Here is a 72,089-nt window from a genome sequence, read left to right as displayed (position 1 = left end):
AATATGCTCGATTGAATACATTGTTTACTGATTCCAAAATAAACAACACTCTTGTCAATAATATATAATGAATAGTAAATGAATAGTAAATACTTTTTGTGATCAGTCAATCACTGGCTGTCGTCTGAGTGGTGTGATAGACAGACTCATTGAAAAGGTTTTGATTCTAAACATAGTTGTATATATTGCCATGACAACTCATACCAGTAAAATTCTAATTCCTCCTGCTCTTACGAAGTGATTTATATGTCTGTTCCAGTGTGAAATCGAATTTATTTTTAAATAAAACGTCGATCAAAAGAGAGTAAAAAATTTAAAACAATATTTTGCTGAATTTTCCTGTATACTATATTACTTTTGAATTAATATACACAATATGTGACGATGTACAAGGCTATGCTATATGAGTAACACACCATGATATGATAATAAATGCCAAGCAGCATGTGAACTCAAATTTTGTAGCCAAATAAAAAAATATATTTTATCTGTTTATTCATCATAAGTTTCTTAACAATTTTTATATTTTTTCCCCACTAATAATCTTAAAATTCATTTTCTGTGTTTTGTGGTGTGCATGATCTTGTTACGTTGCCGGATTGAACACATTGGAAAATAGTGTTGGTCATTTCAAGCAGTGAAATAGTCCATTGAAAGCCCGGGGAATTGGTCATCATAAATACGTGTTCCCATATAAATACTCGGGTAGATTGTTTTAATCAAGAAGTGTTTCTTCAACAGCAATTCAGTATGAAAACGTAAATACAGGTAAACACAGCACGTGGCGTAAACCACTTATAACGTCTTGTAATAAGGAGTGACATTCACTGAGCCAGTTGTGAGATTCATTTAACTCTAAGAGACTAGGGGTTCACCGTCAGCAAATTTGAGAAACGTCCCATTCGTGATAGTCGACTATACATTAGCTAAATCTAATTAGTAGGTAATTTCAATTCTCTTCTCAATATCTCAAAATGAGGGCGAAAACAATTTACGTAAAACAGGCAGCACTATAGACAGATATTTTAGTATTTGGCATGCCTCAGCAAATTAAGAAATTTGATTGCCCTCAAAAAGGACTTTAATTTCTGCCACGAATGATGTACGTAGTCTGGGTGTGATGTTTGATAAGCATTTGAATATGGCAAGTCATGTTAGACAGGTAACAAAAATCATCATTTTAACATCTGTGTAGGATTTCCCAGATCAGAAAATATCTTTCAACACAAACTACCGAGATTATTGTCATGCTCTTGACGGATCGAGGCTGGATCACTGCAATAGTTTAATGTATGGTATAACGAATGTCCAATTATCTCAGTTGCAGAGATTACACAATGCAGCAGCTAGGATTGTTTTAAAGAAAAGACAAAAATGATCATATTACACCTGCTTTGATTTCTCTTCACTGGCTTCCAGTAAACGATCAGATTGTATATAATTTATTGCTGTTAGTATACAAAGCCCTTAACGGCCAGTCCCCCAAATATATTACCGAAATGTTCGATTCAAATGCGTAACTTGTGTACACTCTCTACAAGCCCTTCAAACTTACCTACAGTATAGGGCATTTACTGTATCCGACAACATTTGTGAAATGCTCTACCAAAACATGTAAAAAAATGGAACTAATAATTAATGATTTTAAGGTACATTTGAAAACTTATTTGTTTAAGAATGCATATAGTTGTTGTTTCTTTGATAGGGTTATTATTATTATTATCTTGGGTATGTGACGAATATTCAACAACAGGTTCTAATCAAAGGTTTGTCCCAACAACCGCTATGCTTCAGGTCCTCATTGTCTTTTGTTGATTTGCCTATGTATAACACCCAAAACGGACACATGTATCATACTTAGAACCGTTTTATCTCAAAACTAGCCTTCCAGTTGAGAATAAGGAGAACAATTCTCCAAGAAAATATAAATATAGGGTGGAAAGACGGCAATATATTAAAATAAACATCGTAATATAACATGTGCAACGCTGCTCTAATACTCAATACCGACGCCGATACTTGATTGGAAGCATTTTATTTATTCAGTTAATCACGTGAACATGCACATTTCTATACATGAACACCTAATATGCTGATATCCACTACTATGGTTCATGAGCGCTGTGTTTGAGCAGGAAATATAGGGGTCCTGGCATTGTACGTAGCATTATCTTGCCCATCTTCCTAATCTTCCTTCTGCCACGGATTAAACACAAAGTGAAATAACTGATAACTGTATTTATGGTTCGAATCACACGTAATTCTATAGAGATAATAACATCTCAAATGCATTATTTAAATTATATTATTTATTATTACAACTACATTACATGTTACCCATCTGTTCATGGCTTATTATTACATGTGTATGTGTTATATTCATTCATTAATCCAATTATTCAGTCATACGTTCGTGTACAACTCATTTCTCGTATTACTATCAAACTTGTAAAGGTGAAAAACAATGTTATACAATTGCCCTAAGCATGTAATTGTCCCTGTTAGTCGTCATAGACTGTTTTCCACAATAGTGGGTCAACATGGAATATACTAATTGCAGAGACAACTTAATTAAATCTAAATCTGTTTTGATTTTTCGACCCAAATTTGCAAATATCTCATAACAAACTACTTGTAAGCCATGTGCACTGAGCCTCCCAATCAATCGCATTATTGACGAATGACAGAGTAACCCTCAAGATTTCAACACACAGTTACTTCTGCTGTCAAATTTATCGGTTCCTTGTTCAGAGTCCACAAAACTATGCCCAATAATATGCTCATCACTCCTTACTATCCAGCGCATTTATTAAACCATTATTAGCATGCAGCCTGTCACACAGCTCATAGCTACTTACCAGCATCTGCATCATCATGTCTCTGTTCCAAGTAATGTATAAAAGTAAACAAAACAAAAAAATACATAAAACCAGTACTCCACCCATTGAATATTCAATCTGAGCCTACTCATGCTAGGTACAGAATAAACTAAATATATAATATGGTATTATTAATGACGTACCTCTAATTCCAATATCAAATCGTCTATATCTAAAACGATACAATTTACAAGTAATTATTGCAATTAAATAAGGCAATAAAATTAATAAATTAAATAGATAAAAGTAAATTTAACTGACCGTGCTCCAACATTTCGTTCGCGTTCTGTTGAAAAACAATAAATTTCATATAATAATTATTACAACATTAATTTATGGATACAGCATTGTAATGGAGACATACACAATGACTATACAGTTTCACTACAAAAGTTCATTATCAGCACCTAGACTTTTGCATTGTCGCATTCATTTGTCACAGGCACAGTGACAAATTGGGTTGACCATTGCAAGCATCGAAGATTGTGGTCAATTTTAAAAGCTTAGAGAATCGGTCATCTGATTTGATATACCGAAGTTTCCATATACACACTCGTGTTGAATTCGTATCTTAAAGTCCTACAGCAATATCCTTCAAGTATGGCAACATGTGTGTGATCATAGAGCTGAGTATAATCATTGTACCGTGTAAACGATCTGTCTTAATCTTACGCATGCAAGGTTTGACCAGGGATGCATGCTCGATGAATAATTTCAAAAAGTGACTTCAGCGTCCCATTGGGTCAGTTGTACACTTATCTAAGGAACGGGACGGCTATTTTGGTTATTCGATAGCAGGTACCAATCAAAGATTTTTCTTAACAACCCCTATGCTGTTTTTCCACACTGGCGCTTGTTGATCGTGACAAATCATTTGAATATTCCTTATCAAACAGTGGATGTATATGCATGATACAATGAAAAGTATGAACAACGCTAGTTCACTTACAGCGGGTTGGTCTTCTTGGCCTTGTACAGTGATTACCAGAATGAAAAATAAAGCGAAGATCAACAATGTTCGCATGTTTGATGTAAATGCTGAAATTATAGAAAAAAAACCAGTACGATTAGTATACTGCAGTTTAGGTTGCCACGTCAATATCATACAGTAATGTTATACACAATAAAACATCTCATTACCTTACTTGCTTTGATACGTGATGTGACAACAGTGATACTACTCCCGTGTGATCGGTAGACAGGAATGCTAAGACTGGTAAACTGTGGTATTTCAATGATTAAGCATATGGGCGTGTTCTACGTCATTCGTTGTGAAACAGACTGGTATGCAATTTCTATTTTTGTTCATAATGTTACATTTGCATATTCAATTATCTCTGTTTTTGGGCGTGGCTATATCTTTCGCAGACAACAAATAGTACACGTGTTAGTACAATTAATTCAGAAATCAGTTTATCTGAATAACATAAGGAACATATCGAAGCTAGGTATACGTGGAGACAGTGCCCAGGAAGTGAGTCCAGAAATGAAAAGTATTGATAGTGCTTGTAGCCAATCGTACCGAGTATATAGCTACGATGTACACGAATAAAATAATTGAATAGAGGTATTTGAAGTCTCACCAAATATTCCCGCTTCAGGAATTATATAAAGTACTTACCTGCTTCTTCTCTGTGTTAAAATTGTCATTTGATAGTAATATTCTGGTTACATGTGCTATGATGTAGTGCATCTTAGCAGTCACCCCAGTAAACTGACTTCACATTCCACTTGCGCATGTGACATAGTATATTTAAAAGGGACGCAGGGTGTCGAAGATTAAATTGTTGTTTCAACGCATAATAATAAATTGTTCAGAATTAAGCAGAATTTATTTTGCTATTCGGCCACTATTGGCGCTGTGCCACTGATTAAGAATATTTATGTTTTTTTTATTAAAATGCGTGATTCAGCCATGCGAGTGACATATGCATCAAACTATTTAACGTGTTTACCACAGGAGGGCGATAGTTTTTTTTCTGTTCTATAGTCAAAGTTCTCTTTCAGACATCTGCCAAAAAGGCACATCTATTACTAAAACTCAAATCAGTAAAGGTGTTATCAAGGGTGTCTCGGAAAAATGATATACTACTCTACCCAATATTTCTCTTAGGATAACTATTTTGTTAATATAAATAAAATTTGCTTGATTTTGTCAACATTGCAAGGATTATAAATTTGTCATCATTAGATAAGATTTTTATTATTTCGTGATCAAGTGAGAGTTGTGAATTTTAAAACTAGTCAAGCGATGCGTGATTCCGATATTTAATTTGCATATGCGACAATTCTTGACTATAACACGAATAGCATGATCTTCATTTCGAGATTTAATTTTCATTAATGTTTTTACGTGTTCTACATGAGTGATGAATTTTCTATGTATTTATTACAAAATGTTACATGTTGTATATGATAGATTTAATTATATATTTATATATTTTAACGATTTACATGTTGTACATGAGAGATTTAATTATGTATTTATATAGTATAATGCATTATGTATTATACAATAGACGTTTAATTATGTATTTATTTGTTATAATAATTTTTGGTATACGTTATTTAACTGTCTGTATCTACACCAAAAATATTGGCATTCTTTTCCTAGAATTAATACCTTACCCAGATCCGTCGTTCGTGTAATACTTTAATGGCTTAAATAATTGTTTCAATACCAGATGAAGGGAGCCACCAACATCTTCATTTATCAGTCACAGCCTACTTTCTGCAAGAAGTCAGCCTAAATGTTTTCTAAACATTTTACATCAGACGTCAAGACAAGCCACATTATGGGACCATTTTCAACACGACCTTTTGCAATATATTGCTATAGCACAATTAGTGTTTTTGCAAAAACGCATTCAAATAAAAAGCGAATATTTTTTAACATTTCATCGTCACGGGACAATATTGATACACCAAGTATAAATGATTTTTTTGATAAAGAGGATTGTTCATTGCATTATGTTAAATCGACGGAGCCATTTCCGCTACTCAAAGAACGGAAAAAGGTACATGGGAATGCAAAACAGACATTGTTGTGTGCATTCAAAACCGATTCATATTCAACTCCTCACTTTGTCACTTATATGGAATTGAAATATGCTCATATCTTGATATAACATGACAAATTGTGCTGTAATTTCAGTTGGTGTGCAAGCAAGTTTTGGTTCCACGTCATATTGTTATTATTGCATATGACAGTATATGGTCTATACCACCGCATTAATTAGCATATAAATGTCTGACTGACACATTTCTGTATAATCTTCACAAATCCTAAGTTAGACCAAATGAAGGAATTAGTGTTGGGTCTTTTACAGTCTTATGTATCAATCTCCTGTTTATTGACTATAAGGTTTCGGGTTCAAACCCCATCTGTGTGCAGTGAATTTCGGGAACTCTGGCGAGCATGGTATAATGAATAATTCTTATATTGTGGGAAAAACCAAGTTTGACTGAAAGCTATAATCTTTATTTCATTACGGGTAGTCTAGCATTATTGCTTACTAGTGAGCAACATTTTGACTCAATTGCCTACACCCATGTTAAATATTTAAGCAAGTGTTATTTGTTATCCACTAATAGCTGCAAGTTATGAACGGATTACGCAGTGTACAACAACTTTATTCACTCGTAAAATAGCGTGAGCGGTTTACACTCCCGTGATCGTTTACTACAAACAAATGTGTCTGTTTTAGTTTTTATTTGAAACTTATACTAGATCAGCATGAAGACTCTGCTTACATTGGTAATTTCAAATTTCTGACCCTTCAGCTAAAATGTGATAGATAAGTTTTCACCTTTATGCCAAAATATCTGTAGACTGACATCTTGCATCCACCTAGTCTTTCATGCTCAAACTACAACATCCAGAATTGGAAAACAGTTCTCACCAATTTACCGATACGCATTAATACCCTTATACTTGCATACGACCATTGTGCGTTTATTTTGATTACAATCATCTAAAGTTTACTTCATCAAATATGGTTGACAACTTGCCACATGCCAGTCGCCTGATATATAATACCAATAATACATATGTCAAAATTCTACTCATTATTTTACAGTGCTGTAAATCTCAAGTGTCAAACTAAGGATACCAATGTTCTGTACACACTTTATGAGTTCTTTCTTCTTTGTTTTCCGTCTACGACGTAATAAACCATTCTTTCTGATATTTGTACAACTACTACTACTTACGAAAGATAAGCGATCCCGTTAATTTCAATAAAAAAAAATAGTTATATATTTTCTACTTTTACATACACAACATCTATTCTGAGGGCGTTCGTCATATTTGAGTAAATTTACTCTATAATGCTGTGCCAACCAAATGGAAAGATATGTTTAACATCGATTTGAATGAAACAATGCAAATTTGGCGCCCTATAAGATTGAATCAAATTAAAAAAAATATAAATAATTCAGTGGATGATTTACAGTCGTGTATAATGCAGCCTCGGGATGTGGGTGCCCATTCTATAGTAAATCAAACAGCTACAACACACACTTGTAGCATATTTATAAACCGGGTAAGTGTTTTCTAGATGGAAAACGTCTGCTAGCATACACAGCTGACCTCAGTGTTCAACTTTCTCGACGTTTTTGTATCTGGAAAATGCCAAGTCTCATAGCACATGCATTTGTATCTAGCATAATCAACATATGCCAACACTGGTGGCATGTGTATCATTTTTTTGGCACTTTGCAATCCTCGACTGTATGCTTCCATCTGCAACCCTGGCATCAGTTGGTGCAGTGGTCTTGCAATAGCAAACTATGATGGGAAACCGTTGATAACCGTCTGTGAAGTTAAACTCTTTATTACATACACACACAGTTTCAGTATTGGCGAAGTATCTTGTACAACGAATACAAAGACCCACAAATATTCTAACCTAATCTAAGGCTTAGTTAGACACATACGTTTACATCTTGTGTGCAAACATTTTTGACCACTTTGACCTTAATCCATGCACCTACATCAACTCACTCACTCACTCACTCACTCACTCACTCACTCACCCGTTCATCTTTCACTCTCAGACTACAACAGCCGATATTTAAAGAAAGGTGAGCAATGTCTACAACCACCTGAATTTTACTTCTTCTATGTGGTTGGCAATCTGCTATATTGCGGTCGCCTGCTCGGTATCAACATCAGTATATCCATAATACATCTGCCTAGAATTCTACTCAGGTATTTTACAGTGCTGAAAATCTTTTCACATCAAGTGTGTCGCATACGACGTATTTACCACTTTCGTGTCACTGAGAATGTTCTAGAACCGTACTGTGTCTGGGTGGAATATTCTATATTTTTTAGAAAATAGTTGAATAGGTAATAGAACACTGTAGGAGGCAATAGAAGGTAATGGAACATTCTAGAAATTGGTAGTAAGTTCAAGACTCATTATGTATGCTGATGTAATGGTCTATTTATAGACAGTGCGGGTATATATAGGGGAGTTGTTCAGCACTGAGATCAGATCGGAGATCTCGTTGAATTGTATTGGAGTTTAAGTATCTAGTTATTGGAGTAGTGGAGTTTTACCGCGTTATTGTACTTGATGTTTGCAGAGTATAATATTACCAGTACCAGTTGAAACCTCATCTGTTGGCTCCGTGTTCGTATTTTATCATCGCCGCCAGGGAAGTCTTTTTGTTACTGTTGCCATTTTGGTATTTGAACCATCACACCTGTACTATACCAATTACGGTAATATTACGTTGCGTGTGACAAAGTGTAAAATCAATGTTATGGGTACACTTATGAGCTATTTCTTCAATAATAATTGGTTTTGTTTCTCACCACGGCTTAATGAACCATTATTGCTGTTGATTTTATTATTAGAACAGATTCAATAAAAGGTATTACAATTTCGACACATATTAAAAAGTCATCTTAACAATGTTTTTTTTTAAATGAATTAGACGCTCAGCTATAAAAAAACAAACTAGAAACAGACATTCATAAATTGCTCAACACTGTGCATTAAACGATTCAACATCCCTACTTATTGAACAATCCTTGGCTCCATGTTTCCAGTTTTTTGAGAAGATTAAATCAAATTTAGAAGACAGCAATGAATAAATCTGTGCGTAATGTTCTTCCTGCAACTCACCTTATTTGTGGGTTCTACAAACAACGCCCTCTAAGTCCGCATTATCTACATCATCTTTTGTTCTGCTCACACTGAAGTTAGTGAATCGCTTTTTGATGGTTTGTAATATACCCCCCCAACCAATAACTAAAATGCATCTTTTGCCAAACGTAATACATTTATTCATCATTTCATCGGCTAAAATAGTTGTTCCCATTAGCCAGCTCAAAGTGTGTGAACATTGAGGGCTTCTATACCTTTGACAATTTTCAGAACAAACTTAAACGGTTCACCCTTTTTCAATCAGCCACACAAGTTTTAAAGAATTTCGATATTGAATGATGCCTTGTGTTTCATTGTTTACAACATTCCTCAGACTTACAAATGGTCATACTCTGTATCATTATCTTATTGAGTTTCAAAAAAATTAAATATAACTACCGTATTTTCTGTTTCAAAATACCGTGGAATTGGTATTGCTTTATGTGACTGAAAGATTGTCATAGTTTTTGGCATTTTGTCTCGGTTTACTACTAATAAATTATTTTCATAGTTTCTGGCACTGGCAGACAAACTTCACGGATATTTGCACGTTTTTATTATTCTCTAGAATGTCATGTCATGTACTACTTGACCACCACATCATTACATCAATATGCTCGATTGAATACATTGTTTACTGATTCCAAAATAAACAACACTTCCGTCAATAATATTCAACTGCTGTATAGTGAATAGTAAATACTTTGTGTGATCAGTCAATCACTGGCTGTCGTCTGAGTGGTGTGATAGACAGACTCATTGAAAAGCTTTTGATTCTAAACATAGTTGTATATATTGCCATGACAACTCATACCAGTAAAATTCTAATTCCTCCTGCTCTCAATCTATATGTCTGTTCCAGTGTGAAATCGAATTTATTTTTAAATATAATGTCGATCAAAAGAGAGTAAAAAATTCAAAACAATATTTTGCTGAATTTTCCTGTATACTATATTAGGTTTGAAATAATATATATACATATATTTGTGATGATGTGTCAGACAAGTTTATTCATAAATTTTCTAGCAGTTGTTTATTTTTTTAAATTTATTTCCAGTACCTTGTGGTTTGCATGATCTTTTTATGTTGCAGGATTTAACACATTGTCAAATGGTGCTGGTCATTTCAAGCAGTGAAATAGTCCACTGAAAGCCGAGGGGATTGGTCATACAGACGTGTTCCCATATAAATACTGTATACTGTTTTTTTATCAAGAAGTGCTTCTTCAACAAAAATTCAGTATGGAAACTAATGGTGCGTAAATATGATGCGATTATACAGGTAAACACAGCCAGTGGCGTCAACCACTGTATAACGTCTTGTAATGAGGAGTGACATTCACTGAGCCAGTTGTGAGATTCATTTAACTCTAAGAGACTAGGAGTTGACCGTCAGCAAATTTGTGAAACGTCCCATTCGTTATAGTCGACTATACATTAGCTAAATCTAATTAGTAGGTAATTTCAATTCTCTTCTCAATATCATGAAGATGATGGCGAAGACAATTTACGTAAAACAGGCAGCACTATAGATGTAGAAGATGTTCAAATATGTGACGAGGACGTACGGAACATGCAAATCTATTGCAGCAGAAATTATATATATGTTTAGGACGATGTTACAAGTCTATCTATAATAATAACATTGAGGTGATTTAATGACTTATCTATGAATCAACCACCCCAACGTTTGGCTATCATATGTAACCTTGACCAGTGATGTGTTCTTAGTGAATGGAACTCGAAAAGTTCAACTTCAACTTCAATTTGCCCATTGAGTCAGTGGTACACTCATCTCATGCAGTACAGAGACTGCCTTACTGAAAGTGCAAAATGTCTAATCTATGTCCATGAACAGCCAAAATGTTTGTGTTTTAGTACTTTGAGTGCAGGGGGGGGGGGTATCTAGGCTTGGTTTAGATCATATTTAATGGCGTCGTTACATTTACGCAACGTGTAAATCTACAAAAACATTCTGCTTTTTTACCGTTTGCCGTGTACGAAATCAATGTATAACATCGATATATGAACAGTTCTAAAACCCAAGGACATGTTGAGGAAATTTGGCGTGTCAACTTCCAACTACAGAAAAAATATCTCGTATCACTTGCAAAGGCAGCACAAAACGTGAACCTTGACTGTATTCAGCTTTATCGCATCACATTTGCACACCATTGGTTACCATACTGAGATGATGTTGCAGTAGCACTTTAAGATACGAATTCAGCACGTGTGTTTATATAGAAGCGCTTCTGTATGTAGAATCAGATGACCGATAATATGGTCTTTGAAATTGCATAAAATCTTGCTTCATTTCTTGCAGTGGTCAACTCGATTCGTCAATGTGTTCAAGTCTTACAAACACAGCAATGCAAAACACAAGGTCCCGAAAATTAACACGACCATTGAGTAAGTAAATCTGTAGTAAGTTTGTAAAATCGTTTTTACATTTACCGTGCATTTGAAAGTGCCTTCGTCATTACTGTTATATATTCATGAATAAATGTTGGTATGATTATTAAAAACAAATATTGTTTTTCAATATGACACGAACGTCGATATTTAGAAACAGGTATAGTTAAATTTAATTTGATCTCTTCAATGTATAAATATTGGTGCCCTTTTTTGAGTTTAAAAACTATTTGTAAATTATATCATTTTAGACATGTACGAGTTGAAATTGGATTTACAGGTAGGACATTGATAAAAAATTTACTGTACCATATTATATATTTAGCGACTTTCTTTTCATTTTATTATAAATATATTCGGTTTCACACTAAAACAGATATATCAATTCCGTCGTGAGTGCAAGCTGAATTTGTATTTTACTATTTCATCACTTTCAATTTCTGCATTTATGTAATTCGTGGCTTCATTCACAGCACCATATCGACACAATTAGTATGGATAAATTGTCATTCCATCACAAATGCGAAGTGAAATTCCAGACATTCAGTCTGATGACGTATCGCGCAGAGAACGCCCACATGCTTCTAAATATTTAATCATTTAAAACTCCATTTCCACCTACGGATCACACACGAGCTTGGGTTATATTTTCATCATTTAAAATCAAAATGCGAACACTGTTGATCTTCCTTTTATTATTCATACTGGTTATCACCATTAAAGGCGAAGACGATCGAGCAGCTGTAAGCACACTAGCGTTTCCCATTGTATCATTCAAGGAAAAACTATTTAGTTAGTATTAGGCTCTCAACATTTGGGGGCATAATATGTATGCTTTAAAGCCAGATTACTGTGTACTTTGTTCTGTCTGGTCATTTTGGGGATTTTCATTTTGCTTCACTGCTTGCAATGACCAGCACCATTTGCAAATGCGTTCAATCCCGCAACATGCAAAGGTCATGAAAAGCGCAAGGTCCAGTAAAGAAATTACAATGTGTAATAAAAATAAAAAAAATGTTTATAATATTTATGAACAAAGTGACAAAATAGATTTTAGTCGGCTACGAAATTTGGAAACAATATCCAGTTGGCTTCTAAGGAACCATATGCTTCAGTACAAGTATTATCACGTCGTGGTACGTCACTCGTATGGCATAGTCTGGGACATCGTTAGACTTCTGTACCCGTATGAATGAAAACAAAATATTGTATACAGAAAACATATCAGCAAAACATTTTTAATTTTCGACTTTCTTTTAATTTAATTATAAATATTTCGGGTTCACGCTGAAACAGGTATAGAAATTCCATTTTTATAGCAAGCTGAATTTTACTGGTACAAGTTACCATGGCAATATATATCACACTACTTAAACGACAACCAACAAATATGACAGACACTGAACAATTTATATGGACGTTTGTGTAGTGCTTTCGAAACAGTACTAGTAGCATAGTCGACGTGTTAATGCTATTTAATGTTTCAAAACACATAATGACGAACTGTGTTCTTTGTATATTAAAATTCATGTGCGAAATGTATTTACGACAGTGTTTTGATATTGAGCACAACATTTTTTTAATATAGTAAATTGAGAGCTAAAAATTGTAAGCAACAGTTTGTTTCGTTGCTCATTTTCAAAAGTCAAAATAATTTTGTATTTGAGTGAATCTACCGGTGAGGGCGCAATCACTACAGGTGACATAATTTGTAGATCATAGGTCGCATTGACCTTCCTAAAATATATAGTTTGTAACCTAACTATATTTTTTATTTTCCGACAATTTTAAAAACAGCTAACGACGGGATTTAAAACAGCGTTCTCCCTGACACTGGACAGATATTAATAATATAGAAATATTTTAGTAATAATAATATTCTGAGAACCACACGTTATACGGTCTATACAATGCAACTGGCTGATTTATAATCGCATGACGTATACATATCGTTAGATGCCATACTGAATTGTCGTTGTAGTACTAGTAGCACTTCAATATACGTATTCAACCCGTATGCCAATGCAAAACGCAATAGGCAATATTTACTGAGTTTTAACACCTCTAGCTCTTGTATATCAAATTATTATTTTCAAAATTCATTTCAATTAAAAACATTTTTTTCTAAATTACCTTGTATACTTGTATTCCCGCCTTATAACAATATTAATATCCCCATGAATATATTTTAGTAATATTATTAATCAAAAATTGGTGTTGTTCAACAGGAGATAAATGACGATATGTTGATTGAAGGTAAGCGCCTGAAATTTAATTTATTTTAATTATTACATATTTACATATGGATTTTTTTTCTAATGTGCAATTGGGGGGGGGGTAGATCCTGGTAGATAGTTGCGCCATGTGTGACCGACTACATGATATTACATTGGTTCGATAGAGCGAATATATTATTGAGCTACCAGTTAACAAAATGAAAACAAAAATATCAAAACCTCCTTCAGTATCACGTAAACAAATATGTATCGCCAGGTAGAGATATCCTTATTTATTTATTTATTTATTTATTTATTTATTTATTTATTTATTTATTTATTTATTTATTTATTTATTTATTTATTTATTTATTTATTTATTTAATGTTTGTTCGGCTTTGTTGAGTATCAGTAACATTATATTGTCTACTGCATGTAATCAATGTTTGTAACACAAAACTGAATGCCAAAAAAACAGATTAATAGAAAACTCGTATATTAACATGGTATTTTGTTATGGTTTCTTGCGACTCAACAACATGAAGCACTCAATTTGGCTGCAGAATTAATTGTCTGTTCAAATCGATGGGGTTACCCGGTCAATAATCAAACATTGAACAGCCTCTTCTTCTATAATCACACATTGAACAACGTCTACATCTATAATCACACATTGAACACCTTCTACATCTATAATCACACATTGAACACCTTCTACATCTATAATCACACATTGAATAACTTCTACATCTATAATCACATATTGATTGTTGTCATTCTCAAAAGTTTGTTAAACAAACAACTTTTACCTAAGTTTTTATATTGGACCATCTCTGTCTATAGACTCACATGACTGATTATTTGGGCTTTCATAATTGCCGACTACCTTGTGCCAATGCATGTTATAACAAACACTATTTGCAAATGAGTCGAATGCTGCGACAACAGAACAAGTTAATACTAAACGTAATGTCCTGAAATGAATTGTCTAGATTGTTCTTCTACATTATTACTTTCACTGTACATTTTTAAGTGTCATCTTTAATGGCCTAGAATTTATGTATTAACAATATTGTTATATTAATGAATATATATTAGTCCAATTATTAAACAGAAATGTGATGTTTTTCAACAGAGGACGAATATCGAGATTTCTTAGCAAGGTTGGTTGAATTGAATTTTATCTATTTAATTTATAAATTTTAGTGTCCTTTTCAAATCAATAATTATTTGTAATTTGTATCATTTTTTTTATAGAGTGTTTGCCATTGGATCAACAAGTAAGTAATTGCTAGTATCCCAACACACAATACCATCCATAATTTATTTACTACGTTTACCTCTGAACTCAACTGTTTGAGTTGGCTTATATTCAATCGTCGGCCATTCCAGTATTGGTGTTATATAGTTTAAGTAATTCCAATTTTTGTTTCTGTTTATTCATGGCGTGGAACAAAAATTTGGGTATGTAGATTCTGGTAAATAGCTGAGGGGCCCGAATACATGCTCATATTTTTATGAATAAATCGGAGGCGTTGTCCTATAACGGGACGTGATGGTTATATTTATGGGCAATTAAAAATTAGAATTAGAAACTTTAGTTTGTGTGCAATATACAATCTCAGTAGTTTAGAGATTGTAATTATTATAAATTATACTTTCAAAATTGTATTCAAACACCAATACTGATTGGTAAAGTTTCAATTATTGTTTGAATATTTAGACCCATTGCTTGGTTCGAATAGCGCTCAACGCCATTTCCCACAGGCAATGACTATATGAAACACGTGGCTGTGTCAGTTTAAATCACAATTCTACACTGTAACACTTTTGATAGGGAAAAGCGATTTTTGATTCACAAATCCGGGACTGAGTGAATTAAATATTGGATGTAAAATGTACATAAGCCTCCTGTATTACGAGCAGATTGATGAAAGTTATATCAATGAAACACAAATATTGGATAATATATATATATATATATTCATCAAAATAGAAAACACTCTAAAAGCGCAAACATCCGTCAAGTGTTTAAAATTACATATCCTCACAAGTATGTCCATCTCATAGTTTATGTTAATCATACTCTCATTAGGTTTGTTCAATTTAGATATCGACTCTATCAGGCAATGGCGAAAAATCCAAATCACTTTTAAAATATAATTGATGGCATTAATAACCTGTATAAATACGTCATATAAATGTTAAAGGGCGGTAGTCGTCGCGCCGCGCGTGCGCTAGATCTGGTCTCATATAAACAAAGATGGCGATTTGGGTAAATCAATGTTTTTCAACACAAATGTCGCACATGCGCGGCGCGACGGCCACCGCCCTTTAATTTTAGTTGCCATGAAATGCACATCTATAACATTATAAACTCATTTAGTACTAGATTCCAAGTAAAATTCGTGCTGACAATTTTTCAAGCATAATTAAAAAAAGCATTTTCGCAAATGCTGTTTTTATGGCAACCGTATTAACGTTCCTACCACTATCAATGGCTTGGACTTCATATCCATATCTTTAGCAAAATTGGTCTGTGCCGTTATCTTGGTAACAGACAAACTGTACAAATAACGAATCAATACATTCCCAAACATAACCTTTTTGGCGGCAGTGATGATATATTCGAGACGTATTCTAGCTGTCGAGAACATGTGTTTAACTTTCTTTTTTTATTTATACCGCAAGAGACACTCTAACCAACCAAAAATTGTTCTGTTTTATCAGTGGAGGAAAACAAACCTCGTGGAAGATAATAAAATGGGAACCTTTATATTTCCAGTTCAGAAGAGGCTCCAAGAAACTATAGTCGTGGATAATGTCATAGCGTTTTGAGTTTTCCTATTTAAAAATATGTATGAATCATGAAATAAATGAATAAATATCATACACAAATTCAGTGAGTATCTGCTCGAGTTACAGCTCCTCATATATTTGCCACTATATTCTTACTCATCCAGAAACGCATACCTCGCTTGTATTTTACTGAGAAGCATCAAGCAATATTAATTAATAAGATACACCCGTAACATACTCATTGGATAGTTCTAGTCAGATCATTGGTATAACAAAGTTGGAAAAAAGCTTATGCAAGCGTATTACAGTTATTGATCCGAAGTTACATTTGTGTAATAAGCATCCCTTTAATGTGCCAAAAGGAACCACATGTAATCAACACAGAAACAGTAACAAATCATGTGAACTTACCCATTTAATACACATTATATTTGATAGAATATAATTGGAACATACACTTCTGAGACGGAGTAATATGTAATGTGATTGTGTGGATGTACGTGTTCCTGCTACGTAGCTTGTTTGAAAACAGTAAATACAGGGAAAGTCTCCAATATGCCACCCACAGAGCAAATCCACAATCATCCACATCAGCTCACATAATTTAATTATCTTTCATCAAACATAAATATAAATGATAACTACATGGCATTGATGCGAATCGAAAGTTGACCACTGTAGTAGTGTACTATAACTGCTTCAAATGATGCATTTTGGTATCAATAAAGATACAAACACAAATTGGAGAATTGAATCCATATTCCAAATGTTACTTGATCCGATGTGAAGAGAAGTACATCAATTACTAGGCAAAAAACTTGTAAATGGCTACTCATTCTAGTGCCACAAACTAAACTAAGCAATGACACGCTAAATGAAAAAAAGCTATCATATTTTCTGATGAGATGCTTGAAACTATAGTATAAATGCAAAACAATATGTTAAAATTTGTTACATAAACACGTTTCAGCGTTAATAGTGACATTTTCGAACGCGTCCTAAAATGGTGAGCTACTAAGAACATCTACATTATTCGTGTTGTAATAGTTATTTAAATTAATCGAGTCATGGAGAAAATGAAAGTGCGCTATTGAAGTGTATCAAACGTTAAAAAGACGAAATATACATGATGTTTCATGGAAATTTACTACTAGAAAAATTTGGATCGAAACAAAATTCGCTAATCAAATTATAAGAGTCGCAGGGACGGATACAGGATTTTTTTTATGAGGGGGAAGAACCCCCTTAGATCAGCCACTGAGTCGCGAACAATATTTTAGTTGACTTCTAACAACCATATTCTGCAGTGTTTATCATATTGTGATGTGTTGCTAATGCTATATAGTCGTGTACGCCGTCACATGTATCTGTAATACCTGTATGAATTCAATTAATTCACACGAAAAAAACAGCAAAACAATGTTTTGAATATATTTATTTATTTGACTGATTTCATACTGGAGCAGAACTATTTAACGTATTTGAAATACTTCAAGCAAGCTATATGAATGAATGCTTCGGCAAAATAATAAACACATTAGGCTTTGTAATTCAAAAAATATTTTTATTTTTTTTATAAAACCAATTATTCAGAAAGAGCAATATCATCTTATTTGTAAATCTGATGAACGTAGTTGTCAAGGAAACAGTACATCATTCAGTGTCCGAATTCTTTGAAACTTATGTGACTGATTGGAAACAATTTATTGAATTTGATTTTGAATTAGAAACTAGTATGATGTTTAAAAATTCCCAATTGTACTGAAATCCGTACTATGACATGAAGACTGTGGTAAATTACCAGTTAGGAATAATTTCGGGATACAAACTACCAAGCACGGATACATAGATTTCAGTGTGTAACAGAGATTATGTGGTTGATGTGGATACATTTTCAATTGATCAGTATTTGTCAATTTGTTTGCTCACAATGTACTGTCAACTGATGATGAACGTAAGTCGCTCAACCCGTTTATATTCCCATAGCTGTGTAGGAAAGCTAATGTTGATCCAGTAAACAAAAGTGGAGACAAACATCTTGTAGAAAATTGTAAACTTGTCAGTAATTGGTTTGAAAAGTACAGTGTTTAGTAAAACCACTCCATGTAACAATTTAGGTAAACACAGCCAGTCACATATTAATTATCTCAACTTTTTTAAAAGCATTCGATGGCATAGCTCACATGTTTTTCTTTCACAAGCTTCGTGTAAACAGTTTTCATAGTAATCTTTATTCATGGTTTTCTAGTTACTTATCCAAACACAATCATCCACTCAAACAATAACATTTTTTTCTATTGAAAAAACATTCATCAAAACATTTTCAATAAAAACAATTCAAATTAAAATCATGGAAATAAACACTAAAATTTAGGTTATTAAATTAATTGAATTATACAGTTACGCAAGACAATAGTAAAATAAAAAACAATTCTTGAATAAGTAAGTGTAAAAACCGTCGTCATGACAATATGTCCCCTGTGACATATATAACATACAATGATTACACACAATTTGAACTTTTTCTTCCCTTTTGTAAATGTTCTGGATAATATTCGTTAATATTCCATTAGCTTGTTTCTGTGTGTTCATCGTTCTTATGGCTCTGCAACAAATATGAAAAATATGAAATTTTTACGAGGATTCCTCAAGGTATGCACGAAGTATCGGCCGACACGCAGCGGAGGTTGATGCGACTGTGTACTGTATGAGTACATACTTTGAGTTATCCTCTTAATAACTTTAATATTATACATCTTTTCCTTCCAATCACATCACGGGAATGCCGAAATCTAAAATATTTGGAGCAGAATCAGCGAACTTCTTTGTGTGGAGTACAGTCAAACCCTGGTGGCAGCCATGTTTGTTTCTATTATTAGAGAACGCTTACGAGCGTAATTATAATATATTTGAAATTCGCATTTCCTAATATGGTAAGATGAAAATACCCCGTAAAATACCGCAAAATTACGGCACGCTGTAACTTATGGCGTTATATTGACAGATGTATAATGATTAATACTATTTTAAAGCTCTAGTTGGATTAAAACAAATCTAATATAAAACAAACATATTTGAACATGACAGATAGAACACGGTGGATATATTTCTGTACATAACACAAAGTATTTCACACCCTGCCAACAACAATGTTGTCCATAATATAAGAACACTCAGGCATGCAAGTATAATCGCGTAATAAATAATTAAAAATTATCACCACAGCAAATAATTGAATATTTTGGAGACTCACTAAACCTGGTCGGATGGTATATGTCATATATGCATTTTTATAGAGAATTGGTGCACACTTCATGTGCTGTCTATAGTGAATGATGCTGAACGGGTGTAACCTGTTTATAATGTTATAGTGAGTCATGATCGAAATGATCTATACATATACATTAAAGGTATTAACACAATTAGCAAATTTTCCCAAAGTATATTTCAAAGCTCACATTTAAAACGTTCTACTTGGAGACATGCAGTGCATATGCTTTGCTATTATTATGAGGTTATACCTGTTGACATTATTTCATCAATCCAAGATCTTCCATGCGTTATACGTGCATATACACCGGGATAGTACGAATCGGCACAGCCATTTCCCCAGCTTGTCAGCCCGGCAAGATACCACCGGCCATTGGATTTCTGGCACACCAATGGACCACCACTGTCACCCTGAAATAGTTGACGTATGAAAAGATTAGCATGCGTCGCGTCTATTAATGTTTAATCAGGTAGTTGTATTTCAACATACTGAATATAATGATCATGTTATCGCTGTAGTCACGTTTTTTTTACGACGCTCGGGGTCCGAACTGAATGCAGTGTAGCGTGACGATTGTGTGCGATTTTGAGTAACATACGTTCTCGAAAATCGAGTTGAATTACTTTTACTTGTTTTCCCCACAATTTGTTGAATGAACTATCAGGGGATGGGTACTTACATAACACGAATCTATTCCACCGACATCTAAATATCCGGCGCATATCATCGATTCAGTCACATCACCATCGTATCTACTGTTGCATGTCTGTTGATTGACCAGTGGCACGGTCGCTTCCTGTAAAATGTCAGGTGTCCCACCCGCTAAATATGAAAAAAGAAACAAAATTATTCAGCGCCCTTTGCAATTTGCTCAACTCTGACTGGAACTGTGGGTAATATCATTAAAACAAAATATTCGCAATCAGATGCATTGCCAGTGCAGAGATGGGTTGTGCGCTTTGTGAGTTGCTATTGGGCAATTCAATGAATACCACTTGAATTGAAATAACCATTTTAAAGTACATATCCTTCCTTAAATTTGAGTAAAATTATGGCAATATAAACAATAACCAATATTTTTCCGTTTCAATCAAACAAAATAAAACACATAACCTAACGTAGTGTATACTAAACACATTCATCCAATTGAAAGTAGTGATGTTTGCTGTTTCCAATGTGTTATCACTAAATGTACTTGTATAAAATATAGCAAACATTTTCATTCACAGTTTCTCTCGTTTTAATAGTTTTCAAAGAGATTATATTTATGTCACTGAGGAATTGTGGAGGCTTGGAAACTTAATTGATACATATTAATATTGATGTCTGATACGCTGCAGCGCAAGCAGAATACTTACAGTACGTTTCTCCCCAACCAGAAATAGCACACACTTCACCGTCATTAAAGAACGTGGAGTCACCACTTGGTGGAAGACAAGCAGGTCTTATATAGTCAGAGTATATTATCGGTGTGTCAACGTAAAGCAGCGCGAAGTCATTACTGCTTAGATAATTATTGTAACTAGGATGTACAAATACACTATGCACTCCAGTTCGGTATTCATGTACCGACCCAGCTTGTTGTGATATAAATCCCATGCGTACTTCGAGATCATAAGGAGACGAACTGACCCTGCAAAAAAACAAAAAAAAACACGAAACTGTCGTTATTAATAAATCATAGTTACTTTTCTCTAAGCACTTTCTCGATTGCTGCTTCACAGGTAACCCACTGCCACTTTCGTCGGAAATGCTGCTAATATTATTCTCATTAATTTGCTGTAAAATCCCAATGAATGTTACAGTAAAACATTCATTGCAACGTTTAATTGAGAGTGGCCGTCATTCATTATTAGCAATATTAACATATTCTAATTAGCTACATACTGTATTTAGTAGCCAATCAACGTGGCGGTTACACTCTGGTTTGGGTGGTCATGTCCTAGCAGTTAAACGGCAGATAACCAATGTATTATGTACAGTGTCTCACATTATTTATTTTAATTCAGTGAGATATTAGTTACAGACTAATTTACAAAAGATGCATATTCGACAGCTCTGACATACCCATTGTCTATTAAGTTTATGTATCGATACCCTGTTTAACTTGTCAAGGCATTGTCAACTTACACACAGTGAGCAGCCGTTGCTATCCAGTTTTCGTTAATTACTACGGCGCCACAAATGTGGCTACCATATTCGTGTAAAGACACCTGCCACGGATAGGTTCCTAGCGATGCGTCAGAGCCTCCAACAATACGGTTTGACTCTGCTGGTGTGGTCCCACAAAACTCGCTCTCTGGAAATCAACATAGATTATATAACAATTTTACGAATTACGTTAAGAAAACGAAACCAGGCTTTCAGTAGACAGAGAAGTATTTCAAAATTGTCAATAAATTGTACATACAATATCAAACACCACAAATTATGTTTTCCACATGGCGCTAATTGTGTAACAAATAAACATACAATTTTACCAATACAATCACACGTTTTCTGAAAAGCATGACAGAAACGTGAGATTACGTTCATAAAATAGTGGAAACAACCGAGTTGGGAGTTTATCGACCTTTATTTTTTTTTTACCCCGCCTGTTAGTTGACTTTTCGAAGTTGTAGCGTTAATGTATTTTACCTTACCGTCTTCACAAACCTGTACGAAGTTCGGAAGGTAATAATTAACAATGAGGGCATAATACTTTAAAGTCTATATATAGTACTTGATATTGTTCGTGATTGACTAAATCGCCGCATGTGAGTTCAATAAAAATGGTACAGAAGTTTTTTTAAAGACCATTGGATAGTTCTATTAAAGGCTAGATCATAGTACTGGTTGTGAGTTTAATATGAGTAGGCACAGTTATAAATTAAATATGATTGTCTACTGACCAGTTGGATTCACAACACATATGGACGTATCATTGCTGAATGGAAGCAAGTCGCATTCTACTGGCCATTGTATTCCTCCATTGTTAAACGTTGATTCACAGGTTCGCCGGACGTCCTCACAGAAATACTTGCATGGCGGTCGGTAAAAGCCGTCTTCGCTGCAGTCTGGGGCGAAAAGAGCACACATGAAGTAGTCCATGTGCGGATGACATGGCGTCCCAGCTCTGTTATATCTCATGTTCATTAGGAATTGTTCAAGATGTCGTACACTACTAGAGCGGTCGGCGCTTGGTAAGTACTTTGTCAATCTAGCCATGTTAAGAGGTAAACTTCTACAGACCTCAATGGTAATGTCGCTGCATTCTGAAATAGGAAAGGTAAACAAATGTATTATTTTTTTGATGCCAAGAATGAACTCGGACACCACAAATTGCGTACACCTGAGATTATATGTAATTTACAACAAGTAACCAGTGATTGTGGTTAATTTAAATGACTTTAACAAATCGGTGTGGGAATATTATCATAGCAACTCCACGTATACCTACCACATTTAGTCCCTATCCATCCATATGCACACCAACAAGAAAACCCTCCTAGAAGATCGAAACAGGTACCGCCGTTTTGACAAGGGTTACTTGCGCATTCGTCTATATCTAAAATATAAATCCTATTTGCATTATATACACCAACTGGCACTGTATTATAGTATGAGACCAATGAAACCAGTATACACAATATACTATAAAGAAACAGCAGTTACTGACTAAATAATTCATATGCAGGGAATATGTCATTATTCTGGAGTGAGAGGCATTCTGACCGATTAGTCTAGTAATTTGTAGGCCCATGGTTTATGATGCACATGGTCAACGTTTTGTGTGTACAAACAAACAAGCACATGAGTCGATTTAACCGACTTTTTTTGCAGAATATCACGGTGTTTAAAATAAAAAAAATACCTGTTATGTAATTTGAACACAATTCTAGTCATTTTCGCACGATTGACTACGAATCAGAAACCTTTTTTTATAACATATTCTGAATAAACAACAACAGTAGTATAGCATCCATAAGGGCGCTGTTCATATTTGGATGCGATGACGTCATATGGGGTGGGATGACGTCACAATGGGGATCCGTGCATATATTAGCACAAACGATGACATCACATTAGGGATCCTAGCATAAATTAGCATAAATGCTCGTACAAGTCCGTGAAGGGGGGCATTTGGATGAGGATGATGTAACAATGAAATACTGTGAATAAATTGGCATAAATAAAATATATTTCAATACGAGGTCGTAACGAGGTCACCATGAACAAATTTGCATAAATTATCATAATTCATTCATTTAAGGTAGCGGGACTATTATTTGCATACTTGTTTTCATCTTCTAATTGTGACTGAATGACTACAAATAGACCCGGGAAAGTATATATTTTTAGAATCGCCAGATTTCAAGCTTTTCACAAGTGTATTTTGCATGCTCGTATCTGCATTCTACGACGCGTTACTCAATCAAAGGTGAAAAATTACTTTTTCTGTAAAAAAAATAATTACGCATTTATGCTGGCGGTAAGAAGTATTTTTTTCACTTTTCCTAGTTGTTCAATAGTCTGGTAAATTGAATGTGTCTGGTCAGTTTTATTCAAGCAACGCGTTTTAAAAAATAGTGTGCTGAATTTCAATTACTGTTTTAGTCGCACTGCCCCCAACTCAAACCACAACTCGTTGGTAAATAATCGATGAAATAGTTTGTCTGGACACATTCAAGTTTCTCTCATTGTCACCTTAAAGCTGTGAAAATTTGGTGTTAATCCGACGACAATAAGTATACGTTATTTTTTGTTAAAGACCTTGTATTTTGAAAAACATAAACTCCTAGAAAACGTCCATGAAGTCACAGCAAAGATTTTCAAGCTTGTTTATCGGCACAATCAATTTGTTTTCCCATCAAGGTCTGTTTTAACATGTGTAGGGACATCCAAATGTGTAAGGCTATTGGAAACCAAAAAAATAAAGGAATGCGATAGCTATATTTGGATAAATTCGGCATATGAAAACACCAAAATCAATGATTTTTTTCAGTGGCTGTGTGACCTTGTGTCTGACACATTCATATGCAAATGACTAATCTGTGAAACAAACAGGGGCGGAGACAAACCACTCAAATGTTTGGAAACACTCATTGTGTGTCAGATAGCTACTGATAACACATCCTAACATTGCTTTGTCTTGAGTTTATCTTTGAAACTTATAGGCACACAGATTAAACCTGTGTTGTTGATTTTGGAAAACACTACTGAGGCTGCCTTGCTTTCCTTCAGAAAATCTACATTTTAACCAACTTACATGACATTCTATGTTATGTTGACTTTATCATATGAAAGTTTATAGTGCATTTCATCAATTAATAAATAAATGTGAAAATCGTAATTTTCAACACAAATAATAGTCTCGCTACCTTAATTATTTATTTTTGAATGGACGAGCATTGACGTCATTGACGTATCGTAGAGGGCGCTTATTGATGGCGTGGTTGAGTATTTTTTTTAACGCCACGTTGAAAAAATGTCACATACTATCAAATAACGTGACGGGTCTCACAAATGTGATGAGGTTTACTGCAAATCCTGCAAATCTTTTCAGACGTACGACCACCTGTGTTACTACTAACCCTAACCCTAACCTTAACCCTCTAACCCTTATCATAACTAATTTCACTGTAACACAAAATTGGTTTTGGATTGAATCGAATATTTTTAGACATGTTTTGATTGGAATTAGTTTTTCTGAGAACTGCATTTGTTTCATTTTGTTCTAGCTATAAGGACGTCTTGAGTTACAATGAATGTTCCTGATTTGTGTTTATTATTCCGAGGTATGTGTACGTTTTTGTATATTTAAGTTCTCCCCCATAAACATAAAATTTCACTTCATAAAAATGAAATTTGGACGAGGGAGAACATAAAAAAAATCACGTCTCATGGCAAATATGTCTACACCAATGGAAAAAAAATGAAAATATATTACTGCAAATACCTTCTAAAAGTAAATAGCAAAGCAAGTAATTTGGCAAGCCTGCTAGAGTTGGGAAACATCATCCCCTAGCAACTAGATTGAAATATATGATCAAATATTGGATCAAAATAAATAATTCTAACCCAAACTCACTCGTTTACGAAGCACACAAACTTATACATCTTGATGAAAAAGGAAAAGACAACTGGGGGAAAGATATGAATCAGATTTTAGAAAATTTGACTATGGGAAATATTTGGAATACACATAAATCCAAGGATGACAAAAAGAAAATCAATGAGAAACAGTGACAGACAAATTAGACCAATCCTTTGAAATTCATAGCACAAAAACATTACACGATACCAATAAAAGTACAAATCATAAAAACAAGTTACGAGCCTACAGAAAAAACAGAATTGGAATATGAAAAATATCTCACCACAATCAAAAAACCAAATCATAGTGCTGCTAAGACGAAACCCGGAATAAGGGCTCATACCCTTCAAATCGAAAGGAGCAGATATAATAACTTCATAGCCGAAGACTAAATTTGCCCAGTTTGTGACAACTAGAAAATTGAGAACGAAAAACAGTTTCTTCTCAATTGTAATCTATACAAGGAGGAACGAAACAAATCATGATTAAAATATTAAATACAATAAAATCAACTTTAGGACGGATGATGAACACCTAACAGGTAAACTAAAAAGTTAAAATGACAAAACAATCATTGAGCTAGGAAAATTCGTCCACATCTGTTTCAAGTTACGACAAAAAAAAAATCCTAAAATACCAGATGCCTAAACCAAACACCACATATTTTTTTTACTTTACATCCAAATGTTTGTGATTTTATTATTGTTACACTTTGCTTGGTTTTTTTGTTACTTCATTGTATTTCCAACCACGATCCCACGCATGAATACGGTTTCAATTTCAATTATTATTATTGTGCAAATTAGGTAGTTGAATATTGACATCATGGTCAGTTTACCACCTCAGTTATCACATCGTGCTTTGTAAATATTTGACAAGATTAGTGGTCACAGATAGTGTTGCTAACGCAACATACGCACGCACGCATTCGAAGGGGAACAAGCCATGTTGTGTACGGCCTCAGTGAGTTGAATTGAAAAGTCCGCTTCAAGTTGTGGACGTAGAGGAAAAGATTATTATACATTATATTATAGATAATCGCAATCAAGAAGCAGATCTTCCCTCACCGATAAAAGAACTACTTATTGCTTACCTCGTTATTACCCTACCATGTTTCCCATATCGTTAGAACAATTTGATTCATGGCATTATTCAATACAGAGGTTATGAAACGCGATCAGACCCCATTACAACAATATCACGCCTTATGCGTTACTTCAATAATAACACCCAGCTGATTTGAAGACTATATAGTTGTGTCTTCAATTATTATTTCAAAGTCGAATGCACGTACACACTATAAAAATTACAATCGCTAACATCGGTGTAAAAGTATTTATTTCGAGAGCAAAACAACGCTGTTCATAATTATGCAAGAATCGACAAATTGGCAAAATAAAAGAAATATCTAATCATTCGAACTACAATATGCATACATACACACGGTATTCTGAGGATCGTCGATTGATATTACGCCATATTGCAAATTATACTATTATCAATGGAAGTGTCGACGAATTGTAATATGCATGCACGCATTCCCTCGTCGACCGGTACCTTCGTCACGTTAAACAGTCGGTTTACGAGAGTGTAAATAATACGGTCAGGATATTATAATTATATATTGTATAATGGAATCTGTCTATTGGATAAGCGAGTGCTCCCTGTACATCTTGGCAATCATTAAAACTTACCGCATTTTATTAAACATTAATTAGCAAACAACGTGTATGGCAATGTTACTGGTCGATATTCGTCGTTGAAAAGAACGAACTACACACCATATCTATAATATTAAACAATTACGATTTCTTGACCCGCTTCCCGTTTGCATATTGAATCTACAATGATAATAATAAAATGTCATCCCATTCTCTCCAGTATAACTAATTATTTTAAATTATTGGTGTCCTACTTTTCGACAGTCTCCCTTTCTGAAATCGTTGATGACCGACATGTCGTCACATCAGTTTAACGTGGAAATACACTCTTGGACAATCCCAAGTAAAACAGCTTTTGATTGAGGGATCGAATAAGCAGTAAGTTTTTGGAGTGAAAACAAGAGTACATGTATATCGCAAAAATCCGTTTATCTGTGTGTACGAATTATTCAGATCGTGGTGAATCGAATCATGAATGATGAGCGTGGTAATGATTGGTAAAAACATAATCGAGTATAATTTATAAGCGGAGTCTGAATTTGTCAATGGTATACGTAATTGTATGTACAGTGATTCAGTAGTTTGATGGTAAAACATAGTAAGTTTAGTATTGAAATATGTATAATTTCAAAAAGTAAAAATCATGCTACACATTTACACATTTTTCTTGACGTTAAAAAAATACTCAACCACGCCATAAATGTATACTCCATGTAAATATTTCATTCTTTTGTGCAATAAACTCCGTTAGTTTTCAAAATGACGTGTATTTATTAGCGTGTGTGTGTGTGTGTATGCGTGTGTGAGCGCCATCTACGATACAGTCAGAAAATCTTTCGTGACGTCAATGCTCGTCCAATCAAAAAATAATCAAATAATAAATAAATAAATAAATAAATAAATGAATAAATTATGGTAATTTATGCAAGTTTATTCACAATGACCTCGTTACGACCTCGTATTCAAATATATTTTATTGATGCCAATTTATTCACAGTATTTCATTATGACGTCATCCTCATCCAAATGATCCCCTTTACGGACTTGTACGATCATTTATAATAATTTATGCAAGGATCCCCATTGTGACGTCATCCCATCCCGTATGATGTCATCGCATCAAAATATGAACAGCGCCCTCATGGTCGTCCCTATAGTGGATGCTAAACTACTAACAACATCCGAGTTATACTGAAAACCAAATCATCTATTGTGTATCCGTGTATATATCGGGCAATTTGGAAGTAGCTGAAACTCACCTATTTCACACAATTCTCCTGTATAACCTCCAGAACAAATACATGTGCTATTTAGTTCATCTACTGGTAAGCACGTTCCGCCATGTAGACAAGGATTATTCAAACAAGGAGATATCCCTACAATAAATCAATATGCATGTATATGTCTTTGTGTCCTATTATTTTCAGGTAATCAGATTATTTAAATTTTCAACATTTATTTGTCCAATGGACTATCACTATTAAAGAATTACATAAACGACTCCTAATGTACATTGTTGTTGTTATGTAACAGAAGCTTTGGGTTGTATTTGTAAAATCACCACATTTTATCACGTGCCATCATCGTGATTGTGTAAATTCTTTATTGAAATAAGATTAATGTAAACTGTATTACCGCTAAAAGTGCGTTTCCTACTGTAAATGGATAATGGTGATGATTCTACTTACTAACACAATCCGGTCTCTCATCTGAAGTTGGCATATATGTACAGTTAACGGGCCAGCCATATCCGTATTCCTCGTACGACAACGCGCACATCAGTTCAACGTCGTCACAGAAAGCCTTGCACGGTTGTCTATAAGTACCATTTATCCCACACTGAGGGGACAACAGCGAACACATGAATAATTCGATGTGTTCGTGACAGCCTTCTATGTCCGCCATCTTATCCATCCTATCCATTGCTTGTTCACGTGACAGTCCCAAATGACTATAAAAAGTGGATCCACCATAAGGAAGATGATTCTCGCACTGCGGTATCCCAATATTCTCACAGTCTGCAACACATTGAGACGATTTCATGAGAATAAAATAAAGGTCATATTGTTAGCAATAATAATATAAATGCATGTCTGTATTAGAACGCGAAAATCATGTAACCGCGAAATCCCAACAGACTTTGCATATTTGCATATACGTCATACGGTGGGTGGAGCAGCCGAGCCATGGAGTGTGAGTGGTTTCCGTGGTCTCAGTTGATATGTTAATTAGTCTGTCTTTTCATTGTTGGAAACATATTAGACATGTCAATCATTACAAGCCCGAATCTGGCCGGTAATGTGAAGGCGCTTACACCGATGGCAAGTCTGTTTCGCGGTCACATGATTTTCGTGTTCACCTTTCGTTTACGCAATTTATATTTATTTTTCATAAATTTGTCATCGGAATCGCAACAGACTGCAAGCAAGTCTAGTAAGCGGCAAAAGGATTAATAACACGATTACATATCCACAAATGATAAGATTATATCGTAGTAAATAGACGTCTTAAAATTTAATACTAAAGTTGAATATAATTTTAAAAACGCTGTTTACGTACAAAAATCATCTTGTAATTCAACGTGAAATCCTTCATTTAGTCTGCTGTAGGCACCGTCTGTAGTAAACCGAAGCCATATCTTGGTACTTTCAGAGTACCAATCTTGTGGCAATGTATTACCGGAATAAACAAACGCTTGCGTTGATGAATCTTCCGGGTCATCACCAACACCTCCACTAAAGTAGTCTCTGTTAGAACGTATGTTGAAATCAATGAAATGTACATTGATTGATCGTGTTTCATCTGCTTGTACGATCCACACGCAGTATAATAAGTCACTGTAAGACGACGGGTAGTCAGGTGAAGTGATAGAATGAACGTCATTAATGTCCAGAGTAACGGTTTCGTAGCAAGCTATAATAAAAATAGTGTTGCACTAATTATTAATTATTATTAATTGGAATGACGGAATGATGCAAGATGTATATATATATATATATATATATATATATATATAGACCTTGATCTAGGTAATTCTTAAATCATTGGCTTTGCACGAAACATGGTAATGCGTACACGAACACGATAAGTAAACCCTCCAGGCCATTTGTTTACTGACCTTCTTGTGCTATTAGACTTAACAGCCAGCCATTTCTGGTAACACTGCCGTCGGATTCCCATTTGACCCATACGTCATTTGTAGGTGATCTCCAGTTGTCTGGAGCTGTTGGCCCTGATTGGTATATTACACGGGTTGACAGGTCAGACGGATTTGTTCCATGACCAATGCTTATGTAGTCAAACGACGTCTCCGTATTAAAGTAATCGAATTGAGTGATTATATTGGCCCCAATACCGGAAGAAATGTTCCACACACAGTAGTCGTCGTTACCATAGTTACCGGGGTATCCCGGCGACGTCACAGCATATGTCAGACCTTGGGTGATATATATACTTCCCCCACAACCTGAAGCGAAGAACAGTGAACAAATTTAGGTAGATTTTCCCAACAGGGGCGGGTGTACTAATCAATATGCAAAAACGCATTCGTCGATGCAACGCATTCAATATAATATATTGTGATACCAAAACGACTTTGCAACTCAGTCAAAACAGCAATATTTTTCCAAGTATTCGTACAGATCACAGAATAGACACCCTGAATTTAGATACCCCAGATTGTGACAGAGGCTCGAGGTTTAATTGCAATTTTCTAAACGATGCAAATTATAATGAGCACGAGCACGTAGGTGTCAAAACGGAGGAAAGCATAATACATATTTTGTTCTAAACTTGTGAAAAAAATAACTATTAGAAATCATTTTTTACAATAAAAATGAGGGAGTAAGATTTTGTGGATCAGTAAGCAACTCCGACCAATCGCAACAGTTGTATTTAATTTTATAGAATGTTCTCAAGAATCCAAGCCTTCTTATCCACAAATCTCGTATCCCCTCTCTAACAATAGATCAATCGTCGTTCATAAAGCGTTGGAAATACACCAACAAAATGAAACTCCAGAATGCTATGACCCCCCCCCCCCATCACACAAATCTTATTTATGTTTTCTTTCATTAGTAGGTTTTTAGATCATATATATGTTAATCGGCGTTATTGATTGGTGCTTTAAACCAGGAAACCATGTAGGGATATTTTTGTACAAAGCTTAGGAAATGTTAAATTTTTGTGAATCATTTATATCAACCTTTCATACAGTAACAGTTGTTGCACTTTGTAGAATGGTGTTAGACACAATTGCCAGTTTTCTGCCACACTATTTATTATTTCAATTGTGCTACTTAACATTCATATTAGGTGTAATGTACAAATAAAAACGCATAATACTTCCATCAGGAAAACGTTCGGCCTACCCGGTCGACAACAACTTTTTACTTGGGTTCAAACCGCAAAGAGAAAGACAAATTGGATTTTTGGATTGAGGTACTTAAAAGCAGGAAGAAGTTAAATAAATGAAAATAGAGATTGGAACATTCGATGTAAAGCAATCCTCGCAAAATGCATCGGAGCTAATTTACATAAAGTGTGTACGTCTGGTACCAACTATGACGGTTATGAATATGTTATTAGGAAGATATTAGAGTGTAGATTTACAACTAATGAACACATTTTTGAAACTGTTACGGTTAAATAGAATCCAGTAGCAAACAACAGGGTTTTATCTTTGCATTATGGTAAACTTGACGTAATTAGTCACTATAAATAAAGCACAACGCTTCACCAACTTGACTGCATACTAAGTTAGTTCTTTAATTGATTTATATGTAAAATATACGTTAATGAACATTAACCCTTATCTGAGAAATTCATTAATAACTTATTGGAGCAAATACAATTATTGATACACACTGTCTTTCTTCCCTATACCTACCTATACCTACCACAATCAAACTCGTCACTTTTGTCAGAACACTCTGCCGTGTTGTTACAAATAGCAGTGTTAGGGACACACTCGTAGTAGTTGTTGCAGAACTGATATCCCGAAGGGCAAGTGCCTGGGTAAGAGGCTATGGAACGAAAAATAAAAGAAATATTACAAAACTGAGTAACTACTAGTTCTGTAATCAATAGCTGCATTGTAGTCAGAACAGACAACAACGCCAGAATCATACTCTGACAGCACATTTGAAGCCACTGTGACGGGTGGACTAATATAGAATGGGGGTATATTTATTGCTATCATAATTTATACAAGTACATCGTTCACCGGCAGCAGAATTGAAAATCGTAACCGTGAAGACAAATAATATATGCCTAGTTGACCCAAGGTTCCGAATAATTGTTTGTACATACACCAAATATTATTGGCAGAATCGTACTTACTAGCATCACAGTTCCATTCATCATTTCCATAATAACAATCCTCATTACCATCGCATACCATAAAGTCAGGTATACACTCGTCACCGACTATACAATGGAATCCAGAACAGTCGGTAGTCCATGGAACATATGTTGCTGTGTTTAAATAATATAGTATATTATTACATCAAATGGATATAACATTAAATGAAGTGAAGCATAGCAGGCTGTAGGTCGTTACTTACTGGTGTAACAGTACCATTCATCGGACCCATCGTTACAATCATTATAATCATCGCATACAAAAGACCAAGGAAAACACTCGTCGCTGTGGTAACATTGGAAATTGGGGCAGTAAGTGCTCGTCGTGGTAGGATACTCTGTGTAACCAGGAGCTATGTTAGAGAAATTTCATATATTAGTATACAACTAGCACATAATCTATAGAATTTGCCCTTCAGTAAAAAGTCGTTTCCGCAATTCTTCTTCAATAATCAGCACTCTTTCCAACGTTCTAATTTTTCCTTATATAGAGTTAACTTCATCACGAACACTGAACGCGTTCAATGTGATTAACGCCACATTTGAACACTTCCCATTTGTCATCGGGTACACTAGCCCGACTATTCGCAAAAACAAAATATTCGATTGTATTTTTTGGCCTTTGTCATTCATTGAATTAATAATTACAAACAGAGACATATGTACCATAATAAGGCAATCATCAGAATACAGCAGCGTATGCTTACAGGCATTACAGGGTTGCATCGGTTGAAGTACTGTAGTCAATAGCTGCATTGTAGTCAGAAATGACAACAACGCCAGAATCATACACTGACAGCACATTTGAAGCCACTGTGACGGGTGGACTGATGTATATACGATGACATCGTTCACCGGCAGCAGAATTGAAAATCGTAACCGTGAAGACAATTAATATGTGCCTAGTTGACCCAAGTTCCAATTATTTTTTTGTACATCCACCAAATATTATTGGCAGAATCGTACTTACTAGCATCACAGTTCCATTCATCATTTCCATAATAACAATCCTCATTACCATCGCATACCATAAAGTCAGGTATACACTCGTCACCGACTATACAATGAAATCCAGAACAGTCGGTAGTCCATTGAACATATGTTGCTGTGTTTAAATAAAATAGTATATTATTACATCAAATTGATATAACATTCAATGAAGTGAAGCATAGCAGGCTGTAGGTCGTTACTTACTGGTGTAACAGTACCATTCATCGGACCCATCGTTACAATCATTATAATCATCGCATACAAAAGACCAAGGAAAACACTCGTCGCTGTGGTAACATTGGAAATTAGGGCAGTAAGTGCTCGTCGTGGTAGGATACTCTGTGTAACCAGGAGCTATGTTAGAGAAATTTCATATATTAGTATACAACTAGCACATAATCTATAGAATTTACCCTTCAGTAACAAGTCGTTTCCGGAATTCTTTTTCAATAATCAGCACTCTTTCCAACGTTCTAATTTGTTATTATACAGAGTTAACTTTATCACGAACATTGAACGCGTTCAATGTGATTAACGTCACATTTGAACACTTCCCATTTGTCATCGGGTACACTAGCCCGACTATTCGCAAAAACTAAATATTATTTTCGATTGAATTTGTTGGCCTTTTCTTTCATTGAATTAATAATTACAAACAGAGACATATGTACAATAATAAGGTAATCGTCAGAATACAACAGCGTATTCATACAGACATAACAGGGTCGCATCGGTTGAAGTACTGTCTCTATGTATTCTTTTCTGAAATTTCGTTAAGATATTATTACAATTTACAAGTATTCCAATTCTGTAAACTAATATTCTTATTAATTAATTATTACTATTTGTTGATACATGAAGTACAGTTCAATTCATCAGTTCCATTTTGACAGTCATATTCTCCATCACATACCCAGTTTAAAGGTATACACCTTTGTGTATCACATTGTAAACCAGGGCAACTGGTACTCATTTCCCATAGGTAACTTATTGCTGGGGGTGAAATATACATTGTTGAAACAAAATATTATTGTACATACATTGAAATCCAAAACAGTCGACAGTAGTATACCATGGAAATATGTTGCTGTGTTTAAATAATATAGTACATTATTACATCAAATTGATATAACACTGAATGCAATGAAGCATAGCACGATGTAGGTCCCACTCCGTACTTACTGGAATAACAGTTAGATTCATCGGTTCCGTCGTTACAATCAGTATAATAGTCGCATACATATGACCAAGGGAAGCATTCGTTGCTGTAGTAACACTGGAATTCAGGGCAGTGAGTACTCGTCAAAGTAGGATACTCTGTGTAACCAGGAGCTATGTTGGAAAAATATATCAGTATACATGTAGCACAGAAACTATATAATTTATCTTTCTGTAAAAAGCCGTATTTGCCTTCCTAAAATATTTCAGCACTCTTTCCAATGTTCTAATTGTTCTTTACAAACTTATCACAAACAAGAAGTGCGTAAGTGCCAGGTCATTCATGTTACATTTGAAAACTTCCACTTTTTCATTGGACGCAGTAGCCCAAATGTTCACAAAAAGCAAGTTTGTTTGTGCCAATTTTTCGCCGTTAAATTCAGTAAAGTATGCACAAATGTATTACGGGCAAGTATTGTTATTGTGTAAACTGATATTATTATTATTAATTAATTATTGTTATTTGTAGATGTTTACATGAATTACAATATAATTGAACAGTTCCATCGTGACAGTCGTATAGCTGAATGGTATAAACCAAACACATTGGAGCCTCATTTCCCACCGGTAACTTGTCGCTGTGATTAGGAAAATATACATCATTGAAACAGCTGTAAAACACCAACTTATTTGTAAATTATTAATGAAATATTGTTACTTGCAGATTGATACGTACAGAAACCACAATCGAATTCATCACTCCCATCTTGACAATCATTAAAACCATCGCATTGCCACCGCAAAGGAACACACCACTGGTCATTGTAATAACATTGGAAGCCTATAAGTTTCAAAGATAAACTCAAGACAAAGCAATGTTAGGATGTGTTATCAGTAGCTATCTGACACACAATGAGTGTTTCCAAACATTCGAGTGGTTTGTCTCCGCCCCTGTTTGTTTCACAAATTAGTCATTTGCATATGAATGTGTCAGACACAAGGTCACAATACCACTGAAAAAAAATCATTGATTTTGGTGTTTTCATCTGCCGATTTTATCGAATTATAGCTATCCCATTCCTTTATTTTTTTGGTTTCCATTAGCCTTACACATTTGGATGACCCTACACATGTTAAAACAGGCCTTGATGGGAAAACAAAACGATTGTGCCGATAAACAAGCTTGACAATCTTTGCTGTGACTTCATGGACGTTTTCTTGGAGTTTATATTTTTCAAAATACAAGGTCTTTAACAAAAATAACGAATACTTATTGTCGTCGGAATAACACCAAATTATTTTCATGAAATAAATATGAATAATTTGTTTCGACCTGTAGCAAAATTTCGACAAATATATATATATATATATATAAATACCCTCATATTGTTTTGAATATATCCTAACAACAAGTAGAGTTATCAAAAATCGAATAAAACACGGTAAATTGAGGTTGTAGTTAGATGTCTAACAGTACACTACTTTGGAAATAATATACACATTCGAATTTGCTTATATGTACAACAATAAACTGCTTTCATCATGTTTAGTTGATATCCTGTAAACAGCTGTTCAAACAGACTGTTTGAACAACAGGTTGCTCAAATTGTTACCACGTGGTAGATGCATATTTTCTGTGTAGGAAAATGATTAACATTATATCAGAATTAATTTACATATTTTAATAAATTTTTTGTGCACCAATAAACAACTTTAAGTACGTTTTGTTGTTATTCTAACAACAGTTTGCTCGAATTGATTGACACTTTTTACATTCATGCTGACCGTGTATTTAAACGATCAACGATAACTTTGGTGAAATTAATTCACATATTTTAATTAGTTCATTTTTTCACCAACAGATGACATTCAGAATGTTTTGTTGATATCCTAACAGCAGTTTCCTCAAATGTGTTAACACATGGTATGTGTATTTGTAGTTAAATGAGTAAATGTATTTTGGAATCAATCTGCATATGTTAATTTCCTTCTTTGTACACAGATAAACAGCATTCAGCATGTTTTGTTCCCACGCTAACATTTCAACAGCTCGCTCAAATTAAGTATGGTAGATGCATAATGTCTGTGTAGTTTAATGAGAGACTACTTGCGAGTTAATCTTCATAGGTTATTTAGCATATGTGTGAATCAAAATAACTAGTTTCAACTGTCATCTTAACGATTTGTTCAGATTGGTCAATTGGCATATTGATTGGCATACTGTCTGTCAGGTAAATTAGTGAATATATTAATCTGGATATGCTAATTATCTCATTTGTACACCAATAAACGACTTTTAGCACGTTTCGTCGATATCCTAACAATAGTTTGCTCGGATTAATTACCACTTGGTAGATGCATACTGTCCGTGCAGTTAAATGTGTAACACTACATTGGAATAAATCTGCATTGGCCAAGTAGCAAGTTTGTACACCAATAAAGTAAAACTTACTTTGTCGACATTGTTTTGATTTGTGATTGCTCGTAAACAACATTTCCATATCGCGAGATTCATCATATTCTGAATAACGAACGACTAAACAATCAAACTGAAATACAAACATGAACAATGTGCGGAAAAGTACCTATATCGCATCTGCAATGAAATCAAAATCGGCATTGCAGACTTCTAAAAGTATTACACTGTATTGATTGTACTCACAAGGTATAGACAGCCAGACAGCTTCTTTTTGATCAGTTCCGACAATCGAACATTGCCATTTTCCATCATCTGTTAAATCAACGGGCTGTATTCTGATAGAGTACCTAGTAGACGTGTGAGTGAGGAAATACCTTGGCGGACTGTTTGGTATGTTTGGATCACTACCGTCGACGGCTAGTTGATTATCGAAAGAAATGAGGTCAGACGTTTGGCCAGATGGACTAAAATAAATGCGTGTCCATGACAAAAAATGTGTATCAGATACACCTGATATTATGCATTCCAAATTAACTGTGTCGCCCTCCGATGCAGTAATATTCTGTCGAAAAGGATCGACCTGTGGTCCAGACTCTGAAAATAGGAATACGTGAAATGTTATTTTTCCGTCACTAAGAAGTAATAAGTTACAGATTACTTACTAGTTAATCGAGACAGAAATGTTTCTTTAAATTGTTTTGTCCAGTATCATGCCTAATAATACAATAAGAATTTCACAAAATTGACTTTAAATTTCTGTACCTGAATTGATAATTATACTTTAATACATTAATGAAATATGAGGAATATGCCCCAAATTGCTGAATATCTTTGTGAGAATTATTAATTACACCACAAATCGATGGAAACACAAAGATACATTCTTGATAACAGAATTGATAAAAATCAATAAAATCAAATTCGGTTCAATTTAACCAGAACCTCGCTATCAAAAAGGAGGTAAAAAACGTAAAATTAACCGAATAGTGATCTATTTTTGCAAACAAAAAATGGTCGTTTTCAAAACCACTAAATCTTCAAAAAAAAAGGACTACCGTAAATAGAACTGCCACCAACACCACTACTGTCAGGGGGAATACTTATCCGACGGTAAATTGTTACCGGGCGGGAATACAAATTAATAAAAGCAGAACGAGATTCAAGGTTCATGCACAATAAAGAAACAAAATGAAGGACACAAGAACAGGAGCAGAAGTTTCCTTGCTCTCTAAAAATTGCAGACATTATCTTTAACCCATTCGAAATACAAATCATCGAAACATGGTTTAGGCGCAGAAACAATGTTTACCTAATATTAACAATAACAGAAAAAAGATCTCAAATAATCCTAAGCACCCAGCCAGAAGGTGTCTTTTCCTAAAGTTTTACAGACAACCTGGAAAAACGACAAATAAAACCATATCTACATCAACATTCAAACCCTACTTCAGGAGAGGCGATATAACCATGCAACCAATGAACATCAGAACATTATTAACACCGATTTATGCACACATGTATACACAATTCGAAAGATAAACTAATACCCTCAAGAGACTGACATTAACACCATATATAATGACAAACAATTTAACAACAATACTAATGTCAATTTATCACGAGTCTAACTAACTATTAAATGATATCATTGTATGAATTTTAAAATTTTGTTATTATTTAATTCATTTATGGACACTGTAGTTTGAAATATACACAAAACTGTGCTTCTTTGGTCAAAAGTGATTAAAAAAAATTGCTTCTACCATGCTTCTGTTTCCTGTCAAAATTGGTTTATGGGTACATCTGTTTACTATGAAGAAAGTACCGTCTTGAAAACTGTCTACCAGTTGTCAATTTTGCAGGGCAGCAGCTCAAATTTCACTACTTCAAGTTTATGCATAAATTAACACCCAGGCAAGTTGTCTGTACGATTGTTGTAACACTGTTCAACCAAAAACAATGCCCGACGGCGTTTTGAAGATAAACTCATTGTCAATCATTTGTGAAAATTTCAAAACAAAAGGTCAAAGCGTCTAGGAGCTATTTCTGAGTTCTGGGATGTGCACTAAAAAGAAGAGATAATTGCTAATTTGCATAACAGTAAGAAGTTTGCTAATTCTCATAATTAAAATGATTGTAACAGTTCCAAATTAAATGTATTATCGTTTTGTTAAAAGTTAAATACAGTGCATACTATGGAGATCCCGTCATTACTTTTTTCACCATGTTTCTTTTTTATTATTTATGTACAGCCTTGCTAAATCTTGTTAAGCATTCAAACGAGAGAATGTTTGCACCTGTTATTTATATTTTAAAATCGTTTTTTGAGTATCGTCCACTATTCACAATTCTACAAAATTTTAACAGTCTTTAGCCACGACTGTTTGGATAATGAAAAAAAAAAAAAAATCACTCCCAAGTGCCCACGAACCTGCATCTCTACCTTAAATCATTAATTTAAATCATTCAACTACCAACATCAAACAGACATATGACAACGTGAATAATTCTTGGCAGAAAATGGTGATTAATTATATTATGTACCAAACTGAGCTGTAAGCGAGTATTGATTTTATTCGGAAGAATGTCACGAATAAGGAGACACTGTCCTTGAATTTATATTAATCTATTATTAGATATGCCATGGTATGTATGATTAGTGTCACGGTAATTATTCATAATGCACCTACTTGGCCTGTCTTCGCGTTCTTCGTCGTCTTTAACGTTTCCAGACACTGTTGTTATAGATAGGGAATCTTGTGTTGTGTCAATGGGTAGTTGTCGAGCTATAGTAGACAACGTCGATATATCAGGCGACGTCGGAGTGACGGGTGACGTTGACATAAAATACGACGGGGACGCGCCCAACGATGTGTCAGTTGCAGGTAAAGGGGACAGGCGAGCAGATGGAGTGGGATGGTTTGTTTCGGGGAGTTCGGTACTATGTACTACGTTTGTCGTCGTTGTTTTCTGTATACTTGCCGTGGTAGTCTCCACCTTTGTCGTTGAACTCAGTCGTTGTGAGGACAGTGCCTGTAACCCAGGAGTAGAAGTCTTTAGTCGATGTATTTCCTCTTTCTCTCCATCATCATTTGTGACGTCTACAGACGAAGATGGCGTCGATTTATTCTGCATATCTGCAAAGAAATTATGTCATATAAAATAGAGCAATCTAAAGTGTTTCGCTACATAGGTGTGACGCAGGCATATATTAAAGAAAACAATTATTGAATATCAATTTAGTATTTGAATATTCACTATGTGGGAACTTTGATCTTTAGATATGCTCATTGTGAGCTAGACTGGCTAGTCGGGACTTATTTTTGTAATATAATTAATTGTCAATTTAGACTTTTTAATGTGATCGCGAAAAATAGCGTGCCAGCGAATGAAATCCCAACTGGACGCATCTGCAAGCGACACCTGCGTGGGAGTGAAAACCGGAGCGGAATCACTTCGGTGATTATGCTGATTAAAAGTGCGTTGACTAGCATTGACAACGAATCAGAGTGCAGCTGTATATGTCATATCTTATCTATGTTAAATCAACCTTTAAAAGGTCATGTCTACTCTCACACACCCAATGAATAATTAATAGCAGTCGAATGTCCGCAGATGCGTCCAATCGGGATTTCTTTAGCGGTCAGGTTAGTTTTCGTAAGTATGCTAAAAAGACTAAAAGAACAATTAATTATTTCTTGTTGTAAAACAAAAAAAGAAGTCAGAAGTCCCGACTTTGCCAGTCTAGTTGTCAGCCTAAACACATTTTTTACTGAATGCTAGCACATTCACGCACACATGTCTCTAAGCTGTTGTTAACATCTATCGCGAACTAGTCAACATGAAAAGTTGGGCCGAACAGAGTAACAATTACCATAATAAACAACATTAGGGACAGATCAAAATTAATAATTCTGAGTTGACTTGAATGGCGCCCTCAAATGTGTAAGTATCGGCCATTTGTTTTTATTTAGTGCTCGGTCTAGTGAAGTATGCCCTCAATGGCCGTGGCTGTACTTTCGTTTTTTTGTGGGGAGTGGTGGAGGTCTGGTACAGACGTACAATATATAAACATGGTGCCGTCGTTACGCTGAAATGGTGCTATAGTAAAATAAATGTGACGTTAACTTGTGAAGTTCTAGTAGTGTGGGTGATAATTGTGTCCTGTGTACATTTAGGTGTAGGTTGTATTGTAATTCGAAAGTGTGTTAACTTTATTTTAGATAAATGTTGTTCATGTTAAGTTAAGGATGAATTGATCTGTTTCTCTGAAGACTTGGATATAATACAAAATAATAAAATTTTTGTTGTTGTCATGATACCCGAGAATCGACAAGAACGTCAATTTTAATTTGGGTATATTGCATACAATCCCAACTGTTCATGCGAATGCTGAGTTGCAAATTTGAGAATGTAACTGAAAAGGTGCAGATGCAAATGAGACACTATTTTAATCGATTTAAATATTTTTAATTGAATTTGCATTGAATTGCACTGGTTCATTATGACACCACTGCGGCACAGTGTGTCTTCGAATTTCGTCAAAAGAAATACAGTATTTCACACGAGAGACGTATTACTTTTATTGAATCCTTCAGCGTCACTTGTTACTATGAAGTGATCAGTCCGAAAGTAATGTTATTTAAAAGCAATTAATTCCTTGTGAACATCCTATGCCATGCCATGCAAATAGCACATGTCTTTTTTTTCTACGGAATAATAATATTATCAGTACAGTACACTTACTTATAATGTAGAACGTTACGCCCGATGCAATGCCCAGAGTTACTAAAGTAACCACTAATCCAAGACCCCATACTTTAGCACGAGTCCGGATAGATCGATTTCGTTTCAGTGCATATTGTTTCCCTCTACTGAATGCAGGGTGAGAGAAACGCCGTGTTTCAATTTTTCCGTCTGGTGTTCCATATTGATAGATGGGATCCGTTGAGGTCGCGGATTGCCCGCTCCCAGTAGACAAGTCAGACCCCTGTGATACTGTGTCGAAAGACGGAGTTTCCATTGAGCTGCCCTATAACAAAAGAATAATATCAATTGGATATACGATTTGAATACGCGAGGACAGGTTCGAGAACGTAACAATATATGGTGGGTGGTGGTTAATTGTAGAAAAACCACCCCTAGGGCAGGCGTACCACGAGATTTAGACCAGTTTCACGACATGACACGAGCGATAGTGAGTGTGTGTATGAGATAAATTTGTTCAAATCGAGTGTTATAATCTGGCCCTGTGGTGGTTATTCCTACAATGTACCACCTTCATATTGCAGGCAATGATACAGAAATAGCATCAAAAGCATGTTCAAATTATATACATTACCCGAGACGTAGTACTTGAAACCGCTGTTAAATGAACCGGCCCATGAACTAGATACATCGATAATGGACACACGTAGCATAATTTAAAACAAAATACAGACGCCGTTCAGCGCCGTACGCTCGATTGCGTTTTGAGGATCAACAATACTCCCGGGGGAGGGGTCACTCTATATACCGTTACTACCCCATATGAGTTCCAAATTTAGCGGGGAAAAGGGGTGTTTTTCACCTTCTAAAGCGGGCCCGCGCGGGAGGCAAATAGGCCCCAAACTCACATGATTGCTGTGCACGCTGTAGGACCCTCTTGCAACAACCACTCCCAGACACCACCCTAGGCCATAGTTTGTTTGAGTTGATCACACCCCACTTGCATGAGTGAAAAAAAAAAACGGCAGAGAATGCCCGCAATAAGAGTAGGATGTTCTCAATATATGTCTGCAATAGGGGGTGTTTTCTTTTCTGCAATATATCTGCTCTAGGGGGTACTACATTTACATTGCGCCCGCAATAGGGGGTATGGTTTAGCAATGTGCTACCAGCCCTAGGGGCCTATTATTTTTTTTAGCAAGAACGCACATGGTGTAAGGTTTTAATACTCCCGGTTTCACGAGCCAACCATAGCAGACGGTAATTCTTCAAAACAGTTTTTCTCATGCCTTATTTTTGAACCTAAAATACTCGAGGATCACGTTTTTCACTATTTTATAATATTCAGTCATTAAATCTGAATAATTAGGATAAAAAAAAAACTATGTCCACCCGTAGTAGTTAAAATGCTGTTATTTGAGATATAGTTGCATGTTCACGAACTTCAGCCTCAAACGTGTGATTGATTGAATAGGTGACATGACAAGTTCATTCGTACATTTATGGTCATAGCAACGGAATTCATAAGAGGTTGAAGGTAACCTGTGGCAATAATACGAAATATTCTCGGAGGAACTTCAATCGCATCGCATAAGTACTACAATCGATTAAACGTTTTAAAATCTAAAAAGTATTGTTTTTGTAATGAGTCCAATTAGCGAAGTTTTCTGAATGAAGTATATAGCTGGAACAAACTGTTGTTAGATTATTTAAAACATACAACAAACTTTAAACTCTAGACGGCACGAAATGCCTAACCAGTGTATAAATTGGTGTGTTAGACTTATATGACATATTTGTTTTGCCCACTAAACGAGCGGTTCTTATAACGCTGCAGTTTTTGTCATAAAATAACCCTTAAGAAGTTTACTACTGTAATAATGCGCCAATTGCGAAAAAATAAAAACACAAACTAGAGATGTTGTAACATATTGGGTAGACTGTCGACAGTCCTCGCGCCTAATGTAATTGTGTTTCCTAGACATTCGAACGCCGAGGGCGTTTGACGGGAAATGCAAACCATTTCACGCGAGGAACATAAGTCCCGAGAGACTGTCCCCGTCTGCAGGTTTCTAGTTGATATGAATTATTCGAAATAAATATATTAACATAATGTATGCAAATTTATTCTAAATGACCCCCAGAATGCCTTAGCTGTTGACGTTAGTATGAACACAATGAATGCAGTCACTCCAACTAAAATAGCAAAGAAAACTATCGCCTAGAAGCAAGGAAAAACGTTCATTGTTTGTGGCAATCAAATAGAATTTATAAAAAACCGGAAGAAACGATTTCGTGGGATCAACAGAACTACAACATGCGAAGAAATTGAATTAGTTGTGGCAGAGACGATCGATCTACATCTTGCCAGTTCGTATGCGTGCAGAAAATGCGGACTGAGAGCGTCGACTCTGCATAAAAACATGGATGAGTTCAGGAAGAAATTTAAACAAACAAAGCGACAGTTATTGGAAAGGTCGCAGGCATTTTCCTCTAAGAGACCGACAACTGAAAGTGGGGGATCCCTGGTTTCGTCGAAACGAGTTCTTTTTGACAATACGAATGTCAACACGGCACGCTGACGCTGGTATTGTTTGCAAGAAATATCATGGTAGTCTAAACGTTCCAGCACTTTTTTTTATTGCATTCGTCAAGATTTGTTTGTTTCATGATATCAAAAACCGCTGATGAAAGTGATGAGATCGCGCATAGTACAGTCAAAACAAACTTCGCGTAAGTCGTGGGCGATCCTCGTAGTAAGCTCTCTCTGACCCTTTTCACGATTGGCCACGGTAAAATGATAAACATTTGCACGACTATCATTTGCATATGAAAGTACCTGGATCTGGTAAAAAATCTTACCAGTGAATTGCAGAACCGGACAGTAGGTCGTGCCTAACGGCACTCCATACTCCCTGTCACGGCGCTCGCAAATTTATTCACTCCTATTACTTTTATACACAATTTATTAATACTAAAAGATTACTATTACGACGACTGTCGACAGTCAACATATTGGGTTAAAAAGTGAGGAAAGGACTACGCATACGACGGCTACATACGTTTACGACATGATATAATATCATCCTGTTTTCATGTTCAAAAACAACTAATCTTAACAATTTTCTCGAAGTAGCTGCGTTGTAAAACCAATGTACGATAATAGCTGGACCGGACAATACTGTCAACGTCCAATCAAAACACTTTTTACACGACAATTAACACGCATGCATCAAGCCTAGTATGTATTGCATTGTGACTGGGCCATGCAATACTTGTGAGTTACTTGAAACAAATTAAATTCACTGTTGATGTTCTAATGAAGTTGCACGAGAGTAGAATAACAAGAGTTTAAATCGACAAAAAAGACCTATATAAAATATCCTCTCCATACCGAGAATCTTATTACTGAAAGAAGGGTGGCGTATTTTTAACTCCCAAAAAATTTATACATACAAAGTTCATTATAAGTTACATTGTTACTCGCATGTTACTCGATATGATGTTGACCCAACAATGCATAAATATAGAAGGTTCTATTATGACTAACGAAAAATGCATTGGCTAAAGCGGAGGAATCGTCACCTGCGCATGCGTCAGATGGCCATAGCGTGTCGCTGTTTACAAACACGCGTCTACCCATGAACCTTAGCGTTTTAGCGGGTGTTGTTTTCGTCGCTTGGAACTCAATTCTCGCGCGTGCGCAGGTGCCGACCTTCCCGCTTTAATATTCACAGACAATATTAGATACGCTTTATTTTGATGAGACATATTACTTTACTGAATTGTGTTTTAACTTTGATACTATTCTGCGAGATGGGTATACATTCATTTTGAAATTGAAGTTTAACAAGGTGATAAAGTTGATAATCGAAATATTTATTGAGCTGGAAATAACGAATTTCATTCAAACTACCAATCAGTCAATCAGCCAATCAGTGTCCTTGCTGTGCTTCATGGCAAAAACAAACCACCGAATAATGTTCATTTGTAGGCAATGGGGGAATCGATCCAGTATATTTATCAGTACTCTACCACTTGTTTAAGTTTGGTGAAAGAGTCTTGTGTTCACGGCAGAGTACACATTGTCCTGTGTGTTGCCAGAGTAAACACTCATCACAGTGTATTTTATAATGTTCCGTGATACTTATTCAAGTCTCGATCAATATAAAAATATCCACATACCACTTATGAATACACTTGGCAAGATATTTCGAGTTTTTGTTAAACACAACTCTGCAATTAAGAGCCCCATATATAGTACCAAGAATTAACATGAGCGAACAAACCAAGTAGTGGCGAACCTTGGCTGGCCGGCTTTCTCGTTCTAATGTTTGTCGTGGAAATACGGATGTTAAGCGATGGGTGGGATGGGGTCTACTGAACCACCTGTTTTGCAACGTTCCAAAACTCAAATTACTTCTTAGGAATTAGTATTTGTGGTGATGATAATGATGTGGTGATGATTTGCAGTGCAACGTTCTTCATTGCTCAAAACAATATCTTGGGTTCAAAATGCGTCTGTTCTCGACGATGATGATAATAACACGCACAATTTGACTCACTAGGTCTTCTCTCACCAAGGGGCATTGTCATTCCTATTATTATTTTATATGGTCACGTGATGACATGACATCTGTCACGCGCACTAGACGTGTTCACGTTTAGTTTGTAAAACTCACCAACAAACATCATCAAACATTAACACGTTCCGCTCAAGGAATTTTCAGGAATGAGGTGCAGTCTAATAGAACGCAATAACATGGAACATGGTCCCCAGCTACCACTGCATGTGAATAAGTTTCAGTAATATTGCCAGAGTAAAAATTGTAATTTGACATAGACATATATAGACATAGACAATTTTTTTCTAAAAATGTTGACATGGCGTATTTATTATGCTTGGCATGTCGCCCAAATCGTCGTCACTTAGCAATCAAACCATCAGCACGTTATGCTCAACGAATTTTCAGGAATGAGGTGCAGTCTAATAGAACGCAATAACATGGAACATGGTCCCCAGCTACGTCTCAGTAATATTGCCAGTGTATAAAGTGTAATTTAACATAGACATCAAGATTTCCACAGCCGCTACTATCTACAAGGAACATTATGTCACCTCACAATGAACTAAATCATGCGGGTAAGGTTTCAAATCAAATTAAGAACGTTATTTACATAAAAAAAAATGAAGAAATGTCACCAAAACATTCAAACATTATCTAGGTTTTAATCCTCATATTGTGAGTCCAGCGATCCGTGATGTCACCTTACGTTCATTCTTCAGTAGTCAGGACGCGACATTTAGCCCTACAGTTCTGATGTAACACGTGACTGAATGGCGGGAAACTCCCCACTTATGATAATTAGACGATAGTATTAAACATATAGGTGATACCAGGATAGTCGCACGCCACAATGAGAACGTGCATGTGTCAACGGATGATTATTTACTGGATTTTGAGAGACATTAAGGTAGCGAGACTATTATTTGTGTTGAAAATTATGATTTTCACATTTATGTATTAATTGATGAAATGCACTATAAACTTTCATGTGATAAAGTCAACATAACATAGAATGTCATGTAAGTTGGTTAAAATGTAGATTTTCTGAAGGGAAGCAAGGCAGCCTCAGTAGTGTTTTCCAAAATCAACAACACAGGTTTAATCTGTGTGCCTATAAGTTTCAAAGATAAACTCAAGGCAAAGCAATGTTAGGATGTGTTATCAGTAGCTATCTGACACACAAATAGTGTTTCCAAACATTTGAATGGTTTGTCTCCGCCCCTATTTGTTTCACAGATTAGTCATTTGCATATGAATGTGTCAGACACAAGGTCACACAGCCACTGAAAAAAATCATTGATTTTAGTGTTTTCATATGCCGAATTTATCCAATTATAGCTATCCCATTCCTTTATTTTTTTGGTTTCCAATAGCCTTACACATTTGGATGTCCCTACACATGTTAAAACAAACTTCGATGGGAAAACAAATTGATTGTGCCGATAAACAAGCTTGAAAATCTTTGCTGTTACTTCATGGACGTGTTCTAGGAGTTTATATTTTTCAAAATACAAGGTCTTTAACAAAAAATAACGTATACTTATTATCGTCAGATTAACACCAAATTTTCACAGCTTTAAGGTGACAGTGAGAGGAACTTGAATGTGTCCAGACAAACTATTTCATGGATTATTTACCAATGTGTTTGAGTTGGAGGCAATGCGACTAAAACAGTAATTGAAATTCATCACACTATTTTTAAAACGCGTTGCTTAAATAAAACTGACCAGACACATTCAATTTACCAGACTATTGAACAACTAGGAAAAATGAAAAAAATACTTCTTATCGCCAGCATAAATGCGTAATTATTTTTTTTACAGAAAAAGTAATTTCTCACCTTTGGCTGAGTAACGCGTCGTAGAATGCAGATACGGGCATGCAAAATACACTTGTGAAAAGCTTGAAGTCTGGCGATTCTAAAAATATATACTTTCCCGGGTCTATTTGTAGTCATTTAGTCACAATTAGAAGATGAAAACAAGTATGCAAATAATAGTCCCGCTACCTTAATTTGAAATTTTAGTGGATAAAATAGAGTGTAAAAGTCAACGACTGTCAACTTACATAATTATTCATTATTAAAAACATAATTTACCGAGTTTTTATAAATCAAAAATACCAAACAAAATGGGAAAAACAACTACGACAAATTTAAATATCGAAATGAGGTCATTAATATTCACAGACAATATTAGATACCTCTATTTTGATGGGACATAATACTCTACTGAATTGTGTTTTAACTTTGATACCATTCTGCGAGATAGGCATACATTCATTTTAAAATTGAAGTTTAACAAGATGATAAAGTTGATAATCGAAATATTTATTGAGCTGGCAATAATGACTTTCATTCAAACTGCCAATCAGTGTAATTGTTGTGCTTTATGGCAAAAATAAACTACCGAATAATTGTAGGCAATGAGGGAAACGATCCCATATATTTATCACGACCCTACCACTTGTTTAAGTTTGGTGAACGAGTCTGTCGTTCACGGCAGAGTAAACATTGTCCTGTGTTTTGACAGAGTAAACATTCATTGCAGTGTAGTTTACAATGTTCCTTGATGTTTATTTAAGTCTCGATCAATATCAAAATGTCCACATACTACTTGGCAAGATATTTCGAGCTTTTGTTAAACACAACTCTGCAATTAAGAGCCCCATATATCGTACCAAGAATTAACACGAGCGAACAAACCAAGTAGTGGCGAACCTTGACCGGCCGGCTTTCTCGTTCTAATGTTTGTGGTGGAAATACGGATGTTAGGCGATGGGTGGGATGGGGTGTACTGAACCACCTGTTTTGCAACGTTCCAAAACTCAAATTACTTCTTACGCATTAGTATTTGTGGTGATGATATTGATGTAGTGATGATTTGCAGTGCAACGTTCTTCATTGCTCAACACAATATCTTGGGTTCAAAATGCGTCTGTTCTCGACGATGATGATAATAACACGCACAATTTGACTCACTAGGTCTTCTCACGCTAAGGGGCATTGTCATTCCTATTATTATTTTATATGGTCACGTGATGACATAACATCTGTCACGCGCATTAAAACTCATCAACAGACATCATCAAACATCAACACGTTCCGCTCAACGAATTTGCAGGAATGAGGTGCAGTCTAATAGAACGCAATAACATGGAACATGGTCCCCAGCTACCACTGCATGCGAATAAGTTTCAGTAATATTGCCAGTGTGAAAAGTTAATTTAACATAGACATAGACATTTTTTTTTCTAAAAATGTTGACATGGCGTGTCTATTATGCTTGTCATGTCGCCCACATCGTCGGCACTTGGCAATAAAAACGTCAGCACGTTCCGCTCAACGAATTTTCAGGAATGAGGTGCAGTCTAATAGAACGCAATAACATGGAACATGGTCCCCATTTACCACTGTATGCGAAAAATAATATTGCCAGTGTATAAAGTGTAATTTAACATAGACATCAAGATTTCCGCAGCCACTACTATCTACAAGGAACATTATGTCACCTTACAATGAACTAAATCATGCGGGTAAGGTTTCTGTACCGTTTAAGAGTTCATCGACTTCAAATCGAGAACGTTATTTACATAAAAATGAAAAAAACGTCACCAAAACATTCAAACATTATTTAGGTTTTATTACTCATTTTGTGAGTCCAGCGATTCGTGATGTCACCTTACGTTCATTCTTCAGTAGTCAGGACGCGACATTTAGCTCTACAGTTCTGATGTAACACATGACTTGATGGCGGCAAACTCACCACTCATGATAATTAGACGATAGTATTAAACATATAGGTGATACCAGGATAGTCGCACACCACAACGAGAACGTGCCTGTGTCAACGGATGACTATTTACTGGATTTTGAGACATTAATTTGAAATTGTGGTGGAAAAAAAGCGTGTAAAAGTCAACGACTGTCAACTTATATAATTATTAAGTATAAATACATAATTTACCGAGTTTCTATAAATCAAAAATACCAAACAAAATAGGAGAAATAACTACGACAAATTTAAATATCGAAACGAGGTCATTAAAGAGAAATGTACAGTAATTGAGTATCGTCAATGCGCTGAAATTTTACAAAAAGAACGCGATACTTTGTGGGTAAAACATATGGTGTTTTGCATTTGAAACGTTTACAATAGTGTTGAATTGTGATTGAAGTTACGATGGTCGTGATATGTTCGAATACAGTGTGATGCATACAACGCGAGTAAAATACACTATTTTTTGTAATATTAGAATGCGCTGCTAGCCGACTTTGGCATTTTAAGCATATTCTACGTTAGTGAGGTTTAGTCTTAGTCTACTGCAACAGCAGTGAAAGGCGTCGGGGAGCTAGTATTTACATGGCAAACAAGATTAGTATCAATATTGTTCACTGTAACCGGATCTTGGTTGACGCCCAGTGCCAATGAAAGCAGCAAGTAACGACGGTCAGCACTCACCACCTATTCCAACGAGAGATAAAACTACCCACAGTAAAAGCAATAAATACACAGTAAAGCTTACCTCAGTCCCACTAACAACCAAATTGTCTATGGTGCCACAATTTAATGGTCATTCACCAAAAAACGGTATACCACGTCCACTTCAAGACCGAGGTATTTGAGTGACCACTGACCGAGTGTCAAAAATCACTCGAACGAGAAACACTTTTGTCTTGTGGCGTACTTAAAGCAATTATTTGTGATTGTTTCCTCATTCATTTGCATGCCAACTATATTTGATATACCTTGCATTCATGAAAGTACGGTACAATTCGTTAATCGAGTGCTTTTACCCGTTAACTTTTTTTGTTCTAGCGTGAACCTTGACTAGTTTGATATTTAGGCTGATATTACTGCGACATATCCCTTCTTTCGAATCTAAACCATGCTGTAGAGTCTTATTTATGGGAATTGACTTGAAAAGTTTTGTCGAGTTTCGACTCTGATATCACATCGGGATATGAGTCAGTGTATCTAATATATTGAAATATTGTTATTAGCCTGATTTGTTAACATTTTCATGCCATATTTTTTTAAGTTGGTAAATGTTGTTTTTGTTTTGCAAAATTAAGAATTGCATAACCCCTTAGACACAAGAATCATGTCACGTATAGTCGCTTAACCTTTTTTCACGTCATTGGGATAATGTTACATTTTAATATACGGAAAAAAGGATTTGCCTCCGATTTATATCAAGATTCAGTGTATCCGTTAACCCATTAATTACGACAAGGAAATAACAATGTGATATACAATCGATAACAAAAATAAAGACTCGTTACAACACTACATAACATCAGGTTCTCAGTTTAATAGTATGTTGTCTTACTTCAGTCGTCGTAAAAGTGCACGTTCGAATTTCGTGTAAACAAATATGAACGATGTTTGCTCCGTTGTGTACGTTGCCCTAGACACATGCAAAACACAAAGCGTACGAATACAACGAAATAAAGTCCATGTATTTGCAAGTCGTAATCAAAAACATTCGGAATAGGTTTACAGTGTACTATGTTTGAATGTGAAATAATTATTTTAATGAGTATAATACTATAATATTAATACATTACGTCCAGACATTGTTAATTAAAAACAATCACTCCACTGTTTATTTATTTATTTATTTATTTATTTATTTATTTATTTATTTATTTATTTATTTATTTATTTATTTATTTATTTATTTATTTATTTATTTATTTATTTATTTATTTATTTATTTATTTATTTATTTATTTCAGTCTCCTGCAAAACAAACCACAAGTACATTTTCTGAAGAAGAGAAATACGCGATAACGGAGAGGTATTACTAACAGAATATACATACATAGTGTACTCACTATGCTACTCACTATCGCTGGTGTAGCAGCGGAGGCGGGGGTACCCCCTCCAGGAAAACATGTGGGGGTGTCGCCTGTTTAAAATCTAGCTGAAAACCAATGTTTCAGCAACATTTTCCCTTCAAAATACAGGAAATAGCGTTTCAGAGGGTCCAGATTTCCAAATTAGTAAAGGGGAACACATGCCATCGCCCCCCCACACACTAAGGTCGTGGCTTCGGCGCAAGAATGGTGAGCAGATCTCGCCCCAAATGCAAAACTTCGTGCCACCGCCTCTGTGTAGATCATCTCACGCACGTTCAAGATGACTGAATACTTGCGCATCTACTTGGGGTTTCGTATAGTGTTAACTTTGCTAAACCTAGTTGCTCAAAACCATCACATCAAAAAGTAGCTACATCAAATTTTAAATAAATGACACTATCCAGCCATATTTATTGACCAGAAAGTTTTTAAACCAAGTAAAATATACAAAATGAATGTTGACAAAACCCAAAATAGATGCACAAGTATTATTTACACTCTTATGCAATAGAGCGCCGACCCAAAATACACGCCAAAACCATTTTCTTTAAATAAACGTTCATTTCTATAAGGTAATGTTCTAAAAATGTGCTTTAGTTTATTTTTACAAGTTTTATACGAGTTTCGCGTGTTTAAGAACCGACCAATACAACCACACCCAGGATTACCTTTGTGCACACTTTTGCTACCACGGTTGACTACTACTATCACCTCCCTTTTTTCACGTTACGTTGTTGTTAAATTATTATTTCCTACACTAACAACAATAACACAAGCAATATTTAGGTTTGTGGGTCGCACATGCATAGCGATTACGAGGTTGTAGCCTGGGCTGAAGAAAAACATCAAATGACTCCCAGGTCCCAGTGAATATTTAAGATAGTTACACTGGATACAAACTAGCAGCCTGTCGGCCGATATAGCTCCGCTGTTTGTGATGCATGCTCTGAAAGCAATGACTAAGAAGAAATTTAAACTTAATGCTAGCTGCTTTAATATCGCAAGATAACAGTATGGTGGGCGGTGATTAATTGTAGAAAAACCACCCCTAGGGCAGGCATACCACGAGATTTACACCAGTTTCACGACATAATACGAGCGATAGTGAGTGTGTCTATGAGATAAATTTGTCCAAATCGAGTGTTATACCTATAATGTACCACCTTCATATTGCAGATAATTCCATCATACAGCAATAGCATCAACATCATGTTCAAATGTTATATTGTACACGAGACGTAGTACTTGCAACTGTTTAAAAAAAATCGGCCCATGAACTTGGTTCATCAATAAATGATACACAAAGGCCTATATAAAATATTCTCACCTTACCGATAATCTTAATACTGAAAACGGGGTGGGGTACCACTTGCGAATACACTTGGCAATATATTTCGAGCTTTTGTTAAACACAACTCTGTAATTAGAAGCCCCATATATCGTACCAATGATTAACACAAGTGAACGGAAATACGGATGATAAGCGATGGGTGAGGTGGGCGGTTGGTGGTTGGTCTACTGAACCATCTGTTTTGCAACGTTCAAAGATGATGTGGTGATGATGATGATGATGATGACGATGATGTGGCGATGATTTGCAGTGCAACGATCCTCAGTCATTTGCACAAAACAATATCTTGCGTTCAAAATTAGTCTGTTCTCGATGACGATGATAATAACACGAACAATTTGAATCAATAAGTGTTCTCTCACCAAGGGGCATTGTTATTCATATTATTATTTTATATGGTCACGTGATGATATAACATCTGTCACGCGCACTAGACGTGTTCACGTTTTGTCTGTAAAACTCTTAGAATAGAAATTAAACGTGAGCAACATTATCTAAACAATACTTTTTTTCTAAAAATGTCGACATGACGTAATTATTATGCTTGGCATGTCGGCCACAGCATCGGCACGTAGCAATAAAAACATCAACACGCTCTGCTCGACGAATTTTCGGGAATGAGGTGCAGCCTAATAAAACGCAATAACATGGACCAGTTACCACTGCTTGCGAAGAAGTCTCAGTATTGTTGCCAGTGTATAAAGTGTAATTTAACATAGACATCAAGATTTCCGTCATTATGTCACCTTACAATGAACTTAATCACGCGGGTAAGGTTACTGTTCAAGTGTTCAAGAGTTCATTGACTTCAAACCGAGAACGTTATTTACATAAAAATGAAGAAATGTTACAAAAACATTCAAATATTATCTAGGTTTTAATCCTCATATTGTGAGTCCAGCGATCCGTGATGTCACCTTATATTCATTCTTCAGTAGTCAGGGCGCGACATTTAGCCCTACAGTTCTGATGTAACACGTGACTGAATGGCGGAAAACTCCCCACTTATGATAATTAGACGATAGTATTAAACATATAGGTGATACCAGGATAGTCGCACGCCACAATGAGAACGTGCATGTGTCAACGGATGATTATTTACTGGATTTTGAGAGACATTAATTTGAAATTGTTGTAGATAAAATATAGTGTGTTTACCGAGTTTCTATAAAAACTAAATATTATCTACAAAATTTACAAAAATGGAACAAACAACTACGACAAATTTAAATATCGAAATTAGGTCATTATAGAGAAAGGAACTGTTACAGTAATGGCCATTGAGTATCATCAATTCGATGAAATTTGACAAAAAGAGCGTGATATTTTGTGGGTAAAATATACTGTGTTTTTGTATTTAAAACGTGTACAATAGTGTTGAATTGTGATTGAAGTCACGATGGTCGTGATATGTTCGAATACAGTGTGACGCATACAACGCGAGTAAAATAAACTATTTTTTGTAATATTAGAATGCGCTGCTAGCCGACATTGGTATTTTAAGCATATTCTACGTTAGTGAGGTTTAGTCTTAGTCTACTGCAACAGCAGTGAAAGGCGTTGGGGAGCTAGTATTTACATGGCAAACAAGTATCAATATTGTTCATTGTAACCGGACCTTGGTTGACGCCCAGTTGCAATGACAGCGGCAAGTAACGACGGTCAGCACACACCACCTATTCCAATGAGAGAGAAAACTACCCACAGTGAATACTGTAAATGCACAGTAAAGCTTACCTCAGTTCTATGGTGCCACAATTTAATGGTTATTCACCAAAGACGGTATACCACGTCCACTTCAAGACCGAGGTATTTGAGTGACCACTGACCGAGTGTCCACTATCACTCGAACGAGAAAACACTTTTGTCTTGTGACGCACTTAAGCAAAGAATTTGTGATCGTTTCCTCATTCCATTTGCAAGCCAACTATAATTATTATACCTTGCATTCGTGAAAGTACGGTACAATATGTTAATCGAGTGCTTTTACCCGTGAACATTTGTTAGTCTAGCGTGAACCTTGACTAGTTTGATATTTAGGCTGATGTTACTGCGACCTATTCCTTCTTTCGAATCCAAACCCTGCTGTAATGTCTCACTTCGTTAACTAGAGTCTTATTTATGGGAATTGACTTGAACAGTTTCGTCGAGTTTCGACTCTGATATCAGATAAGGATATGAGTCAGTGTATCTAATATATTGAAATATTGTTATTAGCCTGACTTGCTAATATTTTCATGCCATATTTTTTTTAAGTTGGTAAATGTTGTTTTTGTTTTGCAAAATTAAGAATTCCATAACCCCTAGAAACAAGATTCATATCACGTATGGTCGCTTAACCTGTTTTCACGTCATTGGGATAATGTTACATTTTAAAATACGGAAACAAATTATTTTTCTAAAATTTTACAAGATTTGCCTCCGATTTAGATTAAGATTCAGTCTATCCGTTAATCCATTAATTACGACAAGGAAATAACAATGCGATATACAATCGATAAAAAAGCTCGTTACAACACTACATAACAGCGGGTTCTCAGTTTAATAGTATGTTGTCTTACTTCAGTCGTCGTATAAGTGCACGTTCGAATTCCATAACCCCTAGAAACAAGATTCATATCACGTATGGTCGCTTAACCTGTTTTCACGTCATTGGGATAATGTTACATTTTAAAATACGGAAACAAATTATTTTTCTAAAATGTTACAAGATTTGCCTCCGATTTAGATTAAGATTCAGTCTATCCGTTAACCCATTAATTACGACAAGGAAATAACAATGCGATATACAATCGATAAAAAAGCTCGTTACAACACTACATAACAGCGGGTTCTCAGTTTAATAGTATGTTGTCTTACTTCAGTCGTCGTATAAGTGCACGTTCGAATTTCGTGTAAACAATTATAAATGATGCTTGCTCCGTTGTGGTCGTTGCCCTAGACACATACCAAACACAAAGCGTACGAATACAACGAAATAATGTCCATGTATTTGTAAGTCGAAATCAAAAGCATTCGGAATAGGTTTACAGTGTACTATGTTTGAATATGAAATATTTATTTTAATGAGTATAATACTATAATACATAACGTCCAAACATTGTTATCGTTTCATATCGTCATGAAATTACCAAATCTGACAGAGATTCAAGGTACCTGCAAATAAAGTTACAAATTAAGCAATTGGATTAGCAGTTTTCCAAGAAGAAGTTGAAAATAACGTTTTTGACCAAAAATGACAAAGATATTCACTAAAACTGGAGAATTGAAGATATCGTCATGAAATTAATAAATCTGACCGAGATCCACTCATGGTACCTACAAATAAATTTACAAAGCAATCAGGTTAGAGGTTCCAACAAGAAGTTGAAAATAACACTTTTACGAAAAATGACATAAATATTCACTAAAATTGGAGATTTGAAGATATCATCATGAAGTTACCAAATCTGACAGAGATTCAAGGTACCTACAAACAAAGTTACAATTGGATTAGCAGTTTTTCAAGAAGAAGTTGAAATTAACGGTTTTGACCAAAAATTACAAAAATATTCATCAAAATTAGAGAAATGAAGATATCATCACGAAATGAACGAATCTGAGAGAGGTCCACCCAAGGTACCTACATATCAAGTATCAAAGCATTTGGGCTATCGGTCGAAGTCAAAAATAAGCATTTTTGACCAAAAATGACCAAAATATTCGCTATAAATAAGACAATTGAACATTTCCACACGAAATCAACAAATCTGAGAGAGAACCACCCAAGGTAGCTTCCTAGAAAATTTCACAGCTATACAGTTTGTGGTTTATAAGAAGTCGAAAATGTAAAGTTGACGACAGCGACGACGACGGCGACGACGACGGCGACGACGGACGCCGACGGACAGCCAGTAATACTATAAGCTCCGCTCAACTTCGTCGACAGCGGAGCTAAAAATATCAACTCTGTGAACAAAATATACGACAACATTAAACGAAATGGTTAACCTTATCAGGTGCAATCAGACAAAGTGATTAACTATTTTTAATAGTTGTTTAGGACTACGATTACCAAATATTATCTTCAATATATCATACTTATCAGTCCGAGCAGCGTTTATTTATTTATAAAGTGGTTAGCAGTCGAATAACACATTGTGGCGACAAGCTAATACAATTAAATGTTTATGAGGTGGGTGCTAGTGTGCCCAAATGTCTTAACATAATCCTATGAAAACCTTCCCTATAAATCACAGACATTATATATTTACACCACGACCCTTGTCGCATAGTGCGGCTAAGAGCAGCAGTGCTTAGCAACCAGCGTATAGCATTTTATGTTGCTGTGTATATTAGGTAAACGTCAGCGCTTTCACTATAATTCATTCGCCAAATATCTACCAGCCAAGTCACTGTGTGAAAAGAAGCTACGTAGGTATACTACTCAGTGTTTATATGAATAAAGCTTCGCTGACGTAATCATACAGACACATCACGTGACCCTGAAACCCGCAACAAGTCATTGTGTACAACTTACCATCATGATTACGAATAATTACCCCATGACGCGTTAATTTGAAAACTACAGGAGTTGTAATTCAAATATCAATCTAGTCATTAGTAATATCGTACAAAAATATTTAATTGAGCAAATTCATTAATCGTAGAAACAATTGACAGAACTGGGCTAAGTAAATGTAATAGAAGTAGAATGAAAACATAATTCAAATTTCAGTAATGCATTCCATTTTATTTAAGACTAATGTATTGTTGAAACTAGGTTTCAATAAAAATTAAATAAAAGGTTACTTCTGGCCCACTAACCAATATGTTCGAGATACTAGTGTCAGGTTATTGGCGTACGTGCAGAACATGGGACTGGAACAAGCGAACGTTAGTGGAAGGTAACAAGGTCACCCATGCAGTCAGATTATTTACAACCATTTCGCTATGAAATCTTTGTTCTAAAACGTCACGCTTGTAGGATCGTTTACGCAGGCATATTATTCAACAGTATTGGCGAGTCTCGCCACTTTCCCCAATTGAACGGCTTATTTAAATATGAATGCACATACACAGTCTAATGTTGCAAGATAATTAGAGTTCAAGCCAATATGTCTCGCGGTACATTATTTTGTCACCATCTGGCTCGTCTTCCATTATTTATTTAGTTGAGTTTTTAGTATAAATTACCTGCTAATTCAGGTTGATGGAGTCCGACCTGGTTCATTAAATTTGATGAATTATTACCGGCTTATCAAGAATAATTCATTCATTCAAACACACGTTAATTGTGGATACTAAACGCAGAAACTGAGATATATTAAATGCAGTACAATTACGGATATTCATTTGTCGCTATTCGTACTTTATTGGTCAAAATATCACGTGACATTGGGCAGGCCGAGCGTAAGCGAAACTTGTTTTGGAATATTCAACAAGTGAGTGGCAATCATTAGTTTCTAGTCAAAACATTCGTTTATTGCACTCAAAAATTGTAAGTACTCAGCCAAGCTCCCTATCGAGTGTTAAAGTCAAAGAAAGAAATTGGTTTTGATTTTCGTTAGTAATCCGTTTAATATGGCTAAGTATATAATGACGTGGCGGCCCGAACAGCATACACATATACAGGGTTATTTTTTTCACAGTTTCACCGCTACTGATCGCCGATTAACTGTCACTTTGCGTAAAGACCAGTGATGTAAGTGACCCAGATTTTAGTTAAAATGCTCAGCACTAGAGGGCGCTGTTTGACCTGGATGAAGCAATATTGTTACAGTGAAATATTGATGTGCCCTAACATTTTTTTCAGCTCGTTACGATGGAATCAGTAAACTTATGAAAATGAATTTTGGCACAGTTTCCATTGAAAAGACGATTCTATCAATTCTACGTAATCACCTTCCTGTATGCAAATAAATAGTTAGCGCGAACAAAATTCTACAGGTGTCATGTAATGAATCTACCATTTATTTATTTACGTACATGTCCGCTAAACTCCGTAATACGCATTTCATAGAAATCACATTATCAGGACAGTTTTAAAATTCGGGTAATTTGTTGTCTTCCCAGCTACTTTAATGTTTTATAAATGATAGAAATATTAAACCTTGCGTACACTAAATTTAAGTGAGACACAATTGCCATAGTAAATACACATCGAACTATTTCTAGCGTTAATTGTGAAAAAATACCGTATAAGATCAGATAATTAACTCGTTTATTGAAAATAGATAAATAAATTATGAATTGAGCATTCACGAGAATTCAGTAATAACCGTAGTATATTCATGAACAGGAATGCAATTCATATCCTGTGAAACAAAACGCTCTGCGTTTTAAAATTTGAATTGTTCAATTAAATATGCAAATTGGCGTATTAATGACTGCTTGGCGAAGTTTTGAAAACAGAAAATTGCTGCAATTTTTGAAAAAGCTTGTGTTCACTGAATGAGCAAACTGTATATTTATCTACCGTTGCTGACTAGGTTAAAAGGCGGTAGTCGCGCATGGACGAGATATATGCGTCTCATATAAGCAAAGTGGGCGACTTTGACTGTTGTGCAACTAGTACAAACTAAGACGTCGTTACTAAGCTTTAATTAGGTATGTTTTTAGGTGATTGGAAGGTATCGAATGGATCACCAGAGGTGATTATTGTAAGTCGCGCCCAGGTCAAACCTCATACTTGTGATTTCCATTAGAAGAGCGCATTGAATTGTTGGAAAATCAATGTATATCAACACATATGTAGCACATGCGCAACGCGACGACCACCTTCTTTTAAACTATGATTGGATAATGTCAGTCGTACATCAACTTGTCATTTATTTTTAGTGAGTGGCAAACTAACATGAATTAACATTGTTATAAAGCAAACTAAATAAAATAATCGGATGAACCAGATTTGAATCACGGTGAGAACAATATATAGATATTATGTATATAGTATGCATAAAATCACAGTACACTAATTTCTGAACAAATCTTGTCCCAATAAATCTTAGCCCATTAAGTATTAACATTAGGTATTTGTTATTGCTACAATGAACAAAATAATTTTCATCATTAACACTGTTATTTTGATACTAATAAAGAATCCCCACTTCAATAGCTCACGAGTTGTACATTGTACTCCTCACTATAGGGTATCAGACAACATATATCATCTTCATGTCAACTATATAATTACGACACAATTACAACCCATAATAAGTCGCCAACTTATTGTGCAAATCGATTTGTACGTGAATCATATCACATACTCTACACAATTTTAGCGTACCTCCATATTGCATTTTAACCTAATTTAATCTTGCGCATGCACATACGTTTACGAGAGCAAATACGTAACATATTGAATATAGCACGTGACGTCGGGATGTGAATGGAACGACCACATTATTTAACAATAATTAGGATATTTCCAGGTTAACATTTAGAATTGTTTGACTAATTTGGTTTAATTAACAATTGTATCACTTACATATCGGTATTATTTGATAAGATAATAGCTAAATAAAATGTTCACATCTACTACTTTTATATAGTTCTTGTATTTACGTTTGGTAAGGTGAAGTGCAAAAACACAAAGAGTATGTCAGTATAATGGAGTTCATGGTAGATTAACAAAGATGTAAACAGAATTGCTAAAATGGCCACCCTCTCCGTTCTGTGTACACAGAACTGAAGAATCATACGTATCGTATGTTTGACATGCGGTGCAACTTGAAGCGCACCATCCCCCATTTTGAACCGCAAACATTCCGTAACCATTATCTAGAGCTACGGCAGCACATTTCTCAATAGGGTTTATGCGTGTTTTGTAGTATCCATCGAGTCGTGCATCAGTACCTTCAAGGGTGGGGATAGCACGTGCATATGTGTCAGTAAAACACCCAATTAATAAGTAACCTGTAAAAAAAGAACACAAACGCATGTATCTAGAAAAGATTGAAAATATTGTTTTTGAAATTACAAGGGTAAACATACTAGTAGCTAATATACTTACCACATGACGCTTCGGTACATGGACATAATGGTACATTATATAACGAGCAAACATCACCACAATTAGCAGGACATGGTGTTTCTGCTGTGACTGCAATATATTATAAGACATAGTGTTACATTGTATAAGATATATATGTGTTATAGCATGCTTCTATGTAACTGTGGTGATTTATTTCTTTCAATGTATAAATAGATAAGTTTATTTTAATTAGGTTCACATGTTAGTAATGTGACAATGCAGTCACTTGGAAACACGCTTACCTGTTTGAATTGAGAACATAGTTGTTTTGTTGTCATTGCCTGTGATGATGTTAGTATTATAATAGGTTTTTTAAACATTCGATACAATTGTATTCAACGATAACACAACTAGGTATATTATGCGTGTTAACACAACATCAATCCTATCTCGCCTTTTAAAAATATCCTAGGCTAAGGCGAACATTCTTACGAAAAATGAGGAGTTTTGACGTAATATCAACTACTATATTATGTAAACGCTTACCTGTTTGCAACGCCCATTGTTCCTGCATAGTTGAGAACATGGTTGTTTCGTTGTCATTGCCTGTGATGATGTTAACATTTAAGATTGATACAACTTCAAACCCATTTTTTCAACAATATGTACTTATATTATGCGTGTTAACATATAATATCAAACTTATATTTGTGAAAAACAAACATTGTGTGAGTGTAGTTTTGTTTTCACGATTTTCTGAAATATCAGGGTCCAATTGTTGAAATTCACCACTTGTTTGTCTGTAATAATATGCATTAACGTGTTTATTTTATTTGTAAATTCATACATACCCGTTGTCTCTATAGTGAATTGCGCAGATGATGAGAAGTGCGATGGCTTTCTTTCACGTGTGGTTTTTAACATTGTTGTTTGAAAATCTGCCTCTATTGTATTCTTCTCAGTGGTTGGGTTGTATGTTATGTTCTTGGTTATGCCTGGTGTCGTCGAAACGGTGAAACCAGTGTGCATAAATGAATAATTTCCACGTGAGACAATTCTGCAATCTGCATAGTAACACAAAATATGGAAAATAAGTGTTGCCTATACATAACCATGGCAACTCAAACACAATATGATAGTAAGCGCTATACTGCCCATTACCACAAAACACATATACTACTTGTACACATAATGTCGAGGGATGGAATAACAAAAATAGCCGTTGGTGCTCTCCAAGGGCCAATATTGTTTAATACGTGAGACGCCAGGCTTCCTGCAAGACATATGAACAGTTACTACAGGGATGAAGAATTATGTTGTGTTTAGTTCAAGCAATGATACTTTGACCATCTAAACATCCCGAGGTGTCGACAGTACGTATGGGGAATACTAGGCAAATATCGAAAGCGGGTAAGTCGGGAACGGGAATGCACACTAGAGCTCAACCCAAGGAGCTAAAATGATCCTCCACCAGAGAAAGGGAAGAGATAATCGACATGCCGATGTTTGATGCTGAAAATTTCTATGGAAACCAACACATGTTAGAAATGATATCTCACTAAGATACCGATAAAGTATCGCTAAGAAGGTGGAACAAATGATAGCGAGACGTAGTAGTTTTGAGCCCATAAATCTGTGGGTTATTGTTTGACTAATAATAAGTTCTAACTTCTTTTGATTCAAACATCTGTTTTCACTACATATGCGAATATGACGCGCCCCTTTGATATGTATACGTAAGAAAACATGACGGCAATTGACAGTAAGTATTGTGTTTCATAAAACAGTATCGCGAGTTATGTCATCTGTTATATGTATCAGCGATGATTATTACCAAAAATAGGAAAGCGCGTTCTAGTGAAATAAATGCTTTTAAATATCACAAGAGTTAGGGTTAATCAAGAATAGTTTCCAACGATAATGTTCGCATTTTTAAAATTTTAATCTTATCTGTGTTTCTTACAAATTAGAGTGAAACCTGACAGACAGATGCTAGAAGAAGGCTACCCCAGGAAAAGTGCATTGTAATTCTGTTGCAGGCAGTCAAAGACAAACTATTACAATAATAGCCACAATTATGTGGTAAAAGTAAAATAACATGTCGCAAATGATTTACTAACGGTTGCTGAAATAATATGTTGCTGACTTTAGCCTCTTTGTTATACAACACAATTTGTAATAAAATGATGTCATACTCTGTAATAGGTGATTTTCCGTACAATTGCGAGATCTCGCGAGATGCATGAAAGACGCGCGTCGAACGTCTGCCGCAAAAATCGAACGATTTGATTTTGAACTAGAATTTCTTTATTTCGTAGCTTACATTGACCGGCCGATCTTCGACAGAGGAATATTGCTTCCGAATACCCTTACTTAATCGAAATTGCCTATCATCAAATGTGGACAGCACATTATTAAGCATGGAAATGTCCCCGAAATACTTTCGCGTTTGTCGAATCCCACGCGATGTTTGACGCGATTACGACGCTATGACCTTTGTTTGTCCTGTTTTTACGTTCAATTTCACGCATAACGCGTGATTCTCGCAGTGGACGGAAAATGGTCTATTATAAGTATCGCACGAAAATTCTTATCTGCATCGTGTTTCACGTAAACCATGTGAATTACTACAGTTCATAACTGACTAACGCATGTCTCTCACTCATATTGCAATTCAATGTTTAATTTAATCAAGTTCAATATTACGCGACGTCATTGTTCTTTGATGTTTTTGCTTCTTGATTATAGTAAGTGATTCCGTCAGCCTGAATTGTTATACGCATTTTAGAGTTCTCATGGAAGTGTTACGACACGCACCTTTTCTGAAATATCATTTTTACTGCTTTGAACATGAATGAAGGTTTAAATATACTCGCAAACTGTCATATGTCAAGAGAGTCTGAACTGAGCTTCTCAGATGAAGTTTACATCAAACAGCTCAATATCTTTAATTTCGGAATTAACATCACAAGTATGGGGTGGTTATAACACAAGTATACACTCTCACCCAGGGTGATGGTAGTGCCGATATACAACATAATACAATACAACATAATATTTTATTGCCCCAAAGTCGAGGACACTGATATCAATCAACTATTCGCACCAACGTAGTTCATGGAAAGTACATTTTGAATTGAACATTTTGAACTGAAAAAAAAAAATAAACACAGCCATCTGACATTTATAAGGATACTCCTGAAAACCGTCATAAGGTCGAGGGGCGACTAATGTTTGTAAAATGATACACACAGGGAGGATAAATAACGTCTCAAAGCGTGCCGACTTACATCTCAACCGGAGGCTATGTTGCAAAATATAAATATTTGCAAAAAAGGCTTACAAATAATATCGTTTAACAATTTTCTTTTGAATACAACTACACCGATCTACTCTGAGTATAAATAAGAAGGGGCTTAGTTTAAAGAGAATGACAATAGAGAGTTTGTCCATATTTCAAACAATTGCAACACGTACACAATTACACCAGGTTAACGGAGGTGAATGACAAATTTATTTTCAACACTAAATAGTCCTTGTTCAACATTCACTACAAAATAATGCGCTTTTAAAGTTGAAAGCTGAACAGAAATCACAAAATCACAACCACACTGTCCTCCACCCAATGTACATAGTGCTAAAATTACTCAGTGTGGCGTTTTAAGACACAAAATGGCAACCGTGTCTTCTGTTAGCAATACATTTACATATATGTGCAATATCATGATCATATTTAAACATCGAACATTTTGTAACATACATACATATATACGTTTAGCTTGCACTTGAATTGTGTGGAAAGTCGGAAATACTAATAACCTTCTTGAAATTTCATTTCAACTCTAATGTATCACATAGCATGGACAACAACACATATATATATATATATATATACATTTAAATATATTTCCATTGTAGTTAAAACCATTCTGAGGACGTGTAGAAAATATTAAGCACATGCGTTGTATAAGTAATACTTGCCAGTCCTCATAAATCCAAGTATATATACACTTGGGAAAATGAGTATAACTACTCCAATCACAATTGGTAGAATTACGGTATTGCGGTGTTCATGATCACGCGGTTCCATGATTACAGAGTCTAGGTTATGCCTGTCGCATGTGGTACACGTATGATGCATCGACGCATGCGCTAGAACATCACAGAAATAGCGAGAAACTTGTGTAATGTTGTTATTGTATGAACGCGTTTGAAATGGTCTGCGATGTAATACAATGGAGAAAAATTAATACAAAAATTAGGGTGGCCATATTGATTGGTCTCTGTGTTGGTTGGTTGATGTAATATCATTAGGTAAACATAGTGTGTAAAAGAAAAATGTTTACTTTGAAAAACGTTGCAGCTAATCACAATATACAAACATAAATAACATTTATTGTAATTTTCCCTAAGGAGAATTTGTATTAAAGCTATGAGAGATACAAATTAACTGTCGCCCAGCATTAAAAAGAATGGCCTTACAGAGGCAAGTGTTCTAGTTTCGTTGAATTGTGCGTGTGTATGTACAGATCGTAATGTTTTTGAATATTAGTTAAGTAATAAATTAAAGATCAGATTCAGACTACACATTGCATTTACAGCGTATAGTGGACGCACATCTCCGTTAATCATAGTACTGCGTCTTACTTGAGAGACGCAAAGTACTCGCAAATTAGAAAGTGATTAAAAGAATTCCTCGAGCTTAAATTCAGAATTCAAGAATAGTTTGGAAATTGGTGTGATGTTTATTTTTGCGTACCTGCGTCTTTATCTAATATACATCAATTATACATCAAACAAAACTAACATACATTACATTACATGTGTTTGTAATCTTGGTAAAAATTCGTATATATACAATCTCAATTATAAAATGATTTTGTTATCACTTATTATTAAATATCTGTAGTCTTTACTTTGTCTTTGTTTATCCACCAAAACATTACAAAGTTGGTACAATGACGGATTTACAAGAAAAGCTTAATTTGTATTTGTTGCTGATTCAACAACTTTAATTTTCTTATCCACGTTGGGCGCTTCCAATCATTGACTGCAACACACACATAACCTGATAACGATCAACAACTTGAAGTATCTAGTAGAAAATGATGATGTATGTGAGGTCCTTATCAAGAAAGGCAGTGATATCCTTAAACCACATGTACAGCTTCAACGACACAATTTCTAGTTACAGTCATTTCCAGGTAAATGAAGCGGACCATACTGGAGCAATTCCCAGTTGGTCACTATTTCTCCAAGGATATCTAAATTGTGTTTGGTTTATTTGTTGGTACATTTCCCTCTATACAAACCTAATGCCTCTGCCTGGACCTATGGAGCATATATTATGTATTCAACTAGTATGTGGCCAGTGACTGAGAAAGCTGTAAAAACGGTTTACAAAGTAAAGAAATACAGGCCATAATTACATGTGCTGTACGTTAAAAGGAAATGCCACCGAAAAGAAACAAAAGATATAACATCATGAGTGTGGAAGACCGCAAATTGTTGAAACCAATCTCCTAGAATATTCTAGTGTGAACCTCAAATACAGCAAAAATCCTGAAAAATAAGTTTTTCAATTGTCACAGGGTACAGTAAAAAAAAACATTGACTGCCAATCTAAAAGATGAAATCGCACAACTATTCACTGCGCCCAGGCTACAAAATTCATAGGAACAAGTCAAAAGTCATCCCATAGTATGTTTACAGGTGAGTGAATTGTATACCTTCTCTAATTAAAGCATAACTAGATACTCACTGCGCCTAGGCTACAAAATCTATAGGAACAAGTCAAAAGTCATCGAATAGTATGTTTTCAGGTGAGTGAATTGTATACCTTCTCAAATTAAAGCATAACTAGATACTCACTGCTGGTAATATTATTGAATTAGTTTTAATAATTTAATTTAATTTCAGAACTAAAGCTGAGTCTCTACCTGAGAAGTCATATTTTAAAAGATTTCAACTGTGGCTAGACTGACCCCCCCTATGGTCACAAGTTATACGTCATGCCATAGTATGTTTACAGGTGAGTGAATTGTATAACTTCTCTAATTAAATCATGACTAGATACTCACTGCTTGTAATATTAGAATTGTAATGAATTAATTTTAATATTTTATTGTAATTTCATAACTAAATCTCAATCACTACTTAAGAAATCATATATCGCACAACTATTCACTGCGCCTAGGCTACAAAATTCATAGGAACAAGTCAAAAGTCATCCCATAGTATGTTTACAGGTGAGTGAATTTTATACCTTCTCCAATTAAAGCATAACTAGATACTCACTGCTTGTAATATTAGAATTGTAATGAATTAATTTTAATATTTTATTGTAATTTCAGAACTAAATCTCAGTCACTACTTAAGAAATCTTATATCGTACAACTATTCACTGCGCCTAGGCTACAAAATCTATAGGAAAAAGTCAAAAGTCATTCGATAGTATGTTTTCAGGTGAGTGAATTGTATACCTTCTCTAATTAAAGCATAACTAGATACTCACTGCTGGTAATATTAATGAATTAATTTTAGTAATTTAATTTAATTTCAGAACTAAAGCTGAGAAGTCATATTTTAAAAGATTTCAACTGTGGCTAGACTGACCCCCCTATGGTCACAAGTTATAGGTCATGCCATAGTATGTTTACAGGTGAGTGAATTGTATACCTTCTCTAATTAAATCATGACTAGATACTCACTGCTTGTAATATTAGAATTGTAATGAATTAATTTAAATATTTTAGGGTAATTTCAGAACTGAATCTCAATCACTACTTAAGAAGTCGTATATCGCACAACAATTCACTGCGCCTAGGCTACAAAATCCATAGGAACAAGTCAAAAGTCATCCCATAGTATGTGTACAGGTGAGTGAATTGTATACCTTCTCTAATTAAAGCATAACTAGATACTCACTGCTTGTAATATTAGATCTGTTTAATTCGTGTAAAAGATTCCTCTCATTAGTAAATAGCGCCCTCACTCTACAATATTTAGAATGAGTGGTTGGTCAAAAGTTTGATGAGTCAGGTGCATCTATTGGCTAAGCTTGTTGTACATAGATGCAAATGAGTATAGGAAGCATTAATGCTGTAGGGTGTACTGGGAGGGGTGGAGGATTTCATGTTTGTAATGACTGGTTATAATGTGGTATCTCGTTGTTTTCAAGATGCAGTCTGATATTTGTTGCTTTCTTGATTGTTCAATTGTGGCTAAAATTTGTGTGGTGGGTGGAAGATGTGTTTATTGTTTGTTGAGTCATTGTTTAGACACCCTGCAGCTTGAAATGGTATGGCCAAATCCAAATTCGATATGGTGGTGTTGAATATCTGTGCGATATGGCAGTGTCGTATAAAAACCACGCATCAAAATGATTTCTGTTTATTTATTTGCTGTTGTAGATCCTGAGAACTAGCTATTGAATATGATGTCGGGAATAAATGGTTTTCTGAACAAGCTTTATTAAATATTGCTGGCAATATTCCAGTGTGAATTGGGAGCAAACTGTGACACCAAATCTAGTCGTTGTATTGTTATGCCTCTAAAATATTTTTTTTTAATAAAATAAATTAAATAGAAATATATTATGTGTATTTTTGTATGTGGAAACATGGCTTGCCCACTAATAAATATAAAGAAGTGTGGTCTGCAGTTCTTTTCTTTAATTTTTTTATTTGTGAAAAAAACTTTAGTGTAAACAATAAAACACTCACAGTGCAAGGCTAGTTCACCAACATGTCTATTCTCTTGCTTGAGTATGAAAGAAAGTACATGGTTTAGTGACTACCTCTTATATTTTTAAATTTTAGAATTGTTTTTTATTTGGGAAGGTTCTTCTATAAAAATAGTACAGATATATATATATATGTTGAGCCTGTTTTCTTATCTCCCTATGAAGTCACGAGCAAGAATTGATCAACCAGTGGTTTTAATGAATGCACAGTGTAAAATTGTTGGGAGTCCAATATAAGACTAACATGAAACCTTATACACCTACGAGATTTGGGCCAGACACCACAACGTAGTCACATAGCGATACTTGATGTGATGGAACTCTACACCATAATACCTAGTATTACAGAAGGCATTAGTGCTTGCCAGGAAGCCGTTGAACTTAGACAGGTTCAACTTCCACCCAATTCTAACATTATAAATTGGCTAACACTTATACCTAATGACAATAGTTTTCAGTTTAACAACAATACCTAATGCGTCTGGCAATACATGGACGTAACTCCATACATTACTATTATCATGTGCACCATCATCCAACCACTTCGTATAATTTATGTTTCATAGATGACATATTCACCATATTTGCATACTATTTAATAAATATTATGATTTCAACTACCGATCTCACGAGACCATAACATTTACTATATTACACTCAGATGTCAAAGCTCATATTTATGCGAAATTAGGTTGATCCGAGATGGAATTTTTGTCAATGTTATGACTGGTGTTATTTGTTCAGAACGTGTTATTTGTTTAATATTGAAGTTTTTGATGTTAAATATGTGAATATTCACATAAAACTAGCATTTAATAGAGTACCATAACTACAAAATAAATTATCACATAACATGCAACATTACAAACGCAATATATTTTATCGCATGCAAACAATGTCAAAAACAATACGTAGGGGAGACAAAGACACAACTGAGAACCAGATTTAACAACCATTTTTCAACAGTATGACTCAATCTAGACACACCAGTAGCCATGAATTTCAATAGCATCAATCATCCTCAAAACGACATGTCATTTATAAGCATAATCACAATAAATAAATAAGACAACAAGCTACGCAAGAAATAGAATCTATTTCGATAGAAAAATGGCTGCAAGAAAACTACCCATACACTAAGGAATCAATACTGGACAGTGAGCGAGCACCATACGCTAAGAGACACCTATCAGCTACTATCGGACACTCCTATACCTGCGGCATGATATTTTACACCATTTGTAGTCACCGAAGAAGCCAACTTTTAGGAGAGAAAGGTTGACTCCATTCAATCAAGTGAGCAGTGTTGAGATGCAATTCCAGCGTATACACTGTAATATACATTGTGCTGTATGCGTAAAATTCCGTTCAGAAAATGTGCGAATTCTTAGCCGCACTTTTGAATTATTCCTACGTGGCAATAATGTTTTTCAAAGGGAATCCCGCACTATGATCTCCCGAACCAGTTGAATTTTACAATGTCTATAAATTGTGTTCCAACAATTACATAGCTTTAAAGACATGTAATAATGAATATTAATGTTGAATATGGAAACCACGGTAACAAATGTACATCGATTGAAAAAAAAACATGAATGATAAGCAAGTACACATATGTTAAAGATTTAAGTCCATGATAAATAACAGAATTGTTTTGTGAAAAAAAAGTGAGGAATAATAGTTTATTCAGTCATTTACTTGTTTATTCTGTAAAAAATGTCTGATTTTTTGGTTATATCATTTTGTTATACAAATACAAATATAGTAAACAATATAGTCAACTCACGTAGGTTTTTGCATACATCCATGAACAAATTCGATGTTGGAATAATAAAATAATTCTCAGTAATAGCAAAAGAATGGAGATAACCACCGGGTAGATCAAAGTCGGGGTAACCATCATTCACACACTGGCTCAGATTGAAGGGACCGCCTGCTAAGTAAGACGCTAATGGTATCCGTTCGTCATTCTGGATTTTATACACCATTCGCCTTTGAATATATTAATAAATACATTTATTTACGACACCGCAGAAAAGCCTAATAAATAAATTAATTAATTGTGTTGTACAAACACAATTATATTGACGCATCAGTTGTTTGTGGTTTATTTTTGGAAATCGTTTTCGGACACGTTATTTGATTTTTTATGCAATTCACTCATCTCAGGAACATCCACACAAAACATGGTCTCATGCCTATTGAGCATTTTGTTTGCATAGCCTTTACGCCCTCTGTGACACAATACAAATATGCACTTATATACAAAATATCTTACTTTATATTATACATACCGCGCATTGATGTTTTCACTATCACATATATCAAACATGAGTGCAGAACTATACAGTGTTACGCCGTCAGCATCAGTGTGTTCGTGTGCCGGATTATTCAAATTCACCATATATGGATGCAGCCCGAAGTTAACATCTTTGAACGGATATGCTCCCTTGGTGTCAGGAGTCTCAAGATCGATCCATAGTCCTATAAATGACATGTTATC

The 72,089-nt window shown here is 35.1% G+C and overlaps 1 protein-coding gene and 2 long non-coding RNA genes across 5 annotated transcripts; 1 reads left to right on the top strand and 2 right to left on the bottom strand.

Annotated features, from left to right (window-relative positions):
- Positions 1-2,019: 2,019 nt before the first annotated feature.
- Positions 2,020-4,159, bottom strand: LOC102803768 (uncharacterized). Its single transcript, XR_438444.3, has 6 exons — positions 4,020-4,159; positions 3,829-3,917; positions 3,141-3,165; positions 3,023-3,051; positions 2,859-2,880; positions 2,020-2,196 (listed from the first exon to the last, which is right to left on the bottom strand). It is a non-coding gene; the product is annotated as an uncharacterized LOC102803768 (long non-coding RNA).
- A 5,995-nt stretch (positions 4,160-10,154) lies between these two features.
- LOC144357563 (uncharacterized) lies at positions 10,155-16,562 on the top strand. Of its 2 annotated transcripts, none has more exons than XR_014931531.1 (7): positions 10,155-10,291; positions 11,360-11,445; positions 11,700-11,728; positions 13,677-13,704; positions 14,800-14,827; positions 14,922-14,944; positions 16,395-16,562. It is a non-coding gene; the product is annotated as an uncharacterized LOC144357563 (long non-coding RNA). The 2 variants fall into 2 exon arrangements; XR_014931530.1 differs by having other exon boundaries at positions 10,155-10,318.
- A 1,323-nt stretch (positions 16,563-17,885) lies between these two features.
- On the bottom strand, positions 17,886-55,810 carry LOC100372484 (uncharacterized). 2 transcript variants are annotated; one of them, XM_085508016.1, is made up of 22 exons: positions 55,626-55,810; positions 42,146-42,431; positions 40,090-40,536; positions 37,643-37,993; positions 35,717-35,821; positions 35,005-35,154; positions 34,027-34,176; positions 33,803-33,937; positions 33,036-33,185; positions 32,812-32,946; positions 32,370-32,495; positions 30,590-30,937; positions 30,031-30,384; positions 29,160-29,489; positions 28,731-28,847; positions 23,174-23,281; positions 22,626-22,988; positions 21,865-22,033; positions 21,093-21,367; positions 20,414-20,556; positions 19,985-20,144; positions 17,886-19,068 (listed from the first exon to the last, which is right to left on the bottom strand). In XM_085508016.1, exons 2-22 carry the CDS (start codon positions 42,420-42,422, stop codon positions 19,061-19,063), a joined length of 4,401 nt encoding a protein of 1,466 aa, XP_085364142.1. In that variant the 5' UTR covers positions 42,423-42,431; positions 55,626-55,810; the 3' UTR covers positions 17,886-19,060. The 2 variants fall into 2 exon arrangements, with proteins under 2 accessions (XP_085364142.1, XP_085364143.1); XM_085508017.1 differs by lacking the exon at positions 55,626-55,810 and adding an exon at positions 51,199-51,307.
- Between the last annotated feature and the right edge of the window lie 16,279 nt (positions 55,811-72,089).

This window comes from Saccoglossus kowalevskii, chromosome 14, assembly GCF_978046115.1.
Source record: "Saccoglossus kowalevskii chromosome 14, keSacKowa6.1, whole genome shotgun sequence".
Classification (NCBI taxonomy): domain Eukaryota; kingdom Metazoa; phylum Hemichordata; class Enteropneusta; family Harrimaniidae; genus Saccoglossus; species Saccoglossus kowalevskii.
This window is presented reverse-complemented; position numbering and strand designations above follow the sequence as displayed.

Bases quoted from the DNA above. Each gene is read 5' to 3' on its own strand.
- LOC100372484 (XM_085508016.1), bottom strand. From the start codon at position 42,422: ATGGAAACTCCGTCTTTCGACACAGTATCACAGGGGTCTGACTTGTCT. The intron at 35,155-35,716 runs GTACGTATCAAT...TTTCCAACATAG, and splicing joins TGAATTCGATTGTGGTTTCT to CTCCTGGTTACACAGAGTAT. The intron at 30,385-30,589 runs GTCAGTAAACAA...TTTTTATTATAG, and splicing joins AAGTCTAATAGCACAAGAAG to CTTGCTACGAAACCGTTACT.